Source organism: Ornithodoros turicata, chromosome 10 (genome assembly GCF_037126465.1).
Source record: "Ornithodoros turicata isolate Travis chromosome 10, ASM3712646v1, whole genome shotgun sequence".
NCBI lineage: Eukaryota > Metazoa > Arthropoda > Arachnida > Ixodida > Argasidae > Ornithodoros > Ornithodoros turicata.
Genome location: NC_088210.1, coordinates 32,405,120 through 32,460,593, shown reverse-complemented (window position 1 = coordinate 32,460,593; position 55,474 = coordinate 32,405,120). Strand labels below are relative to the sequence as shown.

The following is a 55,474-nucleotide window of genomic DNA, read 5'->3' as shown; positions in this document are numbered from 1 at the left end:
GTTAAGCAAGCGGGGATATACATGGTTGTCAGGTCGGGTTAAACATGATTGATATATAACTATATTTAACTACCCATATATATGCATAGTTCTATGCTGGGGGGATTTGCCGCCTGGAACGGGAGATTTAGATCCGTTTGTGAATTGCGTCCGACCAACTCGGAAAGTTGGAATTGTTTCGCGGGAGGTCTCTGGGGTGCGTTGTTTGAACTTTTAATTTTCTTCAGTTCTTGCATATATAGGCAGGGTAGACGAGAAAGTGTATATGTGAAATGACCCTCGAGACTTTCTATTTTACGTGCGTGTCCGTGTCGGAGTATTATAAATATACCTCGACCGCGCTAGCGATCCTCTCGGTTGGATTTAGATATGGTAACAAGAACCGTCAAACAACCTTGTGTGATCCGCGCGCTCGACATTGCCCCTTATTTAAGTTGGCACGTCATTAGAACACCATTAGAACTTCGTTAGAGCACCCTAATAATAGTATCGCGTCATGTGTATCAAGTCTGTACGAGACATCCTTTCATCATTTCATACTATGTATAGGCTTGGTAATCGAACGCTTAGGTAGCGTTCACACGTGGCAACTTTTTTTCCAGCAACTCGAGGGATCTGGAATCAACGTCTTATCAGCAGTTCAAAAATCAATCAAAATCAAAAGCGGAAGGTGGTGGCGGGAATTTATTACTTAAACAAAACAGAAAGAAAAGGAGACGCTTTTGAATAATCCTGTAGCAACAAATTGATTGATTGATTGATTGGCGAACACTTGTGCTTTAACGAACAGTTGTACTTTACCGGGACTTTTTGTATCTTTTACATGCGTCTCCTCGGATTGTTCGTTTGGACAACGGATTTCCCAAATGTTTCACGCAGCTTGGCAGCTTGCACGTTGATATTCATATATCTCTTTGAGCTCTGCGTGTAACTTACACGTGATATAGTCCACCAACTTTCAGTGATTTACAGGTGCTCAAGTTAATAGTTTGACGCCTTACGAACTATTAGATTGCACGCCTTAGTTCGTGTCCATGTGTGCATGACAGTGCATATAGTACAGTAGGGTCCTGACGTTATGCCACTCGTATATGCTCAATTTTTTTTCTCTCTCTCTCTCTCTTACATGAAAGATAGTTATGTACGCATTAGTCATTCTTCAACATGGGTATTGTAGCATGTATATTCTACCTACGTACCATGGCAGGTAGAAATGGTAGCCGTAGGCTATACCATTTCTACTCTCCCTAATAAGCTACCGCCAATCAATTTGTTGCTACAAGAATGTTTGAAAGCCTCTACTTTTCTTTCTGCTTTATTTAAGTAAGAAACTCCCACAACCACCTTCCGATTCATATGGAAGTTATTCGACGGCCAGTCGCTTCTGAAGTTAACGCCGCCAGCGCGCGACCCTGTATAGGGAATATCTTCTAGGGAATCTAGGGACAGCGCGCACGCAGTGCACTCTCGGTCTCGCAAAGGCACCTCGCGCGCAACCATGCGTACCGCCAGTTTGTGGGGGACCCGGGGCCGGTCGGTAACATGGCCGGTGCTCTGCAGCCGGTGGCTGGACGTCACAGAGTTACCGCGTGGTTAGCGTGTGCGGTAACGCTGATGATGGTGACAGCCGCTTTCGCTTTCACCACTGGTAGTAAGTCATACTTTCTTCTTAACCCTAACATTTTACAGAAATGATTACAGGTGGTCACAGAATGTCTGGTATTTTCATTACCTCTAGAATATCGAGGGACATCTGTCTGTATTTTTGTGTTCGTGAATTACCCTACTGTCATCTGCATTCTACTAGCAGACGACACGATAGCAGACGACAGTGCGTCAATATTTTATACAGGTGATTAAAGAATGGGGATGTGTGGTGTTTTTATTAGCTCCAGAATATCGAGGGGACCATCTGTGTTTTCGTCTTCGTGCATTACCCTACTGTCATCTGCATTCTACTAGCAGACGATACGATAGCAGACGACAGTGCGTCAGTATTTTGTACAAATGATTACAGGTGGTTAAAGAATGGGTGTGTGTGGTGTTCTTATTAGCTGCAGAATATCGAGGGGACATCTGTATTTTCCTCTTCGTGCATTACGTCATTGCGTCAGCAGCTGATATTAATTCTTGCATCTCTGGATTCGGGGGCGGTTGTCGGAAGATTGTCCCCTGTAGTTATCAGCGTGCCACATTAGAAAGCGATAACTGATGCGTCTACGTTTGTTACGTGTTACAAAAGAAAACGTAACCTGTTATCTGTGTCATACTAGCATCAATATCAAACCACCTTCCTACTGCCACGTGAACGTCTCACATTTATCTCGCGCTCCTTATCAGATGCATTCCCTCTATCTTCGAAGACATTACTGGCACTTTGATAAAGGGATGTATCGTCGGTTATATCCGCCACTGACATTAAGGGAAAGCAGTTGGACAGTATTGTGGCTTGAAATACTTAATCGAATTTAAAAGACATTCGGAGATATTGCTACGTTCGTGTGATATATCCGTATTTTGACGATTTACGTGTACTTATACATCTTGACATAGCTTTAAAATTATATTTATTTATTTCTACAGAAAACAGAGACGTTGCAATGGCGGCGGAAGCACACTGTAATTAAGAAACTGTTTCAAGAGAACTATTAAAAGTTATCGTTTCGGCGGCATGAAAAACTCCGAAGTAGCCTTTTTCGGTAAAGGGATTATGACGCTTTGATACATCTAGTTCATTACATCGAGAGTATTTAGGAATAAGATTTTTTTTTTTTTGCGAGTTGGCGAGACACACTTCGACGTCTAGCTCTGACGTCATAGAAACGATACCCTTTGCTATATTCCTATTGGTTATCGTAATCACCGTGATTTCTCGGTGGTGGATATGTCTGCAGTGTGACATAATAGCTGGATGAGTTACGTATTCGCGTATCTTTGCTATAAGTTTGTAATGAATGTCAGCATCGATTACAATAACCAACTTTACCATTTATTATTATTATTTTTTTTTTAAATTACGTGTTAGCGCCGCGAAGCAACTGTGGCCATGAGCAGCGTACAGACGTTGACAGATGGAGAGAGGATAGCAGGAAGGAGTTGGGGTGTTTACCATTTATTTGGCATAACATGGAGTGGAATGCCCTTTAGTTTTGGCTCTACACTCTAAGAAAAAAAAGGAGTACCTTTACTCATTTTGGGGAGTAATTGCATTGCCACAAAAAATAGTCCCTTTAGGGAGTAAATGCACGGGAGTAAATAAATGTCACAGAGTGAAGACCGCATTTCACGCGCTGTTGTAAGAGTCACAAGTACATAATTCGTGTGCATGCATGAAAATACTTTGAAGCAAACCGTCAACCGTGATATGTCGAGTGACATAAAATCTTGCGCCATACATAGGGCACAATTTGCGAAGAAAGATGCGCTAACTGTTTCTTACTCTGTGTGTGGCTGGAAAATTGCTCCGTTGTGTGAGTTATACAGCCTTATGTCGTTCAAATTGACCAAGGGCACATATTTACGTAGACTTTTGCATTCAGGAGACCATTCGCGAAGTTTAGCGGCAATTTGCAGTCCTGGGGAGTAAATGTCAGGACTAAATGTTGGGTTAGGGGACTAAAATGGGGAGTAATTGCAGACTAGGGGAGTAGAAGCTGCAATTACTCCCCGTTTTACTCATTTTTTTTTTCTTAGAGTGTAGCACAAGTGTAGTACTTTACCTCGGACATCGACATGTTAAGAAAAGTACCTTCCTGGCAAGGGACGGACGCCAAAAACTTGTTTTGAACCTCATTACGAAACTTGATTATGCTGATCAGAACATGATCACCTTTTCTTCTTCTTTTTTTTTTAATTGGTAATGCCAGTTTCGAAGTAAGTGTACGGTAATGTCATTCACGGTGCAAAGCGCTTTATAACTCTACGTGGGAACATCGACATCTGCCGCTCCAACTCGCCATGCTTTTTGGATACAGTAGGACTTCGGTCTTTACTGTGAAGAAACACATCATTATTGACACCAGTCATTATGCGTTCCCTGTTGGGTGGGCTCGCAAACACTATACTTGAGCGCATGCCTGGTTTTACCTATAGCATGAATGTCACACGCTGGACACTGTGAGGTGGTGGGTTCGAACCCTACTAACGGCTGTCCTCTCTGAGTATAGGCAAAATAAGGCTATGTCGCGATTGTATGCTCCTCCCTGCACTGCGCTTATTAATTTTAAATAATAACTGTCTGTCTGTCTGTCTGACTTATAATCGGGTTTGATGGCCATGAACGGATTTGGATGGCCAAGTTTCCACAGAGTGCCTTGTGGATGACGAACATAGACCACACTTTCAACGGATGAGGGATACATGAGGCATAAATTATTGTCGCGTTCTTTACCACAACTAACATGGATACTAACTACGTACAGGGCATCTGCTAGGACATCCCGTTTGTCTAGTGACGATTTCGTTATACGCAACGCCAGTTCTAGTGCATTTTATAATACGCGTACACTCTAAGGAAAAAAAAAGGAGTAAAACTGGGAGTAATTGCAGCTTCTACTCCCCTATAGTCTGCAATTACTCCCCATTTTAGTCCCCTAACCCGACATTTAGTCCCGACATTTACTCCCCAGGGCTGCAAATTGTCAGTGAACTTCGCGAATGGTCTCCTGAATGCAACAGTCTATGTAAATATGTGCTCTTGGTCAATTTGAACGACATAAGTCTATATAACTCAGCCAACGTAGCAATTTTCCAGCCACACAGAGTAAGAAACAGTTAGCGCATCTTTCTTCGCAAATTGTGCCCCATGTATGGCGCAAGATTTTATGTCACTCGACATATCACGGTTGACGGTTTGCTTCAAAGTATTTTCATGCATGCACACGAATTATGTACTTGTGACTCTTACAACAGCGCGCGAAATGCAGTCTCCACTCTGCGACATTCATTTACTCACGTGCATTTACTCCCGAAAGGGACTATTTTTTGTGGCAACGCATTTAGTCCCCAAAAGGAGTAAAAGTACTCTTTTTTTTTCCTTAGAGTGTAGCTAAAAAGTAAATGACAAGCCCGCGAGATATAAGGTAAAAAGAATAACGATTAACAGGTTAGAAGCATTAATAATTTAATTACGACACTTTCGTGCAGCAGTTTGCACTTCTTCAGTTAACAAAATATGTGGTGCAGCGAGACTTTATGCATGTTCAACTCATGAAAAAAGAGAAAGGGAGAAAGTGGACAAGGGTTATACAAAAACCTCAGATGGCAGACGGCTTAAAATGGGCACATGCCCATTTTAAGCCGTCTGCCATCTGAGGTAATTAAATTATTAATGCTTCTAACCGGTTAATCGTCATTCTTTTCACATTTTATAAGCACGAGTGACTAGTAATTTCATTTCTAATAGCTATTAAAAAAGTATTATATGGGAACACCCCTTTTGGCGCAGACGCAGCCAGAATAGCGTGTGCCACCGATTATATCATTGACGCCCCGTTACCATGGGAACGAGAGAAATATTTTGAGCGTTGTAGCTGCTTACAGTATGAGAGACATTTTTCCTTGTCCTCGGAGCTTTTATTAGAGGCTCGTCTGGAGTTCCATTAAGGTGCCCACCGTAACCTGCATCTCTAACTAAAAACTAAACTAGAAATGAACTAAAAAAATTAAACCTGCATAAACTAAAAATGGGTTTCACCGCATAGCACATGGCATAAAACGGAATGTACCCATTATGCACGTGCGTATACAAGACGCTGTTCATTGCATCCCACACGAATCGAATTCCTGAAAAGCGAAATAATTATTTTTCCACATGTTGTCAAGCCTCAGTGGCACAAAACTTACGCGTCAACATCCGACATCAGACGCGCGAGAATCTGGCCCATCTCTATTGGTTCTCGCAAGCACGTGACCGTGACCTTCTTCTTCTTCTTCTTTTTTTCCTCCCCTTTTTGTTTTTGTTGTTGTAAGTAATATTACGGATAAATAGACCACGATTTCGGCGGCAACATCTGCACACACGAATCTGCAAGTTCAAGCTTCCGCTGATTGGCTATATGAGCGGCGTTCAAATGTGAACAGAGGTAAAGTCTCTTGGATTGGGAATCCAGGGGCTTTAAACAAATGGAGAAGGGGACAGGAGGAAATGGCGGAGAGTGGTCTAGCACGCCTCCTGGGCCAACTTCAGGAGCAACCGTGCCGACGTCAATTCGGAATGTGTGCCGGAAAACTGAGGAAAAGTAATTCGGACAGCGCGACAGGTGATGGGGTTCGAACTCACCAGCTGCCCATCTTTACCATGACCTTGGAACTATCAATAAGTGCGCTGGTACAGCATATGATGAATATCCATGCCTCCAGAACGTTCTAATCAATATGGCCACGCGGTTCGAAACTGCACTAACTCCGATCCAGATCCTCTTAAATTTTCCTTGTTAAGTCGTAAGCACAACGAAGTCCTTGCAGCCATAGCGAACACGCTCGATATGATTTTTTTTTGAAGGGCGACTACGCAATCTTGACCTCATTTATCATCGCCTCGTGCCTCCATGTACATAACCCGCAAATATACGTACTTAGTTATGATATATGTTCAAACCAAATAATACAGAAACGAGACGCGGCCTGATACCTCTTCTCCTATCAAGCCCAATACATTTACGAGCCATACTTCTGAGACTGTACACGCATTACCCTCCTGTCGTTTGCAGTCTATATACTAGCAGACGACACAGTAGCAGACGACGATGCATTAGATGATGATTCCGCGACGTTGACGCAAATCATTTGTTTGTTGACCGTAAGGGAGGAATGTTTCCTTGCCAACATTGTTTATATTGATATAATGGCTGATTTCCTGGAGTGATTATATGTTTTCTTTCCAGGAGCGCTCATATACTGTTTGCTTGCATTATACATGTTTGCTGTCGATGTAGATGAACGATATCGATGTTACATTACGTTGAACGAAAAGCACGGACGTACGGGCGAGCCTAGTAATCAACATAAAAGCGGACTTCCACGTTTTGGATAAAATCTAAGATAGTGTTTCAGAATGGTATAGGATTCGTTGCCTTATCAGCAGTAGGACGCTCGGATAACGAGGATATGATGTGTATAAATCTGCTGTGCAAGGCAAATGGCAACAACAGCGTAATATAAAATATGAGAAGCAGAAAAAGTGAATAAACTGATAGCTCCGTTTGGAACGCCAGATATGGCCCAGGTATAGGTATGTAGTAGAACTCCTTTTCCAGTCCCGAAACGAGATAGATTAGGACAACTCTCACGGTCTGACGCTATACGACGTTAAGTGTGGCCATACTGTCGCACTCTTGAACTTGCTTGGGGCAGATGCCAAGTTTTTGGGCGCAATAGGCCGAAAGGGGGTAATTGCAGAATCAAGCCCCGCAATAAATTCAGAATGTGTCTTTCTTTCTTTCCTTTCTTTCTTTTCTTTTTTTTTGTCAAAGCAACTATACGTATACAAAAAAACTAGATAAAACGGATCGTAGCAGGCACTAGTATATATAAAGTTCAATTTTAAAATATGATGAAGGCAGCGTTACACATTTTGCGTTTCCACCTTTTTCGTGGGAATCTTTGATGTAATAAAGAAAGATTAATAAGTAAAAATTAAAAAAAAAGTTTAATAGCGTTACAAAAATATACGCAGACGGCAACTTCACCATCTGTACTTTTTAAAAATAATCCAGATATGCAACGAGTAACAAGATGTACTCTTTGCGGAACACACTTTTCCTCGTAGGCTAGGCTTCAGCCACAATGGCGTGCGTTTCTTTCAAAGTTGAAAAATGACTTTAATTTCTCTTACCCTCTTTTTTTTTTAACTGCGGCGAAATAAGAAAGTGTTCTTTACGCGTGTCTTAATACTCGGCTCACGAGAATACAACGCAGTTTTGACCCAAGCTTTATTAAAACAACTTAACCTTTACTTAAAAAAGAGAGAGTTTAATTTATTTTTTCTCCGCAAGGCGTCGCCATCTGTCATACTAAGGAAAATATAATTTTTTTTCTTCCTACTTTCCAAATACTCGCGCGCGAGCTGCACACAATAAACATGTCCTCCAGCATAAGCTTAATAATAATATTTTTTTAAAAAAACGAGAAAACGATATAAAAATACTGGAAAGAACACAAACGAAGCAAGATTGAAAAAAAAAAAAAAAATAGGAGGAGCAGAAAAAACGAGCGCAGTGTTTCAACTTTTTTTTTTTTTTTTTTTGCGTCTTGCCATGTCAAGAGTTCGTGGACGTCTCATTAAGGGCGGACCTTGGGAATTATAAGGCATACACTTACACGCGCACATTTATATGCATGCGCATAAAGAAGAAGAAGAAAGAGGTCTTATTTGACGAAGGTAAAAAAAAGAAATAGATGCCGGAAGAAGCAAATTGAATCGGAGGTCCAATTGAAGAGTAGAATTCTGCTCGACGTATGGGGCATTAATTTAATTTGGGCGAACCCAGGTTATTCTTGTGTGACCTAACGAACCTGTCTCCGTACCGCCAGGAATATGTAGTTAGGTCTACACATAGATGTACATATGTACACGTGCGAACGAATGTATATATAAAAATGACAAAGGCTCGAGTACATACATCTGCTGCGCCACGTATTAAGCTATGTCGTTTCTGATCTTATGAACTAAAGGAACAACGTCGAATTAGCGAGGAGAAATAGCATGAGTGAGGGTTATTGGGTTTGCGTTCGTTTCAAGTGAACGGGCATGGCCTTGTCTTTAGGCCTTATCTGATAAGCCACTCTATTAGGATGTTATCGTTTCAAAGCATGCCTTCTTTGGAAAGAGCAATTACTTTCTCGTGTTTTCGTGGTTCCGTGACGAGCTTTTTCTACGCGAAGTTTTTATGTCTTGACAAAAGAAAAACTGACTAAATCGACCGCTGTTTCCTGTATACATTAGTATCGTATAAATGAATTAATGACTGCCATAAAATAACATTTTAATTAAGTGGTACGTTTTGCCAACGCGTCAATAGTTAATAATATAACGGAGATTATAAAAATTGCACATTTTCTTTTCATATGTCATTGCTTTCTAGGTACATTTCGCTAAAATACGGAATCGGGTTCTGCATTAATTAATTTAAACAACGAATCCAGTCAAATCTCGACTACTTGATATGACATTGCATCTTTTTTTCTTCTTTGCTAGGACGGAATTTATGGAAACGAACCGCGAATCCCAGTGCCTGTGGGGGACAGATACGCGAAATACCGAAATTCTTAGGAAATTGTAGAAATTACTGCCTTTTCACATACACATACCTCGTTGAAATTATTCCAAAATTTTTTTTCGTAATTTTGTCGACAACAGTAGCCGTGGTTAGATGAACGCGACAGAAACGGGTCGATTTGGCTTATCGCACCTCCTCACATCAATCCTCCCTAGGAGATTTGTTAACACGGACTGGTGGAAGAGGATTTGCCTGCGATAAAACAACCCAACCCGTTTCAGTCGCGTTCATCTACACTCTTAAAAATGAACTTCACTGCATAGCACGCTCCTAGCCAACCATCATCTCGAATGATATCGTTATCTTCCCTCATTTGTTGAAAACAGGAAGCGTACGCCTTTTTTGTGACACTTATGCTGTTCATAATTGTCACAGAAAAGGCGTACGCCTCCCGTTTTCAACAAATCAGGACTGATAACGATATCATTCGAGATGATGGTTGGCTAGTAGCGTGCTACAAGTTGCTACAAAGGGGCGTACGCCCTCCTCGCTCACCGAATCCGACGCGATAACCCTGTCATACGGTGGCAATGGCTGGCGGACAACATGCTATGCGGTGAAGTTCTGTTTTGAGAGTGAGGTAGCAGGTATAGAACCTTGCAACTTTTTAGGCACAACATATGCGACAACTATTACCTCCTAAAAGGTCTAACTGCTTCCCCCTTTTTTTCTAAGAGTGTGCCTCTAATCTAATCTTATCTTTCGTCAGCCAATCGCCCTGTACTATAGATATTTCCTTCGCATCTCACATTGTTTTCCTGCCCCCTTGTCCGCGCATACAGGATTTCCCTACCACCTTAATCACGTTGCTGCGACGAAGCTAGCTTCCCATTGGTCAGCTTCCAAGGTCGTGCATAAAACATTGCACTCGTTTCGAGCTTACTTTCTGCGCAGACAGACGTCGTTGCTGCTCGTTTCACGACCCCCTTGAATTAGACCTACTGCTATCGTTAATTTAGTGTCGCAATTGCAGTGCTCAGCTTCTTGAATACGTTGCAGATTAGGATGGACTTTGTGCTCCGTCAACAAGTTATTCATTAAAATGCAAGCGCCTAACGGGATTACTCGAAAAACATTCGTCCGTAGCAGCAAGTCTGCACATTGATCCTTCTAATTAATGCACGCGCGCGAAGTCTGCTCAGCAGGCCCTGTGAAGTCAAAGTTATCCTTTTCCTGTGTCATTCGTATAGCTCCGACGCGTGTATTATGCATTGTGGGGAAAACCGCCCACACTGCAGGCTGCCAGCGAAGTGCACTCTTAAAAATGAACTTCACCGCGTAGCACGCCCGTAGCCAACCATCATCTCGAATGATATCATTATCTGCCCTGATTTGTTGAAAACGGGAGGCGTATGTCTTTTTTGTGACAATTGTGGGAAAAAATATCGCAGACGAGGAATCATCACTCTTAAAAATGAGCTTCATCGCATAGCACGCTCCTAGCCAACCATCATCTCGAATAATATCGTTATCTCCCTTGATTAGTTGAAAACGGGAGGCGTACGCCTTTTCTGTGACACTTATGCTGTTCATAATTGTCACAGAAAAGGCGTACGCCTCCCGTTTTCAACAAATCAGAGCAGATCACGATATCATTCGAGATGACGGTTGGCTAGGAGCATGCTATGCGGTGAAGTTCATTTTTAAGAGTGTACCTTTATCACTCGTGGTTTGTGAAAAGCGCGGGGTTCACGCCTTTTTGTGACAATTAACATAACTGCATAAGTGTCACAAAAGACGTACGCCTCCCGTTGTTAACCAATCAGGGGACAGAATGATGTCACTAGGGGTATACTGGTTGGCTAAGAGCGTGTTATGCGGTGAAGTTATGTTCTGTTTCTGAGATGTGACCCTAGTTCGAATCCCTGCTGCAGCTGTGCCGTCTGGGTGTTTTCCCTGAGTTTTCCTCAGAAGCTGTGATGTCGGCCCAGGACGCACAAATCCCCGTTCTCGTGCGGGCGGTCTCCTTACAGTTACCGCTACCATCTACCGTTAGGGGTGCCACCGGTGCGGAAGCCGACCACACAATGACGAATGCTCATTTCTGTCATTTCGGTTTCTGCATTGTTGTTAGCGCTCCTAGCGGTAGCCGCACACAACTCTCCCGAGTTAAAAATGCGCAGAGAGCAGAGGTTTGCGTGGCTATTTATTTTGGCGTTAGTTTTGATGGCATAAACGCGTCGTCGTGCGCCAGCGAAAGTGTACACAAATGCCCTGTACATAAATGCGTAATTCTCTCCTACTATTTTACCCCTTTATAAACGTGAAGTTAATGATTCGTCAAAGCGCTGAAAAGCTGACCCACAGCTAGGCCACGACACAGCAGTCTTTAAAATGCAAACATTTCTGCGTGGACCAAACCTGTACGATGTCAAAGTGCGGTCGTGGCCAACAACACCGAAAGGAAAGCAAGGATCAATATTTGATACCAAAATAGCCGTGTCCCGTATGGACGTATTCTCTCAACCAAAACCTGATCCATGCGGACATCTCCGGGGCGAGCAGACGATCACGTCCGGCTGTCTTCTGCAACATGTCTTCTGCAACATTTCTTCCTTTTTTTAGACTGTCGTCTGCTTCCCGCATTATGTGGACGCTTTTATCATTTCTTGCCTTATGAAGGTCAGCAGGAATGGCTTTTCCGTTTCCGTATCGGATTTTGCGACCCTTGCGTCGCTATGTTAAAGAAATGTCAGAACCAGAGGGCGTGAAGGCATATCATGTTAAAGTGGAGGCTAGGTCAGTGTATTATCCGTCGCCACCCTGAAGTACGTGTGAGACATTAGTGTCCGTCTGTTTCGTGTGTTATTGCGGTGTGGTAAACAACTCCAGTGTTTTATACCATGCTGTTTGAATCGGGGACACACATCCTCATTCATAATTTAATTGTTGTTGCTGCGTTGTTTGAATCTTTCAGTGACTTTAAAAACGAAGGACTTGGCATATGCGGGTGTGGGACACTCATCCCCCGTCTGTACGTATGTTTACATATAATGATTATTCCAGCATATAATAATAATTATTATTCTAGCATATAATAATTATAATGGCAGCATATATTAATAATTATTGCAGCATACAAAAATACGCATCGCAGCATATAATGAGCAGTGCACTCTTAAAAATGAACTTCACCGCATAGCACGCTCCTAGCCAACCATCATCTCGAATGATGTCGTTATCTGCCCTGCCTTGTTGAAAACGGGAGGCGTACGCCTTTTTTGTGACACTTATGCTGTTCATAAGGGCAGATAACGATATCATTCGAGATGATGGTTGGCTAGGAGCTGCACTGTTAAAAATGAACTTCACCGCATAGCACGCTCCTAGCCAACCATAATCTCGAATGATATCGTTATCTGCCCTGATTAGTTGAAAACGGGAGGCGTACGCCTTTTTTGTGACAATTATGAACAGCATAAGTGTCACAAAAATGGCGTACGCCTCCTGTTTTCAACAAATCAGGGCAGATAACGATATCATTCGAGATTATGGTTGGCTAGGAGCGTGCTATGCGGTGAAGTTCATTTTTAAGAGTGTGCTGTTTGTGTGTGTCCTTTTTCGTCTCCCGGGCACACGGGGCTTTAGTCTTTTTAATGTGAGGTACCAAACCGCCCAAATTTTAGCCCTTTATATATATTAACAATAATCTGTTTATAACCCAACGGAGTATACATATTTTCACGAGGTGCAGTCTTTCAAAGTTTCGCATGAAATTCCACTTTAAGCACGCGCGTCCTCCGCGGTTCAACTGGCCATAAGCCGCGCTCGCTGCTCCCCCTAACAACACCTATATACACGCTCATAACATACAGGCAGTTTCCGATTATGTCCGTCTAAATCCTCTTCCGTTCCACACTTTGGGGGGGTGTAACACCGTTTGGCGGAAGCTAATTTAGTTAGAGCCCGCACACAAACGGAGTTGAGCCGTAATTTCGCAGCCTATCTTACCCAGCCTGGCAATTATTTAGACAGCATGATTCTCGACGTCAAACGATTACCGACGTATTATATACTAACGGAAATGCGTTCTGCGGGTTCATACTCTGACTGGTGGAGCAGACTCGGTATCGTTAGTTATCAATGTTTCCGTGCTTGTTCCTCAATTCGAGCACTATTATTTGCGAGGGGCGTTCTGTTTGGCAAATCGCGCGTAGCGTTATAGTGATACACTCCGCTATACACTCTTAAAAATTAACTTCACCGCATAGCACGCTCCTAGCCAACCATAATCTCGAATGATATCGTTATCTGCCCTGGGGGCCTAATCGCTTCATCGTCGTTACGGTCGTTACAAGCTAACGAGTGGCGGGAAATTCAAAAAGGCGGGCGGGAAATTTAAAAAGGTGGGCACGTGATGAAACACATGCACGGCGCTCTTCGCGCGATACGTGAAGGCCGTGGTACACGTCACGCGCAATGTGTCACGTGCCCACCTTTTTGAATTTCCCGCCACTCGTTAGCTTGTAACGACCGTAACGACGATGAAGGGATTAAGCCCCCTGATTTGTTGAAAACGGGAGGAGTACGCCTTTTTTGTGACACTTATGCTGTTCATAATTGTCACAAAAAAGGCGTACGCCTCCCGTTTTCAACAAATCAGTGCAGATAACGATATCATTCTGGATGATGATTGGCTAGGAGCGTGCTATGCGGTGAAGTTCCTTTTTAAGAGTGTAGCCAACCATCATCCCAGGTGACATCGTTCTTTCCCCTGATTTACTGAAAACGTGGGGCGCACGCCATTTTTGTGGCATAAGGCAGTTCATAATTGCAACCAAAATGGCGTACGCCCCCGTTCTCATCAAATCAAGGGAGAGAACGTTGTCATTCGGAATGGTAATTCGCTAGTTGCGTGCTACGCGGTGAAGCTCTGTTTTTACAGACATGAGCGCTACTCTCTCCATTTGATTTTGTATTTGACCGAAACAAAACAAAACGATAAAAAATGTCGGCGAACAAAAAAGAACGAATGAAGAAGCTAATCAGAACCGTCACCTCACAAAGATACCGATAAAAAATAGCCTATTGACAGAAATACCGGTTAACAAATGCTGATGAACAGAAAAAATAACCAATGCTGACTAACCGCCAGTAACCCGTAACTCTAACGAATTGCCACTTTTGGTGAAAGTAACTGTAAAATGTAAGTGTAATTATGTTGCTTGGCCGGCGCCATGTTTTCGCAGTTGACGGTGTTGATGTTGAAAAAAAAAAAAAAACTAAAAGGGAGGGATTGAATTCATCACGAACGAACTCGGCTAATTCCATAAACATGCATGCATGCTCTGAAAGTCTTTTTCATTTTTATTTTATTTTTATCTCCGTTTTATTTTTTGTTAAAATCAAATCAAATCAGATTAATCTTTCTCATCGTGAAGGTGCTACGGGCATCCTTCTAGCGCTGGGAAGGGGTGCCGTGTGTTTGGAATGCATCGATGGAAGCTTACTGATGATAACTTCAAAAGAAAAAGGTACCACTTAAATGTAACGAGGATATGATGCAATTGCGATTGGACAGTACAGATGCTTAAGATTAAGTTTTTGAGAGTTGCACTTGCGCCGGTATTTTGGTTTCTTAAAACGGAACGATAAAGTAGCTAAATTACTTAAACGTGCACTCTTAAAAATGAACTTCACCGCATAGCACGCTCCTGTCCAACCATCATCTCGAATGATAGCGTTCTCTGCCCTGATTTGTTGAAAACGGGAGGCGTACGCCTTTTTTGTGACACTTATGCTGTTCATAATTGTCACAAAAAAGGCGTACGCCTCCCGTTTTCAACAAATCAGGGCAGAGAACGCTATCATTCGAGATGATGGTTGGACAGGAGCGTGCTATGCGGTGAAGTTCATTTTTAAGAGTGTGGGAGCTGATTACATTGCAAAACCACTCATAAGCTAATGTAACCACAACTTAGTTTCTGTTTTAAAGTAACTTCATGATAACTGCTCCGCACACACCCACGCCGTGTTCGTTTCTGACTCTAATCCCCCCAACCCAGACGGTTAAAAAAAAAAGAAGGAAGAAACAGAAGAAGAAAAAAAATAAATAAGAAACGGACGTGCGAGCAGCAGCATAGACTTTAACGGGTCTGTGTTGTGTCACAACTGTGGACATTTTACTTCTTCGTAAATAGTGGCGTATACATGACTTGAAGGCGCGAACATATTTCCCGTGCGTTTCTGCTTCCCACCTACGTGGGGAGTCACTTCTGCTTGTTGTTGTCGTCTGCTTTTGTGTCGTCTGCTTCACGAAGGAAACAGGCCGTACTTCGTCGCAATCTAGTGCGGTGAGACAGTCGTTGACAAAAATCCTCCTCATTTGACATCCGGGTCACGCGTGCTGTCTGAGGCGCCGCCGTAAATTTTGCCTTCGCAAACGCCGCCTAGCGGTCTTCATGCGTCTTCTGCGGGTATGAGATTATGAGGTCCCACCTCTTGGAGAAAACGCAGAAGTGACTCCGGATTTAGTGGCGAAAACACGCCGTATATACTTCCTATATTTTCTCCATCCGAAGGTTTACGCCAGATAAAAAAAAAGTAAAAAGAGAAACGAAAAGGTAAAGAAAACGAGATTCTTTCCCAACGAAAATAAACCCTGGGAAGGGTGGTTTATACTTCGGGAACAAGTTCTCTGTTACGAATTCATTGAAAACATTTCAAAATGGTTCCGAAAGCATTTTCCGCATAATTTCCTTTGTAAGCGAACAAAGGCGTTGCCTTTTTGGTTGAGAGACTATATTCTGTGTGTGTATTGTCATCAGGGGATCCTTTTTAGAGGGATGTTTTTAAAGTATACATATATTCAACTCCTCCCCCCCCTCCACCTTCTTCTTTTTTTTTTTTTTAGAGGAGAAAGTTGTGTTGAAGACGTAGCGTGTTCCATCGAAAAGGCTTGTTTTATCAGAGATGTCGTCGTGTTTCGCATTCTTTCGCCCCGCTAATGAAACTCTTACGTAATGTGTCCAGGAACAGTTGCTTGGCATATGTGCTGTAGCCTTCTAGAAAACGGGCTCTCACCTTTTTCACACTGCGGAACACATAAACGGTCTGTAGTTTTCAATATGCCTCTTGATTAATTATTGTCTAATTAATTTAGCCGCATCATCGCCACCATCATGATTTAGTAGTTGTTTTGTTGCGGGATGGTGATCCCCTGGTATCCTTTAAAACTGTTACGATTATTATTTTAGTTTTTACCGACGCGTACGTTATTTGAACGCTTTAGTCTATGGTGGTATCATCATACGTCACATAATTCTAGTTATCACGTAGTTCTTAACTTTGCGACTTTTAACGTAGTTAGCTATTTCTAGTTAGCTCAGTGTGCGCCTACCGAGAAGTCGGCCCTATAGGCGCATGAACAAACACCCATCCTGTTCCCACTGCTCCCGGCTGTCCTCTTCACTTCTCATGGCCACACCTGCCACGCGGTGGGAACACGGAATTAGGACACCATTGAACACGTCCGTACATCCTTAAACCGTTGTTGCTTCGCACTACTAGCGTGGAAGGAAAAGACAATAGCCGCTTATTTGGACATTCGAACGAACTTACCCTCTGCCAAAAAGAAAATCCCAAAATAAGTGAAACAGATAGATATTCTAAAAAAAAAAGTTACGTTTATTGCAGCCGCAGTCCCCACTTACAGCCTGCTGTCCCATTTAACAACGTCTCTCCTCCATTTTGGAACCAAGGACGACATTGTCTCGAAAGTAAGGAGCCGGGACAAAACTATACCTTTGTCAGGCTATTATTTTCGCCAGCTGATGCGTGTGGCATTTCGAAGGAGTCGTCAAAGACAAATGGCCGTGCCGTATATTGCGTTGGATTGCTGTTCACAGAGACGCGCTTTTCGCTTCACTTGGCAAGCCAACTTACAGGGATGACGGATGGTCCCCTGACAAATAGCTGCCAACGTCAACTGTTCAGACCACTCCGTCTGTTAACTACAGGGGAGACACATATAATACTATACTGAATGTATGTGACGCCATCCTACCGCATTGGCGATATTTTTTTGCCCTTTGAAACCCCTGTGGCAGGAAAATGGCGGGTTTAAATGGTGGACCGTATGTTTTGCCCACGTAGTGGATCGTCCGATGAAGCGCTACGCGTTCAGCGTCCGACAATATGTTTTGGTATTCCGAACCCTTCGGCCACAAATTATTCCCGCTATCGACGCAAGAGTCACTAAATGCTTGCCAGCCGCCAGGTCGCACGACACAGACAGCTAAGAAATGTAATAAGAACTGAGAAAGCGCTATCAGACGAGATGTACAGATCTACTGATACCAGTCTGGAAAGTGTACCAGAAAAAGTGTACCAGCCCAGTGGAGGGATTCGACCCCATTACTCTTAAAAATGAACTTCACCGCATAGCACGCTCGTTAACCCACCATCATCTCGAATGATATCGTTATGTGCCCTGATTTGTTGAAAACGGGAGGCGCACGCATTTTTTGTGACACTTATGCCGTTCATAATTGTCACAAAAAAAGGCGCGCGCCTCCCGTTTTCAACAAATCAGGGCAGATAACGATGTCATTGTAGATTATGGTTGGCTAGGAGCGTGCTATGCGGTGAAGTTCATTTTTAAGAGTACACGACTTTCTAGGCATGACCTCGATTATGACCTCATGATCTTTGGGGTATAACCACCTACAGTGCAGAGTGCATGCGATGACGACGCTGGTGCCGAAGAAGTGCAACAAAAAGATGAAGACTCGCGCATGATACGAATACATGTATCTAAATAAAAACAAATGATGAATTACAAAAAAATATTGAAATAACCGTAAGTTATTACACTCTAAAAACTGAAAAAAACTATCGTTCGTGGCAGTGGTTGGCGCAGAGCGTGCTATGCGGTGAAGTTTAGCTTTGGGAGACTGGGAGGTACCCGGGTTCGAATCCCGGTGCCGGCTGTGCTGTCTGGGGTTTTTCCTGGGTTTTCCTCAGACGCTTTCAGACATATGTCGGCACAGTTCCCTTAGAAGTCGGCCCAGGACGCACATTTCCCCAGGGCGTCAGTCATGACGTTGCCCACATACGTGAGGCCGACAACGGCAAGCCCTTTCACCATCACCACCACCACCACCTTAGCTTTTAGAGGAAAATCCCAGGCACGGCCAGGCCAGGGATGTCGGCACAGTTCCCCTAGAAGTCGGCCCAGGACGCACATTTCCCCAGGGTGTCAGTCATGACGTTGCCCACATACGTGAGGCCGACAACGGCAAGCCCTATCGCCATCACCACCACCACCACCTTAGCTTTTAGAGTGTAATTGATACCAGTAAGTGCAGGCTCTGTCTTGAACACGCGAGTGCAATAACTGGACCTCTTTTTAAATATAAAAAACTAATATTTTGAGGATAACCAGAAAGATCCGCGAACCCGCCTGCCAAATACGCCTGTCGATGTTATAGTTCAGTTATTTCCCAAATTGTTACCAGGAATTGAGTTGGCAGGAACGCACACAGAGAAAAGCTCCTCATAATTAGAGGTCGTTTCGCACTTTGAAATTGTACCGCTGTTCCCGTCAGGCACACGCAGAGCGATGAACCCCCCTAACGAGGTAATCGATACTCATGTTAATAATAATAAAAAAAGGTATTCCTCATTAGCGGAACACGTCTTTGTAACCTCTCTCCTCTCTCTCCTTCATAACGATACGCTCCAAATTTATTCAGTATCTCCGACTTCCGGCCTTTTCTCAATTCCAGGCTTGAAGGTCTAACATATTTTAGTTTACTTTACTTTATAGAAGAATCTTGTATTCGGAACAGGCTGGAATTTTCTGGTGTTAACCCGAACACGTTGGCAAAGTCACAATCAGCCCAAATCGAGAGGGAGTTCTTGGAAAATATACCGGAGGCGTACGCCTTTTTTGTGACACTTACGCTGTTCATAATTGTCACAAGAAAAGTGTACGCCTCCCGTTTTCAACAAATCAGGGCAGATAACGATATCATTGGTGATTATGGTTGGCTACGAGCGTGCTATGCGGTGAAGTTCATTTCTAAGAGTGTAGGGTACACTGTTAAAACAGAGCTTCACCACATAGCACGCTCCTAGCCAACCATCATTCCGAATAATATCATTCTGTGCCCCGATCTGTTCAAAACAGGGGGGAGGCGGCGCCTATCTGGGACAAGATAATCTGTCCCAAATAGGCGCCTCCTCCCATTTTCAACAAATCAATACGCAGAATGATATCATTCGGAATGATGGTTGACTAGGAGCGCGATATGCGGTGAAGTTCTGTTGTAACAGTGTACAGTCGAAAAGTTGATATGATTTCAGTTTGTCTTAATATGTTATGGTGTACCGCTTTGCTTTGGGTCCGAACTGTTGCTCTAAGCACCCCTTCTGATACGAAGGGGTTTGTTTCTAAGATACTAGCATCACTGTGACGCTATAAGCCAAGCCAACAGGGCGACAATATAGTATTGGCCCTGAAACTCATTAGCTGGAGCGAGAAGACCCTCCGTAAGTATCCTCATTCTGAACCCGAGGATGCGCGCTCTATACCAATAAACGGGACCTTATTGCCGAACCGCCGTGTTATCTATCTACCTGACCCTATATAACAGGGTTCTATGTGTACGTAGGCATCGGAGATAATATACGATATTGCCATCCTACATCCCTTACTGCTTCAATGCGCTCTGGGAATTCAACGTGCGCTGTGAGGACATAAACACTCGAGATGAACACAGATACTAATCACATAAAGAGGAAGTAGCTAAGGCGCGTTCCAGATGTTGTCTTTGGCTTTGGAAGGCTCGGTGAAGGGAGAGACATAATTTAGGACACTGAAGCTTCATTGGTCGATTAATTTCGATCGGTTTCATGTAAAGATTTCAAGGCTGTCGATATTCCTACCGGGATCGTTAATATTTTCCCCGGTCGGTGTTATGAATATTCTGAGAACATAGATCTTGTATCGATATCTGCATCAGTATAAATATTGCTATGTGGATCGCGAATCTCGATATATGTCGATGAAATATCGATGCCAATAATTTGAATCGATATCATATCGATAACAAATAAGAGGGAGACGTTTCTCTTTTGTGCATGTTGCAAGACTGGACACCATGTTCACGATTGTGACAATTACGCATAATTTATGTGCGACAATTATGCATGACATAATTGCAACAGAAAGGCGTACGCCCTCTGTTTTCAACAAATCAGGGGAGAAAACGATGTAATTCGAGATGGTGATTGGTTAGGAGGTGAAATTACTGCCATTCCGTTTGATGCATTAAGTTTGCAGTGTGGCTAGAGTATTACTTTTAAATGTAAGTCACACTTGGCACGTTTAAATAAATTACACGAAGTCTGAACTGAAGCCGTCATATACATTTAGGCCTTACGTTACATATGCCTTCATAGGCCTTTGTACTTTTTTGAAAGTGTAGGTGCGTAGGCCCTTCTGCGAAGGAAACATCTCACTTTCTTACTGAAACTATGGCGGGCTAGAAGGCCATACCGAAACCGAAACTAAAGAAACAAAATGCAGACGACATATAAAACGCGACACGCAGGAAATGGATGTGTTCCTTCCGCGCGTAGGAGTAGCGCTCGCAGAAGGCGAAATATTAACGAGTAGCGGGGGTGGAAAAAAAAAAAAGGGCTCATTTTTTTCGTTCGTCTGTCTGTCTGTACATCGCCCGCAGTATTCCTTCCTATCACGGCCATATTTTGGTTGTCACCCTTCGGCGGCGTACCCGCATGGGATGGTATCGTATTGGATCGGATGTGTTGAGGAAAGATGGCCAAATAGGGCTTATTCTGTCTAGTCCCCGGAATAGCAACTGGCAGACCTATAGTGACTTCTTGTACTGTCGAGTACGTATTTTCGTAGTACGTATTTTTTTTTTTTTTTAGTTTGTAACTGCTGAATTGAATAAGTACGTCTATTCATCAAGGTTCAGCAACCAGGTGACAACGATTCAGCGTTTCCACAGTTTCACAACATTCGCCAGGCGTTATTCGTGAAACGGCGCTTGAGTGACTATAAAAATAATTTCTGTTTAATATTTAATTGCTGTAATCTGTATTCTAGAACGTTCAAAGTTTGGTGGTATAGTGAGCAATTAAGTAATTAAGCGCTAGCTCCTCCTACTGTGTCGTTCGTTCTTTTTCAGGACGTATCATCACTCTTAGAAAAAAGGGTGCAGCACTTACACCTTTTAGGACGTAATAGTTGTCGCATATGTTGTGCCTAAAAGGTTGCAAAGTTCTACCTGCTATACCTCCATCTCAAAACAGAACTTCTTCTGATTCGGTGAGCGAGTGGGGCGTACGCCTTTTTGTAGCAATTTGGATATATATGATAATTTCTTTTACCACCTTTTCACACCCCTTTTTTTGTCAGAGCGCAGCTTACCTCTCATGTACCTTTCAAAGCATTACCTACACTCTTAAAAATGAACTTCACCGCATAGCACGCTCCTAGCCAACCATCACCCCGAATGACAACGTTCTCGCCCTAGATTTGTTGAAAACGGGAGGAGGAGCCTATTTTGTGCCGTGCATAATGCCACAAAATAGGCTCCTCCTCCCGTTTTCAACAAATCAGGGGCGAGAACGTTGTCATTCGGGATGATGGTTGGCTAGGAGCGTGCTATGTGGTGAAGTTCATTTCTAAGAGTGTACCTACGTTCACTATTCTTGTACACTCTTAAAAATGACCTTCACCACATAGCACGCTCCTAGCCAACCATCATCCCGAATGACAACGTTCTCGCCCTAGATTTGTTAAAACGAGAGGCGGAGCCTATTTTGTGCTCATTATGCACGGCACAGAATAGGCTCCGCCTCCCGTTTTCAACAAATCAGGGGCGAGAACGTTGTCATTCGGGATGATGGTTGGCTAGGAGCGTGCTATGTGGTGAAGCTCATTTTTAAGAGTGTACCTTGAACCGCTAACCACGATGCTGTAGGATATGCGGCTGCTTTAGCTCCCATTAGACGGACGAAAGGCTGAAAGGGGCCTAAAAAAATAACGGTTGTTACGTAATTTCAATTTCTCCGACGAATAGGACATCGCCTGCAATTTTTCGGGCATTTTGGGAGAAGAATAAGAATGGAGCGAGAAAGTTTAGAAAAGAAAGAAGTCATTCTGGGGTAGACGCTCTCTTTCCTTCCTATTCTCCTTCCACGACGGTTTCAGCGGAACAATTTATCACTCCGGCACAAGCTGAATTAAGCGATGCAATTACCGATGTTTTTGTTAATTAATGTCACGCAAGCACGAAGAATTGCTAACAGCTTGTCCTCGGTCTTCGTCTTTCTCTCACCACCCTCCTCTCTTTATTGCTCTCTTTCTCTCTCTCTCTCTCTCTGTGTCTCTCTGTGTGTGTGTGCTGAAAAGACACGATTTGGCAGTGACGCTGCGGGAGGTTTCTTTTCGTAACTCTGTTTTAGTTTCGGTGTGAGGGTGAACGCTCCGAAACGGGAATAATTGCGGAGGTGACTGACCAATCCGGGAAGAGGAAGAACCAGCGATTCGGTGAAAATAGATTGAAGCAGGTTTTCAGAGACGGCCGACATTTCGAACAGAGACTGTTCATCTACACCCTTAAAAATGGCCTTCACCGCATAGCACGCTCCTAGCCAACCATAATGTCGAATGATATCGTTATCTGCCCTGATTTGTTGAAAACGGGAGGCGTACGCCTTTTCTGTGACAATTATGAACAGCATAAGTGTCAGAAAAAAGGCGGGCGCCTCCCGTTTTCAACAAATCAGGGCAGATAACGATATCATTCGAGATTATGGTTGGCTAGGAGCGTGCTATGCGGTGAAGTTCATTCTTAAGAGTGTATTTTGATTCGATGCTTCTTCCTCTCACAATAGACAGTTTTAGCAGACCGTTGATAAGGTGGCTTGCGTCAAACCGTATCAACCGAAACTAATCAGTGGATAAGATTCTGAGTCACGCACGACTGCGATTGGTTCCGATAGGCACGATAACCTTATCCACGGTATACTAAAACTCACTAATGCCTAACACTCTTAGAAATGAACTTCGCCGCGTAGCACCCTCCTAGTCAACCGTCATCTCGAATGATATCGTTATCTGTCCTGATTTGTTGAAAACGGGAGGCGTACGCCTTTTTTGTGACAATTATGAACAGCATAAGTGTACGCCTCCCGTTTTCAACAAATCAGAGCAGATAACGATATCATTCGAGGTGATGGTTGGCTAGGAGCGTGCTATGCGGTGAAGTTAATTTTTAAGCGTGTACTCCTCGTCAACGCCCGCCGCGCGGTGTCGCGTCGGGCGTCATCGCAATAAGGTGAAGCGAACACGCATCTCTCGTAACATTTCTTTTTTTTTGCTGACATTAGACTTTATTTTCCAGCGACGTCGCCGTTGTCCGGACGTTAATTAAGCGCGGCGTAAGCAAATAGAAATGTGGATGCCGAGCCAGTTGATGATTATGTGATGCTGATGAGTTGACGGTACACATATTCGAATGGCGAACAGTGTGTTCTTGTAGTCCGTGTTTTAGCTGCGCATTAATAATCTCCCTCGCTGCTTCAGCGTGAATAGCGACATGCTTTTATGTATTTATTTTTTCCGCTAAGCTTACAAGGTCGGGAGCCATTAGTGTTATCCGACGCAAAAAACAGCGCATTGCTGTTCTGCGTGCAGTCGTTGCAGGAAGTTAGGGGAGTTGTGAACTTGATAAGCAGTTATGATGTAATTTGTCTCATCCCTCATACTTTATTTACACACATTATGAAACATCCTATACACTCTTAAAATGAACTTCACCGCATAGCACGCTCCTAGCCAACCATAATCTTGAATGATATCGTTATCTGCCCTGATTTGTTGAAAACGGGAGGCGTACGCCTTTTTTGTGACACTTATGCTGTTCATAATTGTCACAGAAAAGGCGTACGCCTCCCGTTTTCAACAAATCGGGGCAGATAACGATATCATTCAAGATTATGGTTGGCTAGGAGCGTGCTATGCGGTGAAGTTCATTTTTAAGAGTGTAGAATATTTCGAGCTCATGTTATGCCACGTGCTGATCGCATCTGATTATTAAAGGAGCTACACGAACTGTACCAAGCGAGCCCGCCGACTGTGTCGGCTAAAAAACGGCGATTTCAACGTGTTGTCTGTGACACTTTTTGTGTAGGTGAATTTGATAAGTGCGTATCTTCAGCACATAGCACGCTCCTAGCCAACCATCATCCCGAATGACAACGTTCTCGCCCATGATTTGTTGATAAGGAGAGGCGGAGCTTATTATGTATCTATTATGCACGGCTACAAAATGGGCTACGCCTCCCGTTTTCAACAAATCAGAGACGAGAACGTTGTCATTCGGGATGATAGTTGGCTAGGAGCGTGCCATGTAGTGAAGTTAATCTTGAAGTTAATCTCCCGTGGCTCGGTGGTTAGCGTGCTGGCCATGTCACGTCGAGACTGGGAGGTACCCGGGTTCGAATCCCGGTGCCGGCTGTGCTGTCTGGGGTTTTTCCTGGGTTTTCCTCAGACGCTTTCAGACATATGTCGGCACAGTTCCCTTAGAAGTCGGCCCAGGACGCACATTCCCCCAGGGCGTCAGTCGTGACGTTGCCCACCTACGTGAGGCCGACAACGGCAAGCCCTTTCACCACCCACCACCACCTAATCTTGAAGAGGGTAAAGCAGAACGTTGTGTGTACCTCCGCGTTGGCGTCTGATTGGGTGCTACAATTCTTCAGATGACGTAACGATGGATAGAGGTATCTGGACGGCGGTGCGTCTACTCGCCCGAATACGAAAGAGAGTGCGTTTTCGTATTAACGCTGCACAAGTTATGATGGAGAAGAATTGAACAATACATTGTAAATAGAATTACGAAGCGTAGAAGAACAATATTACATCCATTAAACCCGTAACTAAATACATCCAGATAGGAGTTCTTACCTCCTTTAAGTAGTTTGCTAGCTTAGGTCAAATGGGTTGCGATAGTTCGATATATGCTGTTCATTACGTGGCGCACACATTGTCTGCGTAGGGCGGGCGAGTCATTATCCGAGTCAATACAATCCGAGACAATCCTCCGTCGTTGCTTCGGCTTCGCTACAACACGATTCGTCTCAACTTTCATTGTGCTGTAAAAGGCAGGATATGGTCAGCAGACGTCCTATAAAGTCCCGGATTTCAATTTAGCCACGACCCTAGATGCGTAAAAGGAGGTGCAATGTCAGGAAAGGATAGGCTGTAAAGGCTCCAAATACGGGCTTGCGTTCTTTTCCCCTTTTACGGCGCACGTGCGAAAGCAAACTGCGCGCAGCCATTTTACGGCATTTGTATGCAGACGTGAACACTTGGATGCGGTTGCGGCTTCGGCTTGTCTTCGGCTCCTGCACTTCCTCCGCGTCTGTGACCTGAATTCTGTCATGCCTACACTTTCAGAAAAGAATAAAAAAATGGTGGAGCAGTTTCACCTTTTAGGAGGTAATCGTTGTCGCATATGTTGTGCCTGAAAGGTTGCAAAGTTGTACCTGCTACCTACACTCTTAAAAATGGTGGTGGTGATGGTGGTGGTGGTGGTGATACACTCTAAAAACTGAACTTCACCTCATAGCACGCTCTGCGCCAACCATTGCCACAAATGATAGGTTTATCGCTTCTGATTCGAAGACAGAGGGGGGCGTACGCCTTTTTGTGTCAATTTGGATACATTGTAATTGACACAAAAAGGCGTACGCCTCCCTCTCTCCTCGAATCAGAAGTGATAAGCCTATCATTCCCGACAATGGTTGGCGCAGAGCGTGCTATGAGGTGACGTTCAGTTTTTAGAGTGTAGGGCTTGCCGTTGTCGGCCTCACGTATGTGGGCAACGTCACGACTCACGCCCTGGGGGAATGTGCGTCCTGGGCCGACTTCTAAGGGAACTGTGCCGACATATGTCTGAAAGCGTCTGAGGAAAACCCAGGAAAAACCCCAGACCACCTCTTAAAAATGAACTTTACCGCATAGCACGCTCCAAGCCAACCATCATCTCGAATGTTAACCCAAGAACATCTCGTTATCTGCCCTAATTTGTTGAAAACGGGAGGCGTACACCTTTTTTTGTGACACTTTTATGCCGTTCATAATTGTCACAAAAAAGGCGGACACCTCCCGTTTTCCAACAAATCACGGCAGATAACGATATCATTCGAGATGATGGTTGGCTTGGAGCGTGCTATGCGGTGAAGTTCATTTTTAAGAGTGTACGAATGATAGGGTTACAGCTTCTGATTCTGTGAGCGGGGGGGGGGGGGGGCGTACGCCTTTTTTGTAGCAATTTGGATATATGATATAATTGATTTTAGCACCCTTTTACACCCTTTATCGGACGCTATGTTACCCTAGGTGGTAACTATAGAAGTTATCACCTTTTCACACCCTTTTTTGTTAGAGTGTATATATGATGTACGCTGTCAATAAAGTTAAAGTTAAAGATGGTAGCAATGATGCAAAGATGGTCGAAATTATCTGCAGTCCTGCCCTTCAGCACGTGCAGAATGTAGCCACACTATTGTGGGCGGTCTCACGTTACGTGTAAATCTACTCTGATTACGTCACTAAAGTTATAACTAGAAGTATTATAAACTGTAGATGTACATGATTATGAGTTGACGGATATTCCAATAAATCCTTAAAAGCAATTGGCTGCCTCGGAAATTTGTTGCTCGCGAACTGAGAAGACGTGTTAGCTTAGCTCAATCGGTAGAGCCCTGGACCGGTAATCCAGAAGATGTGGGTTCGAGTCCTACAGCTGGCTAACCTTTTCAGTGACTTTCATCTTTCATCGTTAATAAAACGCGAGTTCAAGTAAACCGCAAGCAACAAACAAAATGGCATATTACAGTATGAAACTACACTCTTAAAAATGAACTTCACCACATAGCACGCTCCTAGCCAATCATCATCCAGAATGATATGGTTATCTGCCCTGATTTGTTGAAAACATGAGGCGTACGCCATTTTTGTGACACTTATGCTGTTCATAATTGTCACAAAAAGGCGTACGCCTCCCGTTTTCAACAAATCACTGCAGATAACGATATTATTCGAGATAATGGTTGGCTAGGAGCGTGCTATGCGGTGAAGTTCATTTATAAGAGTGTACAAAGACACATTCCAAAGGCCAAAGCTGACCAGTAGCACAAATCAATAAGTCAGACGAGAGTTTTTAAAAAAAAAAGTAACAAATAATGAGTATGTAAACGCCACTACTCGTCCCATTTTAGTGACGCTTCCTCGTGACTACAAAGCAAGGACTACAATTTGTACGCCTCCCCGACTGCTTCGTGATTGCCTTAATAAACTCCGAGCAGACTGCAGATGAAACGGAACTGTACCTCGATTTATCTCGACTATGTTCCTGTTCTCTTTGTGCGTGCACTTTGTGTGTGTGTGTGTGTGTGTTATTTACGCGCGCGGTTGATACTGACACCTGAAAGCAATCAAATCGCAAATTAAGGGGGGATAAAACACGGAGAGAGAAAAAAAAAACACGATAAAATGGAGGCGTTAGAAAGAATGAAACGGTTCCACACTTCCGGCCATGAGATGGCCACGCACAGAAACTGGCGAGGACTTTAAATTCCGGAAGTTGCGACCGTTCACACCGAGCTTTCCTGCCGTCAATTTCCGCTTCCGCTCGTTTTTATTTTTATTTTTATTTTATTTTTTCGTCTTCTCTTTCCTCTGCGTGTGATATTACCGCATGCACTCGTTGGTTCCGTGAGCGACGAAATGAATTAAAAGAAAAGAACAGCTGGGAGATAAGCGACGACAAAAAAAAACTTGATCCAAATTCATTTCCCCTCAGGGACAAAGGTTATGTTCTGCGGTAATGGGGTGTTGCTGAACGCTCACAGAAGAAGAAGAAAAAAAAAAAAAACTCGAACGGCACGAAGCAACTTCGGTTATGAGAGGAGAAAAAAGCGCGCACGAGAGAGAGAGAGAGAACAAAAATCGCCGACCATTGAATATGCGACCAAGGAAATACGGGGCAGAGATACAAAATAACCGCAATTTATTTTTATTTGCGCGATATTAGAGACATCGTGGTAAGCCTTCCGTCACTTTATAACATGCTCGCTTTTACAAAGTGCGTTTACTTGCATGAAGCATGTTAAAGTTGCCACGAGCATAAAATTCCTGTATTACGTTTAGCGAAACTGTGCTTACACTCAAACTCAATCTAAATTCAACCTATAATTTGTCGAGAGATTTTGATAGTCGTCGACATATCAGGTTTTTAAGGTGGCTTCTCTGTAAGAGTTCTAAGCTGTGCAGGCAAAGCACGATTTACAGGGGCATAGTAAGTAATCCCGACGAGCACTACACACACACACACACAAAAAAAAAAAAAGCGACAGCTTTGCAGCGCCCTCTACCTTCAAACTCAATTTAAATTCAACCTATAATTTGTCGAAAGGTTTTGATAGTCGTCGACATATCAGGTTCTTAAGGTGGCTTCTCTGTAAGAGTTCTAAGCTGTGCAGGCAAAGCACGATATACAGGGGCATAGTAAGTAATCCCGACGAGCACTACACACACACACACACAAAGCGACCGCTTTGCAGCGCCCTCTACCTTTCCATCTTCACCAACGAAAATAATCTCGACAACCCGAGTGACCGTCCAGGCGACAATTCATACCAATAAACCGCTTCGAAACGACTGCCGTAAATGACAGCGTCACCCAGGGTATTTATGAGGATCAAGCCCAAAAATGTCCTCACGAAAGCGCTTCCCGGGAACGAGATTAAGGACTCGACCGATACCTTTCTCCTTTTACCAGATCCCGCTCGCCCCGAGATTTTGCTCGAACGCCAACTTTGTCGAAGGAAGCAACACAAAGGCAAAGTGCGTAAAAATAGGTTACAGCGTGGGCCTATCCTTAAAGTAAGTGAGAAGGGAGGTCAGGTATATAAACAATTCTCTCTGTGCGTCTCCGCGACTGCTTCGTGATTGCCTTAATAGAAAGTAAGAAAAATAGGCGCTCGTCTTGCGTTTTCTTCTGCGGAGGAGAAGTTTTATTAGCGCCTTCGCTGTGAAGTATAGGATAAACAAGCAACAGACTGTGATATATGGTGGATTCGATGCGTATGTTCCCCTGTCATTAATAATGCGTGTTATTCATTACGGTGCTTACTTTATTATTTTGTCGCACTAGTAATAGTACTACGTGCGTGTATCTTATATTACTATGCCGTTGATTTATTACGTACAACTTACATCGTTTTTTTTTTCTGTTTTCAAAGCCTCCGATTAAACCTTTCAACTAATAACCCTTCAATCAAAAAAACCTTATAGGGTAGCTTTAAAACTTCGCTTTAAACTTAAAATAATACGCGATATTCACACAAAAAAAATTAAAAACATATCGAAAGTAAGAAGGCATTTTTGTACGATAATAATAATTTAACGATAAATATGTATTCAGTCACATAAATACAAACTATACAAGCCAAGATCTCACACACCTGCGTCACACGGCCAGCTCTGACGTCATCACACCAAAATACTCCCGCACGTTACAACCACCATTTTGACAGACATTACCGGTCCTCTCTCTCTCTCTCACACATCCACCCTCTCCCAACCCCATTCTCCACGCACATACAGTGTTTACAACCTACATTTCGGGAAAAAGACAAAAAACCAAATACAGAAGTCCGCGACAGAGGGCAGTTCCAGCAGACACCTTCGGGCGGTTCACATTTCCCTCATCCTCAAAACACTCTCCGCCGTGTAATGGGTCATTTAAAAGCTCTATGAACTTTCACACTGGAGACACCCGCCATGATAAAGTACCACCGTAATGGGCAGTCGACCCCCCCAAGCTGAGGTCATTTTCCAGTCCGCCATGTTACAACAGACTCTCTACCGTATATAAGCGTACATGGCGCGAACTACACCGGGAACGTGCACACAAAGTTGGACCTTTGAAGATAAACTGCCTCTCCTGGGGCAGCGATTAAAAGTGTACTCTAACGTCATAAAAGTAACGTGAAAAGTAAAAGCGGACGATATGCGACATTGTTCCGAAAAAGCATGTATATATATGTATACGGGCCAGCCAAGATCGTCAGCAGGTATATTGGAGACTCTTGAAGAGAAGTTTATAGTGTCGAGGGGATTATAAAATGTCGCGGGGACAATGGCGGGCGGGAAAAGAGAGAGGGTAATATATTGATAAGGGGTGGGTGTGGCGGAAGCGCGGCTTTGTAATGGGGATTATATTGAGACGGCAGGTGTTACCCTATGTCTTGGTCTTTTCAAGCGGCCAAGAGAAGAATCTATTAGGGTAAGGTTAAGGGTGATGAGGGTGGGTGGGTGGGTGCGGTGTGAAAAAGGGGCGGTGGTGTGGGGAGAAGTTGGTCAGAAAACTATTAGGACCAGCTACTCTGCCTTTATGGAAAGTTTTTAAATGACGTACTTAGGCTTATATATATATATATATAAGCGTGAAAATGGAGTAATATACTTAGTGATTTACCTGGAAGCGCTGTCTTCTCCTTTTATGCATACTTATATCGCCGTCGCGCCCTTGAGGCTCTTCTAAATAAAAAGATGAAATTTAAACAAAAATATTTCATTTTCTAGCCATAGGTCTCCGTTTCTCGATGGGTCTCTCCCACTTTTGCCCTTTCTCACCTTCACATTGTAACGGAAACCTACACCGAATTCTACGCGGAGTTACAATCTTGTCAAATACTTGACTCAACCCTTCCGTAAAATACGAGAGGCAGATAAACCCCTTCGCCTTATCTTATCCGTCCGCATGCAAATCTCTCGACGCACAAAAATTCAATCTCGCGCGAGGAATTTACTGAAGATGACGCAGTAATAATAATAACAAAATTTTAAAAAAATTCTCCATTTATGCTTAGCCATGCGTGAGTGGTGTCATATCTGTATACTCCACTTTTCGCGCGTAAATCCACCAAACAAAGTCCCGTCATCATTGTTGTGCGACTACTTTTTCCGTCCTCGCGGGGTTCGGGATTGGCCGCCAAATCTGGCGCAGTTCGGTCGAGTGGCTCGCCGACGCAACACAGGTGACTCCACTGAAAGCAACCTCGATGGAAGGGTGTTTTCGACGCGATAAAGCGGGCACGTATCAAAAACTAAAAAAAAAATTGATGCGGGAACGTAGTTTGAATTCTCGTAGCTAGGATATATGGAAAATAAATCCGCCGCTTACGACTGATTCGAAATTCGGGTGTACTGAGTGGGTGGTGAAGTGAATGAAATTGAGAAGAAGAAGAAGAAGAAAAAAGGAGTAAAAGTCTTCTTAGGGGCCATCACCAGTGCGGACTTACTCCTCCGTCTTTTTCCTTCTATTTCTCTCTGTCGCCCTCGGTGGCTGTCTCTGTACAGCGTGTCCGCCTCATGCTGATCCCAAGGTCGCGGGTTCAAACCTTATTCTAATATACTATTCCAATTCTATAATGTACTATTCCCCCTCCCTCTCGTTCGTTTGTTTTACTTATCTTCATCTCGAATCAATACAGACATATTTTGACTGAAAAGGCAAGCCCTGTTTTTCATCGACTCCACCCCCCACCCCCACCCCCGCCTCACGCACACGTGGTGTTTATCATCCGGTATAAGTCACCACCACAGTTTCCTCGGCGCGCACACCGAGCACTCTCAAAGACAAAAAAACCTCCGATTTGTGGAAGGCGAACGTGATTTACTGTTCGCAGGTCGGTTTCCGTGGGATTTGGTTATAATCAAGCTCGGCGCTTGCTGCCATCGCACTAACCGGGCTGGAAGGTATTCATTCGCTTTCTCGACAGACTTCCAAACGCACGCACATCGTTGCCAGACAGGTATTTGCATTTCAAACCACGGCCGCCTGCGATTCCCTCCATCCCACCCCAATCAAGGTTTCTTATTCCTCCGCACGCGCATTGTTGCCAGCCGTCGTGTTTCCTATATATCGGTACTTCTCAATGCAAATGAAGTTCATCCCGGAACAACACGTCGCTTCCATCCGCCGACCTTAACGACTTCCCCGCTGTTGTGAACATTCGTATAGAGAGCGTTCCGCCAAAAACGGATGATGCGAAAGTGCTAGAATAATCCGGTCGTTCGTTAAGGGATGATTTATGGAACCGCAAAGGGAAGCAATACGCTGGACAGAAATCGTGGTCGACGATATCGTCACTAGAGGGCGCCGTGTGTCGCATTTCTGAAGCAACGATTTCAATGATGCGCGAAGACATTGGAGCCTGGATATAATGCCCATTATAGGAGCACTGAAGTGAGCTCCAAGATTTTTTTGGCTTATTTTTCGTTTTGCAGGGTGTTCTCCAACGAATAAAATGAGTTCCTGCAAAAGAACGATGAGCGTACCGTAATTTCACGCGTATTAGCCGCGGCTTATGCGCGATTTTTTTTTCTTATCACGGGCGCTCTGCGGCTTATCCACACTCTTAAAAATGAACTTCACCGCATAGCACGCTCCTAGCCAACCATAATCTCGAATGATATCGTTATCTGCCCTGATTTGTTGAAAACGGGAGGCGTACGCCTTTTTTGTGACACTTATGTTGTTCATAATTGTCACAAAAAAGGCGTTCGAGATTATGGTTGGCTAGGAGCGTGCTATGCGGTGAAGTTCATTTTTAAGAGTGCACCGGTGCGGCGTATCTGATGATAATTTTTTTCCTGCTATTTTCCCCATACGCCGGTTTTAACGAAAGGGCCGACAGTGTCTCTGGAACAGCACTGCCCTGCCGATTCACGAGCAGTGCGTAGCAGGGACAAGTCCACATTCGAGTTGATTGATCTTCCTGGTGCATTCAGCCCCAAGCAGCTTTTACGAAAGTGGTGACAGTGATTCACGTCTTCTGGAAGCTTCTTCTGTTGTACACTCAGCCGACCCTGGAGTATGACCACAAGGTTTAAGGCCTTCTCAGTGGTCCCCTTTGTCGCACAAATCAGGCGTCTCGTATTGCCTGCGGCATAACCTGCCAGAAAATTTTCAAAATGCTCCTAAAAACGCGTCCTGCGGCTTATCTGCGGTGCGGCTTGTACGTGTGAAATTACGATAAGTGACCTACAGAGCGAGCGCTAGGGCTGTGTTGCGCGCGCGCACCTTCGAAAAATCCTTCTCCTCGTGAAAAGAGGGCATCGCAGAAGGGAGAGGACGTCGTGACGTATGCTGCTCCACTCACGTGACCGGTGACGTACAGCGTCACGAGAGCATCGTGTGGGCCGTTCGCGGCTGCTTTCTTCGACCGTTTTTTGTACATTCGATTGCGCAGCTATATAACGTACCGCAGAGCGAAAATATTTTGCGTGGCGACTCCTGGTGGAGAGCTTGACAGACGAGGCAGGATTTCGAGTGACGTGAAATGCCTCAGACTAAGCAGGTCACGTGAGCTCATCGCGTACTTCCGGTTGGTTGAATACAAAAAATATATACCGGGTGTTTCAGTTAAATCCCCGGGCTAAATAATTCGCGAACGGGTGCACCAATCCACGAACTTTCTTTTTTACAAGTATCTGTCCGATACCACCTACAAGTTGCGCACCGTGTGAATGAGTGGGAGGCGCTCATTATTAAAATAAAAATGCAAATGAGTTTCGTCAAAAAGCGTATCTTCTAAAGCAGGGCGCTGTCGGCATTAAAATGGGTACTACCCCTTTTGAGACCTTCAATGGACACCTTTTAGAGAAAAATCTGCCACCGAAGCGGGTCATTTGTTGCAGTAATTAATTGGTTTCGGTTTACGTATTTTTTTTTTTTTTTTGTGGCTGGTCGCGGCGAAGCGCAAAAGGGCGTATTTCATTGGTGTAATTCATTGGTGTAAGGACGTAATTCATTGATGGATAGGGGAGTGAAAGAGCGTCCTTTTGCGCTTCGCAGCGACAAGCCGCGACAAAAATACGTAAACCGAAACTAATTAATTACTGCAACAAATGACCCGCTTCGGTGGCAGATTTTTCTCTAAAAGGTTTAACTGAAACATCCGGTATAACGTACCGCAGAGCGAAAATATTTTGCGTGGCGACTCCTGGTGGAGAGCTTGACAGACGAGGCAGGATTTCGAGTGACGTGAAATGCCTCAGACTAAGCAGGTCACGCGAGCTCGTCGCGTACTTCCGATTGGTTGAATACAAAAAAATATATATATATATTCAATTATTATACACGGGAATGAGGCTTCGGCACTAAGCTTGCTTTTTCCTCGTATTCTAAAAGTAAAGTAATAAACCGCGGGATAAAAAACAAAACAAAAAAAAAAGCTTGAAACCACTTCGAATTCCATTCAAGAAAAGGAAAGCCAGAAATGATTTCAGTGAAACGCTAATTTTACGAATTCTTGAATCGTATAGGATGTCGTACGTAAGCCCCGGGGTTCTTTCATTTTGATTCTTCAACTTTGTCCGTATAGTAGATTTTCTGTTTCTGCCAAACTTAGCGAAATACGTTCTGCGGTTCATTGCAGATTTCCCATTATGGACGGGACGCCATTCGGAAGCAGGTAGTTCCATGATCAGCCACTGCGTCTTCCCGAAGCTTGCCAGTGTTGTTAGCGTTGAATGGCTTCTGCCGATGAACTTGGCGGAGAATGTTCGGCGGGAAGCAAATGATAGCTTTCCACAAATCGCTCGAACGTTTCCGTCGGATGTATTCGCGTTGCGTGGCTGCTTGCTGGCCGTATGATTGGTGCCTTGTGGTGCGTTTTGGATCGCCTTGTTTTGAATGCGCACTTTGGGAGTGAACAGTTGTTCTTTCTCGATGATGTGCAGTATGTTCATATGGAGTATGAAGGTGCGACAGGCCGCGATATCAAACGATATGACTGCACTGATAGCACGTGGGATAAGTGGTCCTTCTGTTGCAGTGTGTTCAAGTTGAACTTAGTACAAATGGCGCTGTGATTCCAGCTCCTCATGATACATCTTCCAGTGGAATAATTTTATAAGAAAGTGCCAATTCGGAGAAGCTTGAAAGGGACTTCCTTCGTGTCTTTTACATTCTTTATAATCATTTGAAGTAAATTGAGGGCAGTTGTACTCCTAGTTCCCTAGGTTGCGATAATACTCCCCTTTTTAGTCCCCTAACACTAAAATTTACTCCCCCAGTACAGCAAATAATCCATAACGTCACATAAAATAATTGCCTGCAGTTATAGTTCCAAAAGGGATTAATGGTGGTGGCGATACAGTAATGATAAATTATTATTATTATTATTATTATTAGTTTGTCCCCCCTAGAGGACTAAAATTGATCTTCATTTTTCTCTTAGAGTTGCAGTAGGACCTTTCTTAGTCCAACTTCCTGTCCCCCGCCTCTCAATTTTCGTGAAATAATGGCACGATACCCGAAGCTTTTCCTTTCTTTCCCTTAAAACCCGCGGCGTACGCCACGAACCTGTCGCTCCTTTTTAACGAAGCAAGGTTATAGTTCACCCGAAGGCATGTTTTGTGAACGTCAGCAGTTGAGATCTTGATCGTGTTTCGCTGTTGTCAATTTATTTTTCTACGACTGAGAACAAACCGTTGTGACGAAGCTGAAATCCCGTCTCCCTTTCCACTTCATGTGTAGACGACACTTTCGAAAGAGACTGGTGAAAAAAAAAATAAATGAAAAAGAAATGAAAAAGTGAGAAGTATATACATTACGGAGACCGTTCACCATTTCTTTTTCTTTTTTTTTTTCATGTAATACTTACTAACGTGCTTACTCCGGCGTATATCTTTCACTTCTGACTTTAAGGCCTAGTTAGTTGGTAAGGCCACGTGAAGGCTGACCTCTCCCCGTTTTTTTTTCTTTTTCTTTTCGTCTAATAAATATATTCCCCCCGTGAAGGCCTAGTGAGCCAATTTTGAGGAAGAGAATCTACCCTTGTTCTCTCCATTACGTCTTAGATTCATTTAGAATGCACGGACAGATACAGGGGAAAAAAATATAAGATTTTTTTTTTACTTGACGTCTTCTAATGACGTCACTTAGATCAGACAGGATCTGTCATACGTGACTTCATCGACAAGCATTGCCAGCAGTATTCTCCGACTGGAGAACACACTAGGTTGATTGGGGTAGATTGAGCTGGCCACAGCGATTACCTGCTAATGGTAAATCGCTGAAATGAAGCAGTACTCTATTGTACAGTACAGACAGCAGCGCCGCTAAATGCAGACGCCAGAAAAAAAAGCTGAAAAAAGAAATCGTCTGCATTCTCCAGCGTTGGGATGGATGGACATAGCATCAGCTCATTGGCTGTTGCTCCCAGGTCGTGCCAAAGACTCGGAAGGTGGTGGGTTCGAACCCCACCGTCGAATGTGCTGTCTGAGGCGTTTTTGTGATAGACCGTCCAGAATAGATGCCGGCACAAATCCCCCTGAAGCCAGCCCAAGACGCATAGTAACCCTCATTCCTCCTTCTATCTGTCCACCTTCCGTCTGTACGCCGCTCGTAGCCCCAGTTGCTTCGCGGTGCTAACACTGAACCAAAAGAAAAATGGTCCGCAATCTCTGATATCGTTTTATGCTCCCCAAAGGCTCCACCAGAGACACTGAAAACGCCAATATTGCCAGAAGTGCCTCTCTGTGTTACTCCCCATACTTCCCCAACATGGCTCCATTTCTTTTCATATAATTTTTTTATTTATTTTTTTCACAGCAGCGGACGTCAGTAAACAATGGGAGAACGATGTGTATCAAAAAACACTATACGAGGCAGTGCGAAGCGACGTCAAAATTGTTGAGTTTTTTTTTTTGTTTTTTTGTTTTTTTGTTATCGAATACGCCACGAAGACGAACTGAACGGGAAAAAAAAGGGGAAAACGAAAGGAAAAGCAGATTGAAAAACAAACGGAGAAAAAAAAATGCACTCAAAAACAAATGGTGCAGAAGGAGTGAATGTCTTTTTATTTTATTTTTTGCTTTATTTGTGTCTCTTATATAGTGTTTGCGTTCTCGTAGTTTGTCGGAAAACGGGTTTGAAAAAAAAAAATGGGGACGAAAACGGGGAACACTGGTGGTCGTTTTAGGGATGACTGATGCGTCTCAAGCAGTTCTTTTCTCCTTCTTCTTCTTTTTTTTTTTTCGATGTCCCTCGTTCGTGCCGTGCACAGCTACGACGTACGTGCTGCCACACACACACACACACGCACGTTGACAAATGGACTCGCTACGACAATGGAGAGGAGGTTGCTGGAGGAGAGATAGGGAGAGAGAGAGAGAGACACAGGTCGGGAAATATAGAGAGAGGGAGGAGGAGTAACACTGCTACTTTCCTCTATGTGCGTAGTGCACGCGTGACGTGTGTTTTCGATAATTGCTATTAAGCGGCAGAGGGCGCTGGTGATGTTGCCGAGTAATAAATGACAACGAATGAGATAAACATTGTTCGCGTGAGACAATCGTTTAATGGTCCTCATAAAAGAAAAAAAAGAAGCGCGTTAATTAGTGCTAGCTGGTTATGCAGAGACTAACAGTTTGACGAATATATTGCGACGAGTTAGATGGGTACAATTTGCCATTTGGGATTGAAGGGTAATACTAAAGCTGGGTGGAGTAGGCTCTGCTCTGTGTCAGCAGAAGGCATACCTCGGTAATTGGTGGTACGTAAGCGGAATTTCTAGGCGCATCCTGTGTCTCATAATTAATCGTACGAATACGCCAACGCACACATTTGCACAAAAGAGCTTTGGACCCTCCTCCACCCTCCTCGAGATGACGAGACATGCATAATTTCTTCTGCTTCGTGACGTCATTCTCTCAGCGACATCGTGCTGAAGTGCGGAAATCCACGCGGTTTGAATTTCCCGCCTTGAGACACGTATGCGCGACGTCACAATGACGACATGGTGACGACACGAGGGCGTTCCCTTGGCTGCAAGGCTTCCTCTCGGGAGCGAACTTTCCCTTTAAAGTGTTTCTGCAGAGACTGTTTTGTTTTGTTTCGTTTTTTTTTTCTTTTTTTTGTTTCTTTTTGTGAGCCCACGCACAGGCTCTTTGCAGTATGGATTCTGCAAAAACAAATACCGAGACAATTAATTAATAGGACACATATCTCCTTGCAGACACGGAGCGCAAATGCACCAACGACCAGTACCAGCAATGCCTGCAATCCCTGGAGAATGTCGCCAAAGGAGAAGACCTTACTCTCGTAACCAGTAAGCGAGAGTTAGACAATGTCTGTAGGTCAGTATTTTTACCCTTTCTTTTAAATTATATATCACAAAAAAAAACGAAAAAAGAAACCCTGGACGACAAGCGGTTCCTGATCAATATGCCCTCTTTTCAGCAGTTATCGGCACCTCCCCCGCGGGGGGGGGGGGGACTCTTTCTCGACGCGAGTATTGACCGGCTTAAATACGGACTGTTTACAGAACGCTCCAACAGCGATCCCATGCGAATGTATTGGTTTGAATATCGATCTGGTGGAGCATTTTCTAGACATCGATTGCTACCGGAACACCGATATCGTGCGCCATTAAATCAGTGTAGCCCTTTATCGCGACACCTTCTATACCGTCAATCGCATTCATAACCGGTTTTGTCGATAGGGGGCGTTGCGTATTTCGTCGTCAGTTTGCCTTCCGCCTTCCGGTACATTGCGACAACCTCGTTCTTACTGTTCTATGTTTTTCATTCTTTTTTTTAAGCTGGCTACCAGGGACGAGTACTATTTGAATACATTGTAATTAAAATACTATTTAAAATATAAATACATTTATTTATATTTTGTATTTAAATACAAGCTCGAAAAATGTATTTATGAGTATGTTTAAATATCAATTTTCGGGTATTTATTCTTGTAAATACTTTATAACTGCTCCTAAATACTGACCCATACCTTAAAGTTACCCTGCATTTGACCTTTCGGAAAGGAGGGCAAAACAGGGTTTGGGGCGCAGCTACGGCGTGTTTGCACTAGCATGTGCACGCGACAAACCATTTTAGTAGGCAAGCTTTTCACTGTTGCTGCAGACAACGTTGGCTACTACTCGATTACCTTGTTTTACAAAGCATCGTCATCAAATCTACAAATGTTCGTCAAATTTAATACGAGCCTTTGTTCGCGGGCACCTGTGGAGAGGTGTTCTCCTCTGCGAATCTGATTGTACACTCTTAAAAATGAACTTCACCGCATAGCACGCTCCTAGCCAACCATCATCTCGAATGATATCGTTATCAGCCCTGATTTGTTGAAAACGGGGGCCGTGCACATTTTTTGTGACAATTATGAACAGCATAAGTGTCACAAAAAAGGCGTACGCCCCCGGTTTTCAACAAATCAGGGCTGATAACGATATCATTCGAGATGATGGTTGGCTAGGAGCGTGCTATGCGGTGAAGTTCATTTTTAAGAGTGTACGGCCGAGCACAAGATACCTAGAAGATGCAGTCTTCGAGAAACTTCTAAACTCGTCATGATAATCTAACAAATAAATGCTATTGTCCCTTGCTGATTTGTTTCTATGATCATCGTTATATGTCTGTAATTGCAGATGACATCTTCCTCTCAGTATTTATGGTAGTGGTTACGGTATTTAAATATTGTATTTATATTTTGTATTTAAATACTCAAAAAAATTTATTTACGTTTCGCTTGAAAAAGAGCAAAGTGGCGGGATGACTACCGAAATAATGGTTACAAAAGCAGTAAAGCACCAACGTTTCATGTTGCACCTCCTTGCAGGGGGGAAGGGAAAGTGCAAATCGTACACAGGAGGGACTTCGTTCCTTTTATATTAATGCGTTAGCATTTAGGAGTGTCAAAATGGAAAACGCTGTATGTATGTATGTATGTGTGTGTGAGATGTTGAAGCTTCACCGAGGCAGAGGTAGTATAAGTGGAGATGTAAAGGGGAGATAAGAGGGTAAATGTAAATGAAGGTAAATGATACGAAATTGGGTTAGTAGTTGAAGGTAATTAAGAGTAAGAGGTAAGAGTATTTAATGGTATTTGAAGCGAGAAAGTTGAGTTTAAACGTAGTGAATGTAAGATATATGTAACGAAGCGAAAGGTTAAATGAAATTAAAGATTTCCCTAAGGTAACCGCAGGTTACCGGAGGTACTTAAATGAAATTAAAAGTAATTAACGTCAATTAAAAGGAAATTGAGAGTAATTAAAGCAAACATAATTAAAGGGAATTAAATTAAATTCCCGATTACCTCGGATAACCCGCGATTATCTCCGGTAATTAAAGGGTAATGAATAAAGGGTAATAAAGGGTAATTGAGGCTAATTAAATGTTAATTAATGGACTTGCATAGTTGAAAGTGTTGAACCGGAAGTCAAGTATAGACCGGAAGTCAATAATAGACGGGAAATGGACAACCGGAAGTCAGGTTTAAACCGGAAGTGCATACCCGGAAGTCAAGTATAGACCGGAAAAAGCACTTAACGCTAACGCATTTCTCTCGCATTTGCCGCTAAATCGCCACTGAATTTTGCTCGCAAAGTAACGAAATATTTCGTTTCGCGAGAAGTTGCGCGTTTCTCGGCCACCATTGCTTTTCATCCACGCTTTTTCGAAGGATGCGTACCCGTCAAAATGGCGCCCTCTAATATATCATTCACGCTTATTGGCCCGCGACAACGTCATCTCCACCATTGGATGCGTAAGCCCTCGGTAAGGAATAGACGTGCGAAAAGCTATCCACAACAAGATTTATGTCGTAGCCCCCTATTATGGAGCGGCCACCATGAAGAGAGATACTAATCGTATACCCTTCCGGAAGCTGCAACCAAATTTCCGCTACCGTCAATGCCCACGTGCGTCACTTCCTGTTAATTTTTTGGGGACAAAATCGTGTCAAATTCATTGATAAACAAATTAAATTGATGTGTATACCCCATACTAGTTGTCGAGCATTATTCTTTTATTTACTTTATTCCAATCCTGTAATGGTTCGAGAAGGTTTTTACCGTACAGTAAATAGGGCACATAGACATTGATAAGTGCCCTCGAGACCTTACCCTTTAACCCGCCCTGCCCTGTTCACTGGCCTACACTCTTAAAAATGAACTTCACCGCATAGCACGCTCCTAGCCAACCATCAACACGAATGACATCGCTATATGCCCTGATTTGTTCAAAACGGTAGGCGTACGCCTTTTTTGTGACACTTATGCTGTTCATAATTGTCACAAAAATGGCGTACGCCTCCCGTTTTCAGCAAATCAGGGCACATGACGATATCATTCGAGATGATGGTTGGCTAAGAGCGTGCTATGCGGTGAAGTTCATTTCTAAGAGTGTAGGTACCGACAAGATAGGAAATAAATAAATAAACTAGGTAATCCTGCCCTTATAGGTACCGAGCACGCATCCAGCAATCGCCTCTCAGTGCGTGAGACGGCACCCAACGAAAAGCGTGAATAATACACTATCACTCAGTCAGTAATAGATATACCACTCCCACGCAGAAAGCGTTTGACTTTTGATCATCCGGGCACTCCATAAATTACGCGGCTCCCAACGTTATACAGATCCTGTACTGCATGAACAACAAGAAATGGAACATGCCACGTGGGGATGTCCCTTTAGTGGATTCTGTTGTCCCCGTCTTTCTCGTTTGCGAGAACCGTTTTATTCTTTTTGGCGCTCGGTAATATATTTTCATTTCTGCGCGGCGTGCGCTTCTTTTGTGAACAGATCAAAGACATGTTGACGTTGGATATATATACTGGCTGTCACTGATATTCCTGCCAGTTGGCCTTCTTCTTTGCTGTCGACAGTATGGTTCCGAATGCGTCTTATCGTTATTTTCACAAAATGCGCGTGTATGGATGTATGCGTACTTTTCGTTGTATCTGTATCGTGTATACTCTATAGTTTCGAAAGAACTGCTTTGCTCGTGCCAGATGTGCTTAATATGCAAAAATGTGTTCCATATCTCTAATGAGTCTCTTAGAACGATGTGAAGATGGAACTGTGTGTGTGCTGCACAGAAAATGTCCGTGCGTAATGAATGGGCCGAACAGGAACAAACCGCGCGCGTTTTATTTTGATCTTATTTTATTTACATTATCGCGCTACATTTACTAAAATGTATGGAAGGTGGAGGAGGCAGCAGCGAGATGTGTACCCCGCGTTATATTATCTATACCGCGCTGCTTATCTATTGAAGACGCGTACGTTGGCTATCTAATTAACGGGCGTCGATTAAATTGAAGGTCGCTCCGCTGTAAAACTGTTTCTTTTTATGTTTCCCATTACGAATCAACGTTGCTCAGGAATGCGAAAAGTGGAAATGGAAAATAAAAATAAAAATGGGGGGAATGGGTATAAGGCACCACAGCAGCGTGAATGCCGGTTATTCCATAGCGTTCAAAGCTGAACGCACACTAAAGTAAATATTAACTTAAATATTTTTACGAAGTTGTAGTAAAAATTCGTTAGTAGATGGGCAGGTTGGTACATGATCCTTCGATGCAGCGAAACAGGAACGAGGACAAACACGAGAGACACGCTACGGTAGTAGCAATAGCGGTAATAGTAATAGTAATAATAACGGTAGTAGTAGCTAGTAGTAAAAATAATCGAAAAGTTACGTTTGATAGGTACCGAGAACAAATAAAGTCGGAAGTATTTAAGGATTAAAAATTCCGAACGCGAAAGATCAAAATACTTTGTCACCACTGTTTTCGTGCGCTCATGCGTCATAAAAACTCAAATCATCGTCATCACGTTGTCACGTGGTCACTGTCACGTGACTCCATAAAGCTAGGACGGACGTACACGGTGGTTATAGCCCTACAACGCTACAGCTTTAAAAAAAAAAGAAAAAGAAAGCAGCTCAAATGATCAGTAGATCGTATTTTGCCGCGGTACAAAATAATCTTGCACCAGTCAGTCAAACTTCCAAATAAGTAATCATTACATACTAAACAAATAATACGCAATTAAATGATAGACTTCGAAATCATTTTCTGATATGGTCGTCATCCCTTGGCCCCAATGGACGCTCGCCACGCCGATAGCTAGCAATGACAATATTTCCGGCCTCATTTAAAAGCTCGTGAGATTTGTGCCTGTTCGAACATTCCGTTCCCCATATGCAGATGGCGGCCGCCGGAATGAAGCCGCAAACCGCTTTCGCTCGTGGCGGAGGTTTTTCTTTATTTTCTTTTTTTTTTTCAATTGTTCTTATCTGTTACGTACTCTTATCTGTACTGAAGCCGTGACAGTCGCCAAAATCGAGCAGCGGCGGTTTCAATGGAAAAATTAATTAAGTGAAAGGTGGTCTAAACGGCGTGTCAGCTCTGGGAAGATAATGCAGGGGCTTAGTTTTATTTAAGGCGTTCAGTCTTTCAAAGTTTCGCTTTTTTTCTTTTATGTGTGCGTGTGTTTGTGTTTGTTTTCTTTCGTCTGAGTTGTTTCAGAGGTTTTTTTTTCTTCTCTTCATATTGTTCGTTAATACTTTGAGGTGGTTGTATACAGTCTTAATGGGTAGTAACTCAGTACTCATCCAGATTAGGTAGTACTGTAACCGTAACTAGATTAATTAGCCAGATTTTCACTAAGTAGATACAGTAACGGGCTACTTTCCTGGGAAACTAACTTATGACTGCAACTATTTAATACTTAATTCGGTTAACGTAACGGTAAAATGTAACTCGCGGCAAACGCACGGCAATCGTTACTTAATTAAAACGCTTTCAACTGAAATTTCGTAGCACTTTCAATAATCCGGCACAATGACCAAAGCTGTACCCAATTACCAATCTGATTGATTGATTGATCAGTTCTCACTTCACGTAACTCGCGCCACTTCCCAATCGAAGTACACTTCAGCTCCTCGCTGGCTAACGCCACCGCACGGCGCTGGCATCGATTCCCTTTTGGCGTGCCGGCATCCCTAGCAGACGACGGCAATAAGCTCTCTCAACCTCGTGCGGTCTTTATTAAATAACACCCTCTCACTCGGTAATAGCGACGACACGTCTGCAACGTGGATAAAACCAGCCACGGCGCGTGCCTAGAAAGAAGAACACCCTGGCGTGCTATGCGGGCACAAAGAGAGCGCGTTTAAATGACACCAAACAGAAGGACTTCTGCAAAGGTAATGGAAGCAGGAATGGAGTCCAACTAAGCTGTTTGCATTCCTGCTCTCGAATATATAACGGCGCACTCAAACAGTCTGCACATGTGCGTTGTTCCTTCGTGTTGTCGCATCTGATGACTGCAGTTGAGAGAGGGTCGCCAGGGCTTTTGTCGTGGTATCTCCTACATATAATTCGCTGCCCAAGGAAGTGCGTCTTAAAGGGGCACTAAAATGCAAAAACAACTTGCTCTCGTGTTTCAACTACACTCTAAAAACAGAACTTCACCGCATAGCACGCTCCTAGCCAACCATCATCTCGAATGATATCGTTATCTGCCCTGATTTGTTGAAAACGGGAGGCGTACGCCTTTTTGTGACACTTATGCAGTTCATAATTGTCAAAAAAAAAGGCGTACGCCTCCCGTTTTCAGCAAATCACGGCAGATAACGATATCATTCGATATTATGGTTGGGTAGGAGCGTGCTATGCGGTGAAGTTCATTTCTAAGCGTGTATACACTCTAAAAACAGAACTTCACCGCATAGCACGCTGCGCGCCAACCATTGTCACGAATGATAGTGTTATCGCTGGTGATTGGAAGACAGAGGGGGGCGTACGCCTTTTTATGGCAAGTTTTATATATCGAAATTGCCACAAAAAGGCGTACGCCCCCCCCTCTATTTCCGAATCAGAAGCAATAACCCTATCATTCTCCGCAATGGTTGGGGCACAGCGTACTATGCGGTGAAGTTCATTTTTAAGAGTGTAGTACGATTCAAACAAAATTAGTTCGCACAACGCTACGGATTAGAAGAGAAACGCAATAAAAACAGAGCTGTCTTTTGCGGCAACGAATGGTATCTCGAAGAGGCAAAGATTTGCGGCATCCAATGAGACAGCAGGAGTAGCGCGTGCATACCTGTCTTTGGAGTGTGCACTTGGAACGTGTCCGATCGTACACTCTTAAAAATGAACTTCACTGCATAGCACACTGCTAGCCAACCATCATCTCAAATGATATCGTTATCTGCCCTTATTTGTTGAAAACAGGAGGCGTACGCCATTTTTGTGACACTTATGCTGTTCATAATTGTCACAGAAAAGGCGTACGCCTCCCGTTTTCAACAAATTCAGGGCAGATAAAGATACTCTTAAAAATGAACTTCACCGCGTAGCACGCTCCTAGCCTACCATCATCTCGAATGATATCGCTATCTGCCCTGATTTGTTGAAAACGGGAGGCGTACGCCTTTTCTGTGACAATTATGAACAGCATAAGTGTCACAGAAAAGGCGTACGCCTCCCGTTTTCGACAAATCAGGGCAGATAGCGATATCATTCGAGATGATGGTTGGCTAGGAGCATGCTATGCGGTGAAGTTCATTTTTAAGAGTGAACGTGCAACATAATTTGAAGTGAACTGGCTTTTGCATTTTATTGCCCCTTTAAGCGGAAGTTCTGGCTTGATTACCGGCTTAGTTGACGTAGCTTGAACGAGCTAAACGAAAAACTTTGTACTGTATACAAGTAAATGTTTTAATAAATACAGCGGTTACGACGGTAACAGACTGTACACCTTTGGCGTCCTGAATACGTTGCTTTTATGCAGCTTTTCTTTTGGCTCGTTTAATACGTTTATCTACTTTCATGGTCATGCAGCTGGTTTGCCTTATGTCCAAGTGCTGAATATTCTGCATTCTGAGTTCACACCTGACTAGGTCAATCAGTCAATTTATATCACTTGGTAAAGAGTCACGAGAAAAGTAGCACTACATACTGAACTATATACATGTGTCCACTCTTTGTCATTCAGGAGGCTGAAGCAGGTCGTTTACTGCGTGGACGAACACACGGCTAAGTGCTTCGAAGAGACCCTCCAACGGGTTTTTAACCAAGTGGTGGCCGGGGCCAAGGAAATCATCGCCGAAGTTTGCATCCCTGGACCAACGCAGGATGGTCAGTATTATCTACACTTACGACCAATACCACTGGTCTATCTGGAGCGAGAACTTGAATACGACACAGAAACTCCGGCACGGAGGTGGCCAGTCCGAATCGACTCGCGAAAAACAATCATGCTCCGACTGAGAGCTTGGCGGAAGTCGCCGCGTCTATCTGGCAAACTACACTCTTAGAAATGAACTTCACCGCATAGCACGCTTCTAGACAACCATCATCAAAGGCGTACGCCTCCCGTTTTCAACGAATCAGGGCAGATGACGACGTCATCCGAGATGATGGTTGGCTAGGAGCGTGCTATGCGGTGAAGTTCATTTTTAAGAGCGTAGGCGAGTCTGCCTGTTTTTGCCCCGCAAAATGCGGAAATGACGACAGTAAGGACGACATGGTAGAAAGCGCACAAAAACACGGACTAAAAGGAGACGACAACACCAGCGCTGGTGTTGTCGTCTTCTTCTAGTCCGTATTTTTGCGCGCTTTCTACCATGTCGTATGCTTACCAAACTAGCCCAACGTTGTTTGTTGTTGACGACAGTAATACTCTGTTGCACTTCCTTTCTGGGCGGAACAAGACAAAGCGCTCTGTCGTGGAGCGACAGAGCGCCTCCTGGGGGCAAAAGGAAACGCTCCAGATGGACCAATGGAATACGCCGTTAGAAACTGCTCCATCCTCCTTAACCTTCTCGGGAAATCTCGTTAAGAATTGCAGATAATTTACGCGAGACATGCACTTGGGACCCCCCCCCACCCCCACCACCACTATAGACCTAAAAAGAAACTACCAACAGCGAAGACAGTCGCTATCCATGTGGAACAGTCTGTTCCCATTACGCTATGCAAGTAGGTTAGCTGTCTGCGCAGCTCCCAAGTTTCCCTCTCTCCCCTGTTGTCCGTGGAGCGACCTCATTGGTTCCTCCCCCCAAAAAAGGGGATCGAAGCTCAAGGTTAGGTACACGTGGTCTTTTCTGCGAACCCAAGCCGAGTACCATGCCGATCTAGGAGACTTGTTGCTGCATTGTGATAGGGCAGACACTTCGTCACGTGGTTTCCCTAAGCTCTCTCTCCCCTTTTCCTCAAGCTCTCTCTCTCTCTCTCTCTTTCCCCCTCTCCAATGCGCGGATACAAACTCTCGGCACTGATACGACGCACAGCCCTTGTAACCTCGCTATTGGTTGAGGCTGCATACCGCAAAAAGCGTGGGTATAGTGTCAACTTGTTTATATTCATTGCAATGTGCGCGTTACATCTTTGCGAGCAATCTCGGCATACACTGTCGCTCAACGATCGCAATCACTTCGGGTGATTAAACGTGTTTATTCCCATATGCAATCCCCTTTTTAGCTGCAAATCGACCGTATTGCGACACAACTCTTTTTTAACTGTCACTCAAAAATACGGTACTGTGAGCAACAAAAAGTGGCTTTCCAAACAAAATCCCATCCGCTGCACCGCATAAAATAAAAAAATAAAAAAACATCCTAGCACATTTCAACAGCCGTTATCTTTCCAGAACAAACCTCCAATCACAATAAGGGCTGCCTCGACTGTCATATCCTTGCTTTCTGAAAACGACAACAATATACAGGCATTCCCTAGAAAGTGCACTCCGAGTTAAATGACTGCATTATGGCCCGCAGAGTGCTCGATATCTCATCACTAGGGGGACGACTTCATTCCCCGAGGAACCAAAAACCCGACTAAACATACACTCCACGAAAATTCCCAATTCGCAGCAGCGCATGTTTGATGACACCCGTCAAAAGCATTCCGCGGTTAAGAGGGAAGAAGCCACTACCCTTTCTCATCTCTAACGTTCTCCTTTCCACCGCTTTCGTTTCGAGAGCAAGGACGAGACGAGAGAGTGCTCTGGGAAAGGGCTGAGGAGCGGCGAAGAAGTTAGTAGGGGAGGACAGTTGTGCTTGACGAGGGTGATGATGCTGATGATGGAGAGGGAAGAGGAAAGGGTGTGAAAACAAAAGAGAAGATATGACGGACGGCAAAGTGGCCTCATCGAATGTAATTTCAGAACGAATTGTTCGGAACTCGAGTGTGTTTTCTTATGGTAGTAAGTATAGTTGAATGGTGTTAATAGTAATGTGTTACTTTTGTGTTAATGTACGTTTTATGTGAACGAGGATCATTTTGAGCAGTAGTAGATTAAATGTGGGCTCTCCTCCGCATGCGAAAGCTAAATAAAATATTTAAAAAAAGCGAAGGAGGGATGAAATATTTTGAAGAGACGTTGATAATTCGAGGGTGTAAGGGTATCGATGCACGTATAATCATAGCATGCAGGATCACATATTACTTCGGTAAATCTCTGTTGAAGTGAGAAATGTGGTACTTACACGCGTTCCCCGTCTCTTCCATAATGTTCGTAATCTATTTTCTGCCGCCTATTCCTTTCAACTTACTAGTCGATTGGCTGTGTGTGTTTAATGGCACGGTTTATGGCAGGGGAACAAAAAAGTGCGTACGCCTTCGCTACAGTAAAGCAATATTACGCATTGGATAAACGGAGCCAAAATTTTTAACGCACTTCTAACGGGGAGGATGTTTCTAAAAATGTATCATTCCTCGTTATTCGTTTCTACGCAGAAGAAGGCGTCCCTTGGAATGATTGTGATACAACTTAAATTAAAAAAAAAAAAAGAAGGCTGCATCTCTGACTTCCTCCTCCTCGCCCTCCCCTCCTCATTCTTTTTCTTCTTCTTCTTCTCCTCTCCTCCTCCCCTTCTTCTTAATCATCGTCTTCCCCAATCACTTCTTTGTAATTTCTCCCTTCCTCTCTTTTCCCTCTCCTTCTTCTCTTCCTCCCTCTCCGCAACCGTTACGGACGGACTTACGCGGCTACGGACGTTGGTGCGCCCTCTATGAAGCGGACGCTTTAATACATGGAGAATGGCAACTGCGCAATTACAGATATACTCTGTTCGCGTTTTGTGCAGACTTTCTCCGGCACGCTCGCTGTAACCGGAACGTGACGATGGACGCTACGAAATGTGCCCCGGCATATCGAAGAACGCTCATGCTGGCCAAGACGGTCAGTCAAGATAAGGACGTTGATCAGGGATTAAAACGTTCCTGCTGGTAAGTTATTCTTTTACCTGTTTTCCTGTTGTCTCTCCGCGTATTCACACGAGCTACATTCCCCGCAGAAGCAGAAGACGCGAAAAACGTTATATATAGCTTTCTGAGCGCGAGCGCTAAACGTGCAGTGTTCACGTACACTGCTAACCGTGGGAAATGTCCTGCGACACAGCCACAAGATATTCTGTAGCAGACGACAGGAAAGACGCTGACGGTGTCGTCTGCTAAGTGTCGTCTGCTAAGTGCGCAGTACGCCACAGCTTTCTGAGCGCGAGCGCTCAACGTCCAGTGTTCACGTGCACTGCTAACCGTGGGGAATATCCTGCGACGCAGCCACAAGATATTCTGTAGCAGACGACAGGAAAGATGCTGACGGTGTCGTCTGCTAAGTGTCGTCTGCTAAGTGCGCAGTACACCACTGGCGATATTCCGCACCATGTGAATGATCAACACAACACAGGACGGAACTTCGTCTCTGTGAGCAGTGTTTTCGTTTTTAGAATATTCCGCGAGGATGTCCCTCCTGTGAATACACAGTTTCTGGCTGATTGCTATGCCTGTCCGATGCTCAGTGCTCTATCTGAGGCATCAGAAGAGCTCAAAGAAATCTGGCCCACAGGGCTGTGGCACTACGACTTTTAATAATTTCGGTCGAATGACCGAAGTACCCGAAGTACCCGCCGACCGAAGTACCCGCCGACTGCGGTACGCCCTTTGAGGAAAAATGTGTAAACTGAAAGAGGAGTTACTTGCTTCTATACTCCCTTAGATTGCAATTACTCCCTATTTCAGTCCATAAACTCTAAGAGGGTGTGAAAAGGTGATAACTTCTATAGTTACCACCTAGGTCAACATAGCGTCTGATAAAGGGTGTAAAGGGGTGGTAAAAACAATTATCATATATCCAAATTGCTACAAAAAGGCGTACGCCCTATCATTCGTGGCAGAGTGAAATAGCGGGCAGAAATTTGCAACCTTTTAAGCACAACATATGCGACAACTATTACCCCTTAAAAGGTGTAATCGCTTCACCCTTTTTTCTAAGAGTGATATCTGACCCTAAAATTTACTCCCCAGCGCCGCAAATATAGTCCCTAAACTTAGCATAGATAAAAAGTCAATCAAATCGAGTCTAATGCATGGTTGTCGCAATGCATCTAGCCTGCAGAAGAAGAACTAAAGTTCTTAATCCTCGCGACAAACCCATTTCGGAACCATAACCCACATGCGTCGCGACGATCATTATTCCTGTCATTATTCCTGTCATTGCAGTGCCTTCAGCGAATTCGTCCAATGCAAGAACTTCCACGTGACCAGGGACTGTGGGGCCCGTGCTAGCGCCTTCTTTGCCCGACACATGCAGCGCATATCGGGGCCCCTGATGGACGACCACTGTGGCCAGTACGCTTTCGGAACAGAGTCCTGCAATCCTTCCAGCAGCCGCTCATCCGTCACACGTGACCCGCTGGGCGTCGTGTGGTTGGCTCTCATGCTCGTATTCACCAGTGTACCACGGTAGCTACGCGTACATGCGTTGCCTCATTACAGGAAACACGAACTGCTCGTCCACGTGGCTGAGTCCAGGACTGGACGTCCTGCAGCGTCCGTGAGTCGACGAGTCATCGCTCCAGCTCATTGCGTATAGTAGTTGTAAAGAGTTCTACTCGCAGCGGGAACTCTTTTGTCCTGCTTTTGTGATGGGAGTAAGTATTTTGGAACGCAACAGGTACACGGAGCGGGTACTCGTAAGATTCAACGGGTACTCTTATCCAGCTGGGTGACGTAGCACTTGCTGCTTCGTAGGAAGGTAAAATATGCGTCACTCTCGTCTACTGAAGTGTTGAAGGATTTTGCTGTTGCCGAGGAAGCCGCATTTTTGAGCTGAACGTTCCAGTGAAACTTGTGCGGTGCGGCAGTTCGACTCTTTCGCGTCCTTCTCGTTCCTGGTCCTTGCGGAGATATAGTGGCTGTGTGGCGACGCCAGTTGTGCAAGTACAAGTTTGTAGGGACGGAATCCTTACAGGAGAGTTATACAAAAAGGACAGCGAAGGGGATGCCTCATATCTGTACATAGATTACGTTCATATATGCTGGTCAATGATTTGGACAGAGGAAGGATTTTGAAAGACAACTATGGACATGCTGGTTCCATAAACCTATAGTTCCACCTGAAAACGGTGACCCTCCCCCTTCAGCTTCTTTTTCCATGCTTCAGTTGATAACGGCAGTAAGGTTCAAACGCTGAAACAACAGTGAAGCAACATCTGAAACAACAGTGAAGGAGAAAAAGGAAGAGGCGAGGGCCACCGTTTTTCGACCGCCTCTTGTTCCATTACCTTGGCGAAAAAACTGAGCACGGCTGATAATTTGCGCCTCCCAAAACGGAGGTCTTCGCAATTTTGTCCCAGCTGTTACCATTGTAATAAGATATGTATTCTCTGATGGAATGGGGTAAAAATTGGGAAAATCAACGTGACACTTAGGTTGGCAAATTTCGGAGTTCCAAAGAAGAAAATCCAATTTCTCACGACCGAAAATTGATCGTATGTGCTCGTATGTTCGAAGTGCTCTATGTCATAGCAAAAGTTCGCCAAAGATGAACACCGTCGGTCCCATAATTCTCAGACAAGCAGATCTTTTAATATACTTTTGTGGGATGATAACCTTACCTTTTTTTCTAATCTATACTAATGTAATCTAATCTAACGTTAGGTGAAACATCCTGTATATCCAGCATAATTTGGGGCGAGGTGTTGCAACCCCTTTAGAGTTGATGGCCCAGCAGGAGCTTGGGATTCAAGAAGAAATGAAGGTGAGAAATTGGACAGCAAAGAAGAAAAAAAAAAGATAAAAATGAAAGGTAAACCCAAATTACTGTCGCACAAGTGTGTGAATCTATATAATGCGACGCTGAGATCCCTAATCTTTGGAATATATGGTATTGTACATAGATTTATGCATCTGTTGTTCTTGCACCCGATCTTGCATTGTTCTTTTTGTGAAACATTTCTCCTAGATCTTGGTAACTCTCTTAGGATCAGAGCATCATTCCAATCTTGTACATACATACAACAACATACTACGAAACCCTTACTCTATATTCTTATATGTATATATATATGTACAGAAGAAGCCCTCGAACAGCGTCCTTCAGCTGTATTGGGATGAGCGTACACCTACCTTTCACATTACACACGTGAACGTGCTTAAAGCAGAAGTAGTTAAGAGTTTGTTTCAAGTTTCTGTTTTCAAGCTGTTCCGGAGAAAGTAGTATTTCAGCCGTGCTAGCACATCGCAGAGAGCACGAATCAAATTTCCTTCAAAACGACGAGCAGGTGCTAGACTTCATAAGTACAAAGAAACTTGATCCTGTATCTCTGTTAGAAATAAAATGTCATGTTTGAAAAAGGTTTCTTATCCGTGATATCAACCTCTAAACGCTCTCTTTCGAAATATTTCGATATTTCCTTTCTTTGAAACGTTAATTCTGAGTCCCATATCCATCCATTACTTTAGCTAGAAAGACGTACGTCGTATCCCCAACAACACTGAATATCCTCTGGATGTAAAAATAATGTCCTAATGGATTCGTACGTCCGATGGATGTCTTAGGGATATCCATCGGACGCACGAATTCGTTGGGACATTACTCCTACATCTAGAGGATATTCGGTGTTGTTGGGGATATGATAGAATCGCTTGTGCATTCTTCATGTCTATAACCAGCAGCGACCTCATGCTCAAATACTCTCAACCATTACATTCGGCGCACAGGAACGCGTTCCCCCGTGGAGCCCAGCGCAGTTCCGCATCACCGTTCACAGACGGCGCTGATTAACGACAGACGACCCGCATATTTCTGCGCTTTCTTCGAGGTCATGCAAGTTTAATTCGCATTACCGCCACCGTACATTACTCAAGGTGCGCGCGAACCTGCATCATTCCACGCATCATAAGTAACGGTACCATAGCAGACGACACTGCAATGACGACGTCGTCTGCGTGTTTGGAAGATTTTTGCTTCGTTTCGCTATACCATATTTCGGCCCCGTTCTTTACTCTTCATCGTTGTGCGAGTGCTTGCCATCAATATTTTAAGAGGTGATAGACAGATAAGAGAGATAAGACAGAGGTGACGTGAATAGCTTTTATACAGAGAGGCGACTTGCGCTCCATTATTACGCGCTTCGTTCTTTCGGTACCGTCACCTGGCCACGGGGCTACATGAAAATGGAAATGAAAAAAAATGGCTACATGGAAAACGGGGCTAGATGGGGGGGTCAAGGTAGCTTGCTGTTGTTGGCCCCACTCAAGTGGGCATCGTCACGACTATAGCAAAAAAAGAAAAAAGGAAACTGGGAGAGGGGAGTTCTGGGGGGAGGGGACACCTTACTGAACTTGACCACGTAACAGGCTCCTACACTCTTAGAAATGAACTTGCCCGCATAGCACGCTCCTAGCCAACCATCATCTCGGATGATATTGTTATCTGTCCTGATTTGCTGAAAACGGGAGGCGTACGCCAATTTTGTGACAATTATGAACATCATAAGTGTCACAAAAGGGGCGTACGCCTACAGTTTTGAATAAATCAGGGCACATAGTGATATCATTCGAGTTGATTGTTGGCTAGGAACGTGCTATGCAGTGAAGTTCATTTTTAAGAGTGTAGCCAACCACACTCTTAGAAATGAACTTCACCGCATAGTACGCTCCTAGCCAACCATCATCTCGAATGATATCGTTATCTGTCCTGATTTGCTGAAAACGGGAGGCGTACGCCAATTTTGTGACAATTATGCGGTTCATAAGTGTCACAAATAAGGCGTACGCCTCCCGTTTTCAACAAATCAGGGAAGATAACGATATCATTCCAGATGATGGTTGGCTAGGAGCATACTATGCGGTGAAGTTCATTTTTAAGAGTGCAGCATCCAAAACGACGTCCTTCTCTCCCTTGTTTGTTTAAAAAGCGAGGAATCTGCATTTTTTTTACTCTTTGCATTCTACATTTTCATTGTCAAAAAAAGAAATGTGTGTGTGCCTCTTGTTTTGAATAAGGCAGATGTATCATCCTGAACGACGGCTGGCTCGTGGCGGTATTACCTGACTCACTTCTGTTTTAATAGTGTACAGTGACCATTCGAATGTTGTCACGTGTTTCTGTGCAACCCTGTGCAGCGGTGCAACATGGCAAAGTATAAGCAATGATTCATCGTCCTAGACATGCCGCAAGATGGACACCTGAGTGGCGCCCGGAAGTATTAAATAAGGTACAGTGTCTCCGGGAGTACCAACCTGGAGAAACAATTTTATATAAGCGGGTTCCAATTACAAAGAAAAGGTTATAGCCATAATTCAGCGAGGTTACGATGCGCTACGATTGAGGCCGTTGTGGATCTAACTTCAGCATGAGTACTTCTCCCCACTCTGAAATCTGGTACGCTACCCCGTATCGTGCCATTAGAAAATATTGAAGAACGCAAGTGTAGTCAAAACGTATCGTAGACCTCCGCTGGAAGACCGCCCGCACAAGGATATCGGCGAGTGTGTTCTGCTCTATATACCTCCCTGAAGGACGAGAACCTCGGATCAACTGAGCGTTTCCCATTGATTTAAAGAGATATTTAAAACAGCAGTGAACGCGAATACGGCACCGTGTGTTCGCTTGGGAGAAAGCGCGTTGTCCCGTTATCAGGTAAATGCACCCCCGGTCAAGTTGGAAGCAGCTGATTCTGTGGAACGCGCTATCGACGTACGATACGTACGATAGTAGAACGTTAGAGAACGTTGTCATTCGGGATGATGGTTGGCTAGGAGCGTGCTATGCGGTGAAGTTCATTTTTAAGAGTGTAGGAGCGTGCTATGTGGCGAAGTTCTGTTTTAGCAGTGTATAGTGGTGCACCTGAAGAACTTTTTGATTTGATTGTAAGTTTAATGGCGCAGCGACAACTGAGATCATAGAGTTCTGTTTTAGCGAGTTCTGTTTCTGTTTCATAGAGTTCTGTTCATTTAGTTCTGTTCCTGAAGAACTATGGCGACATCTTGTACGCTATCCCTTGTTTGACCCAAATACTCAGGTATTG

At 44.0% G+C, this 55,474-nt stretch overlaps 1 protein-coding gene across 1 annotated transcript; it reads left to right on the top strand.

Annotated features, from left to right (window-relative positions):
• Positions 1 to 1,455: 1,455 nt before the first annotated feature.
• On the top strand, positions 1,456 to 52,745 carry LOC135370596 (uncharacterized). The gene is made up of 5 exons (XM_064604365.1): positions 1,456 to 1,651; positions 38,361 to 38,481; positions 46,153 to 46,295; positions 49,247 to 49,388; positions 50,661 to 52,745. Exons 1-5 carry the CDS (start codon positions 1,543 to 1,545, stop codon positions 50,905 to 50,907), a joined length of 762 nt encoding a protein of 253 aa, XP_064460435.1. The 5' UTR covers positions 1,456 to 1,542; the 3' UTR covers positions 50,908 to 52,745.
• Positions 52,746 to 55,474: the final 2,729 nt, after the last annotated feature.

What these genes read in the sequence shown, in the direction of transcription:
- LOC135370596 (XM_064604365.1), top strand. Translation starts at nt 1,543, where the DNA reads ATGGCCGGTGCTCTGCAGCCGGTGGCTGGACGTCACAGAGTTACCGCG. An exon ending in TTTCGCTTTCACCACTGGTA is followed by an intron (nt 1,652 to 38,360) that starts GTAAGTCATACT and finishes ATCTCCTTGCAG; the next exon opens with ACACGGAGCGCAAATGCACC. An exon ending in CCCTGGACCAACGCAGGATG is followed by an intron (nt 46,296 to 49,246) that starts GTCAGTATTATC and finishes CGTTTTGTGCAG; the next exon opens with ACTTTCTCCGGCACGCTCGC.